Here is a 52,873-nt window from a genome sequence, read left to right as displayed (position 1 = left end):
TCACATTTTTCCACATTATACTGCATCTGCCATGCATTTGCCCACTCACTTCATCTGTCCAAGTCACCCTGCAGCCTCCTAGCATCCCCCTCACAACTCACACCGCCACCCAGTTTCATGTCATCTGCAAACTTGGAGATATTACACTCAATTTCTTCATCCAAATTATTGATGTATATTATAAAGAGCTGGGGTCCCAGCACTGAGCCTTGCGGCACTCCACTAGTCACTGCCTGCCATTCTGAAAAGGACCCATTTATCCTGACTCTCTGCCAACCACTTCTCTATCTACGTCAGTATATTATCCCCAATACCATGGGCTTTGATTTTGCACACCAATCTCTTGTGTAGGACCTTGTCAAAAGCCTTTTGAAAGTCCAAATACACCACATCCAGTGGTTCCCCCTTGTCCACTTTAGTGGTTACATCCTCAAAAAATTCCAGAAGATTTGTCAATCATGATTTCCCTTTCATAAATCCATGCTGACTTGGACCGATCATGTCACTACTTTCCAAATGCACTGCTATTTCATCCTTAATAATTGATTCCAACACTTTCCCCACTACTGATGTCAGACTAACTGGTCTATAATTACCCGCTTTCTCTCTCCCTCCCTTTTTAAAAAGTGATATTACATTAGCTACCCTCCAGTCCATAGGAACTGATCCAGAGTCGATAGACTGTAGGAAAATGATCACCAATGCATCCACTATTTCTAGGGCCACTTCCTTAAGTACTCTGGGATGCAGACTATCAGGCCCCGGGGATTTATCGGCTTTCAATCCCATTAATTTCCCAAACACATTTCCCGCCTAATAAGAATATCCTTCAGTTCCTCCTTCTCACTAGACCCTCGGTCCCCTAGTATTTCCGGAAGGTTAGTTGTGTCTTCCTTCGTGAAGACAGAACCAAAATATTTGTTCAATTGGTCTGCCATTTCTTTGTTCCCCATTATAAATACACCTGAATCCGACTGCAAGGGTCCTACGTTTGTCTTCACTAATCTTTTTCTCTTCACATATCTATAGAAGCTTTTGCAGTCAGTTTTTATGTTCCCAGTAAGCTTCTTCTCGTACTCTATTTTCCCCCTCTTAATTAAACCCTTTGTCCTCCCTGCTGAATTCTAAGTTTCTCCCAATCCTCAGGTTTGTTGCTTTTTCTGGCCAATTTATATGCCTCTTCCTTGGATTTAACACTTTCCTTAATTTCCCTTGTTAGTCATAGTTGAGCCACCTTCCCCGTTTTATTTTTACTCCAGACAGGGATGTACAATTGCTGAAGTTCATCCATGTGATCTTTAAATGTTTGCCATTGCCTATCCACCGTCAAACCTTTAAGTATCATTTGCCAGTCTATTCTAGCCAATTCACGCCTCAAACCATCGAAGTTACCTTTCCTTAAATTCAGGACCCTAGTTTTTGAATTAACTGTGTCACTCTTCATCTTAATAAAGAATTCTACCATGTTATGGTCACTCTTCCCCAAGGGGCCTTGCACAACAAGATTGCTCATTTGTCCTTTTTCATTACACATCACCCAGTCTAGGATGGCCAGCTCCCTAGTTGGTTCATCGACATATTGGTCCAGAAAACCATCCCTAATACACGCCAGGAAATCCTCCTCCACCGCATTACTACCAGTTTGGTTAGCCCAATCAATATGTAGATTAAAGTCACCCATGATAACTGCTGTACCTTTATTGCATGCATCCCTAAATCATAAAATAGTACAGCACAGAAGGAGACCATTCAGCCCATCAAGTCTGTGCCAGCTCTTTTGAAGAGCAATCCAGTTAGTCCCATTGCGTGGTTCTTTCCACAGTGACATACTTCTGACATTCCTGCATTTCATACGTAGGTCTCACTTCACAGAAGAGCTACAGCACTGCCGTAGCCATAATGATGTTCAGTAGACAGAAGTAATGTAGGCTCCACAGGTGTGTGCCTTGGCCCAGTGAAAGCACCCCCACCCAGTCAGAGAACCACTGCTTCAAGTCCCACTCCAGATACTTGATCACACAATCCAGGCAGACACCCCAATGCAGCACGAGGGAGCGCCGCAAGGCCAGAGGTGCAGGGGACCAGAGCAGTAAAAGAGATGTCCAGGACACACAACTAAAACAAGAGTTGGACCAATTACATTCTGTAAATAGTGGGAGTGGGGGCTAACGCCTGATTGCGGCTGTTTTGTTAAATTGGGCTGCCCTCAACACAGCCAGAAATGGGCCAGCTCAGTTCAGGAAAATGTGATCAAAAAGCTGCCTAACCCGAGGCCATGAAAATAATGACCTGAATGTGCAGCCCGCAAATGCAGAAGACCATTGCAGAGACTTGGCCAGCTCCGCTCAGCCTCCTGATCGCACACCCCCTCCCCGATTACTGACACTTCCCTCTCCCGATCACTGCCCCTCTCCCGATTACTGACACTTCCCTCTCCCGATCACTGCCCCTCTCCCGATCACTGACACTTCCCTCTCCCGATCACTGCCCCTCTCCCGATCACTGACACTTTCCTCTCCCGATCACTGCCCCTCTCCCGATCACTTGCCCCTCTCCCGATCACTGACACTTCCCTCTCCCGATCACTGCCCTCTCCTCTCCCGACCGCCCCCGCCCGCCCGCAATCAAAGTGTTGGCTCGGTATCAGAGCGATGCCAACTTTCAGTTTCGAAGCGTGACGACTTCCTCTGCTGCCTGAAACACAGCGAGTTCACAACGTCCAGCAAACGGAACGGCCACAGTGAAGTTGGGATCCCTGCTCTGTCTGCAGGAAGACCGGTGGAGTTTACCGTGAATTAACACAGCAGCCGCCGACTCTTTCACAGGTGAGCCGTGGAGGCATGCGATGAATCCTCCAGCAACTGGAGTTGGCAGCTCTTAGTTCAGATTAGCTGAAGAGAACATTTTTTGTGACTGAAATCTCTGTCCGATACTTGCTCCTGTGTTACACTGTGATCAAGGCAACATAAGCATATGCCAGTGTTGTCATAGGGACTGGTTTCCATCACCCTGAGATGGTGATGGTGGGCGGCAGGAATCAGGAAGGAATTCTCCAGTCTCCTCTGCCCTCCCCCCACTTTTGGCCTTGTCCTTTTGTCTCTCCCAGAAGATTAGATGGCTGCTGGGAGGGGTAGCGGGTGCCGGGGGTGGGTAAGAAGTGTCGAGGAAATGATCAGTAGGAGGCACGCTTCTAAGATACAATGTTGGTGCAGAATGACCAGTCCTTCAGCTCGTGTCAAATCCATCAGGTCTGTTCTAGCAGCTCTCCGTATGGCTATTGGATGCCAAAAGTGAAAGTTGAATTACTGTTGATCATGCTTTGGGAACACTCTCCAAAACAACAGCTCCTTCCTCCCTTCGAAACCAACTTTAAACCTTGCATCACCTCTATTTTTCAGTTCCTCCCTTTTAATCCTTCCCGATCTCTGGTTCAAATCCTTCTCCCCCTCTTGCCATACAAACACAGAAATTTACAGCACGGAAGGAGGCCATTTCGGCCCATCACGTCCACGCCGGCCAACAAACAGTTATCCAGCTTAATCCCACTTTCCAGCTCTTGGTCCGTAGCCTGGTAGGTTATGGCACTTCAAGTCCACATCCAAGTGCTTTTTAAATGCGGTGAGGGTTTCTGCCTCTACTAGCCTTTCAGGCAGTGAGTTCCAGACTCCCACCACCCTCTGCGTGAAAACATTTTCCGTCAAATCCCCTCTAAACCTCCTACCAATTACTTTAAATATATAGAAACATAGAAAATAGGTGGAGGAGTAGGCCATTCGGCCCTTTGAGCCTGCACCACCATTCAATAAGATCATGGCTGATCATTCCCTCAGTACCCCTTTCCTGCTTTCTCTCCATACCCCTTGATCCCTTTAGCCGTAAGGGCCATATCTAACTCCCTCTTGAATATATCCAATGAACTGGCATCAACAACTCTCTGCGGCAGGGAATTCCACAGGTTAACAACTCTCTGAGTGAAGAAGTTTCTCCTCATCTCAGTCCTAAATGGCCTACCCCTTATCCTAAGACTGTGTCCCCTGGTTCTGGATTTCCCCAACATCGGGAACATTCTTCCCGCATCTAACCTGTCCAGTCCCGTCAGAATCTTATATGTTTCTATGAGATCCCCTCTCATCCTTCTAAACTCCAGTGAATAAAGGCCCAGTTGATCCAGTCTCTCCTCATATGACAGTCCAGCCATCCTGGGAATCAGTCTGGTGAACCTTGGCTGCGCTCCCTCAATAGCAAGAACGTCCTTCCTCAGATTAGGAGACCAAAACTGCACACAATATTCCAGGTGAGGCCTCACTAAGCCTTGTACAACTGAAGTAAGACCTCCCTGCTCCTATACTCAAATCCCCTGGCTATGAAGGCCAACATACCATTTGCCTTCTTCACCGCCTGCTGCATGCCCACTTTCAGCGACTGATGAACCATGACACCCAGGTCTCGTTGCACCTCCCCTTTTCCTAATCTACCGCCATTCAGATAATATTCTGCCTTCGTGTTTTTGCCCCCAAAATAGATAACCTCACATTTATCCACATTATACTACATCTGCCATGCATTTGCCCACTCACCTAACCTGTCCAAGTCACCCTGCAGCCTCTTAGCATCCTCCTCACTGCTCACACCGCCACCCAATTTAGTGTCATCTGCAAACTTGGAGATATTACACTCAATTCCATCATCCAAATCATTAATGTATATTGTAAAGAGCTGGGGTCCCAGCACTGAGCCCTGCGGCACTCCACTAGTCTCTGAAAAGGACCCGTTTATCCCGACTCTCTGCTTCCTGTCTGCCCACCAGTTCTCTATCCACGTCAGTACATTACCCCCAATACCATGTGCTTTGATTTTGCACACCAATCTCGATTGTGCGGAACCTTGTCAAAAGCCTTTTGAAAGTCCAAGTGCACCACATCCACTGATTCTCCCTTGTCCACTCTGCTAGTTACATCCTCAAAAAATTCCAGAAGATTTGTCAAGCATGATTTCCCTTTCATAAATCCATGCTGACTTGGTCCAATCCTGTCACTGCTTTCCAAATGCATTGCTATTTCATCCTTAATGATCGATTCTAACATTTTCCCCACTACTGATGTCAGGCTAACCGGTCTATAATTACCTGTTTTCTCTCTCCTTTTTAAAAAAGTGGTGTTACATTAGCTACCCTCCAGTCCATAGGAACTGATCCAGAGTCGATAGACTGTTAGAAAATGATCACCAATGCATCCACTATTTCTAGGGCCACTTCCTTAAGTACTCTGGGATGCAGACTATCAGGTCCCGGGGATTTATCGGCTTTCAATCCCATCAATTTCCCTAACACAATTTCCCGCCTAAGAAGGATATCATTCAGTTCCTCCTTCTCACTGGACCTTCTGTCCCCTAGTACAATCGGAAGGTTATTTGTGTCTTCCTTCGTGAAGACAGAACCAAAGTATTTGTTCAGTTGGTCTGTCATTTCTTTGTTCCCCATTATAAATACACCTGAATCCGACTGCAAGGGTCCTACGTTTGTCTTCACTAATCTTTTTTATCTTCACATATTTATAGAAACATAGAAACATAGAAAATAGGTGCAGGAGCAGGCCATTCAGCCCTTCTAGCCTGCACCGCCATTCAATGAGTTCATGGCTGAACATGCAACTTCAATATCCCCTTCCTGCTTTCACGCCATACCCCTTGATCCCCCGAGTAGTAAGGACTTCATCTAACTCCCTTTTGAATATATTTAGTAAATTGGCCTCAACTACTTTCTGTGGTAGAGAATTCCACAGGTTCACCACTCTCTGGGTGAAGAAGTTTCTCCTTATCTCGGTCCTAAATGGCTTACCCCTTATCCTTAGGCTGTGACCTCTGGTTCTGGACTTCCCCAACATTGGGAACATTCTTCCTGCATCCAACCTGTCCAAACCCGTCAGAATTTTAAACGTTTCTATGAGGTCCCCTCTCACTCTTCTGAACTCCAGTGAATACAAGCCCAGTTGATCCAGTCTTTCTTGATAGGTCAGTCCCACCATCCCGGGAATCAGTCTGGTGAATCTTCGCTGCACTCCCTCAATAGCAAGAATGTCCTTCCTCAAGTTAGGAGACCAAAACTGTACACAATACTCCAGGTGTGGCCTCACCAAGGCCCTGTACAACTGTAGCAACACCTCCCTGCCCCTGTACTCAAATCCCCTCGCTATGAAGGCCAACATGCCATTTGCTTTCTTAACCGCCTGCTGGACCTGCATGCCAACCTTCAATGACTGATGTACCATGACACCCAGGTCTCGTTGCACCTTCCCTTTTCCTAATCTGTCACCATTCAGATAATAGTCTGTCTCTCTGTTTTTACCACCAAAGTGGATAACCTCACATTTATCCACATTATACTTCATCTGCCACGCATTTGCCCACTCACCTAACCTATCCAAGTCACTCTGTAGCCTCATAGCATCCTCCTCGCAGCTCACACTGCCACCCAACTTAGTGTCATCCGCAAATTTGGAGATACTACATTTAATCCCCTCGTCTAAATCATTAATGTACAATGTAAACAGCTGGGGCCCCAGCACAGAACCCTGCGGTACCCCACTAGTCACTGCCTGCCATTCCGAAAAGTACCCATTTACTCCTACTCTTTGCTTCCTGTCTGACAACCAGTTCTCAATCCACGTCAGCACACTACCCCCAATCCCATGTGCTTTAACTTTGCACATTAATCTCCTGTGTGGGACCTTGTCGAAAGCCTTCTGAAAGTCCAAATATACCACATCAACTGGTACTCCTTTGTCCACTTTATTGGAAACATCCTCAAAAAATTCCAGAAGATTTGTCAAGCATGATCTCCCTTTCACAAATCCATGCTGACTTGGACCTATCATGTCACCATTTTCCAAATGCGCTGCTATGACATCCTTAATAATTGATTCCATCATTTTACCCACTACTGAGGTCAGGCTGACCGGTCTATAATTCCCTGCTTTCTCTCTCCCTCCTTTTTTAAAAAGTAGGGTTACATTGGCTACCCTCCACTCGATAGGAACTGATCCAGAGTCAATGGAATGTTGGAAAATGACTGTCAATGCATCCGCTTTATAGAAGCTTTTGCAGTCAGTTTTTATGTTCCCCGCAAGTTTCTTCTCGTACTCTATTTTCCCCCTCTTAATTAAACCCTTTGTCCTCCTCTGTTGAATTCTAAATTTCTCCCAGTCCTCAGGTTTGTTGCTTTTTCTAGCCAAATTATATGCCTCTTCCTTGGCTTTAACACCATCCTTAATTTCACTTGTTATTTATGGTTGAGCCACCTTTCCCGTTTTATTTTTATTCCAGACAGGGATGTACAATTGCTGAAGTTCATCCATGTGATCTTTAAATGTTTGCCATTGCTTATCCAACATCAACCCTTTAATTATCCTTTGCCAGTCTATTCTAGCCAATTCATGCCACATACCGTCGAAGTTACCTTTCCTTAAGTTCAGGACCCTAGTTTCCGAATTAACTATGTCACTCTCCACCTGAATAAAGAATTCTACGATATTATGGTCACTCTTCCCCAAGGGGCCTCGCACAACAAGATTGCTAATTAGTCCTTTCTCATTACACATCATCCAGTCTAGGATGGCAAGCTCTCTAGTTGGTTCATCGACATATTGGTCTAGAAAACCATCCCTAATACACTCCAGGAAGTCCTCCTCTACCGCATTGCTACCAGTTTGGTTAGCTCAATCAATATGTAGATTAAAGTCGCCCATGATAACTGCTGTACCTTTATTGTACACATCCATTATTTCTTGTTTGATGCTGTCCCCAACCTCACTACTACTGTTTGGTGGTCTGTACACAACTCCCACTAGCGTTTTCTGCCCTTTGGAATTTCGCAGCTCTACCCATACCGATTCCACATCATCCAGGCTAATGTCCTTCCTTACTATTGCATTAATTTCCTCTTTAACCAGCAACGCCACCCCGCCTCCTTTTCCTTTCTGTCTATCCTTCCTAAATGCTGAATAACCTTGAATGTTGAGTTCCCAACCTTGGTCACCCTGGAGCCATGTCTCCATGATGCCAATTACATCATACCCATTAACTGCTATCTGCGCAGTTAATTCGTCCACTTTATTCCGAATACTCCTCGCATTGAGGCATGGAGCCTTCAGGCTTGTTTTTTTTAAACACACTTTGCCCCTTTAGAATTTTGCTGTAATGTGGCCTTTTTTGTTTTTTGCCTTGGGTTTCTCTGCCCTCCACTTTTACTATTCTCCTTTCTATCTTTTGCTTCTGACTCCATTTTATTTCCCTCTGTCTCCCTGCATAGGTTCCCATCCCCCTGCCATATTAGTTTAACTCCTCCCCAACAGCACTAGCAAACACTCCCCCTAGGACATTGGTTCCGGTCCTGCCCAGGTGCAGACCGTCCGGTTTGTACTGGTCCCACCTCCCCCAGAACCGGTTCCAGTGCCCCAGGAATTTGAATCCCTCCCTTCTGCACCACTGCTCAAGCCACGTATTCATATATGCCCCCTGGTTGTTGACCCCTCTGCTAAGGGAAATAGCTCCTTCCTACCAAATCTATCTAGGCCCCTCATAATTTTATACACCTCAATAAGGTCTCCGCTCAGCCTCCTCTGTTCCAACGAAAGCAAACCCAGCCTATCCAATCTTTCCTCATACCTAAAATTCTCCAGTCCAGGCAACATCCTCATAAATCTCCTCTGTACCCTCTCTAGTGCAATCACATATTTCCTGTAATGTGGTAACCAGAACTCCATGCAGTACTCTAGCTGTGGCCTAACTAGTGTTTTATACAGTTCAAGCATAACCTCCCTGCTCTTGTATTCTCTGCCTCAGCTAATAAAGGCAAGTTTTCCGTATGCCTTCTTAACCACCTTATCTACCTGGCCTGCTACCTTCAGAGATCTGTGGACATGCACTCCAAGGTACCTTTGTTCCTCTATACTTCTCAGCATCATGCAATTTAATGTGCATTCCCCTGCCTTGTTAGCTCTCCCCAAATGAATTACCTCACACTTCTCAGGATTGAATTCCATTTGCCACTGTTCTGCTCACCTGACCAGTTCATTGATATCTTCCTGCAGTCTACAGCTTTCTTCTTCATTACCAGCCACACAGCCAATATTTGTATCATTTTCAAACGTTTCAATCATACCCTCTACATTCAAGTTTAAATCATTGATATATACCACAAAAAACAAGGGACCTAGTATGGAGCCCTGCGGAACCCACTGGAAACAGCCTTTCAGTCACAAAAACGTCCATCAACCTTTGCTTCCTGCCTCTGAGCCAATTTTAGATCCAACTTGCCACTTTGCCTTGGATCGCATGGGCTTTTACCTTTGTGACCAGTCTACCTTGTGGAACCTTATCAAAGGCCTTGCTAAAATCCATATATACTACCTCAACTGCACTATCCTCATCGACCCTCCTTGTTACCACCTCAATTAATGAAATCAAGTTAGTTAGACATGACCTACCCATAACAAATCCATGCTGCCAGTCCTTGATTAATCCGTATCTTTCTAAATGAAGACTTATCCTGATCCTCAGAATTTTTTCCAATAATTTTCCCACCACTGCGGTTAGGTTGGCTGGCCTGTAATTGCTCGGTCTATCCCTTTCTCCCTTTTTAAACAAAGGCACAACATTAGCAGTCCTCCATTCCTCCTTGTGAAGAGCGCTGAACTGTTCTGTGTAAGGGCCACTATATAAATGCCAGATGCTGTGCTACATTCCAAATACTCGTGTCCCTTATCGTGATTAACACACTGGTGCACTCCTTAATGAATAGCAAGGGAAAGGGTTCCTCTGTGTGGCAAATTGTAAATGTGTTCACAAAGAACAAATACTGGCATTAGCACATATAGAGAATTCAGATACATCAGTGAGTCTATAAAAATAGATTCTAATTGGTGCTATATCTGACCTTGAAGTGCTTGTTGTGAGTGTAGAGAGATTTACTTTGCCTCCACATCATGCTACACCTAACCATTCAATGTTTACCTTGGGTGTGAAATCTGTTCCATCGCCAGCACTGCCATTGCCCACCTCGATGATTCACATCGACCAATTAAAGAGTCAAATCACTGCACAACTTAAGATAATTGGTCTCTTTCTGAAAACCTTTATCTCATTTATTAGCAACAACATTTGTTGAACAGTGCCAAAATAATTGTTACAATTAATTATTGTAGGTTATGGGGTAGATTTTCAACTTGCCGCCGAGCGTAGAACTGGATTTGTGGGTCAACTGGCCGGGGTAGAAACCGCCCGATTTCCATTTCCGTTAAGGTCACTGGGACTGAAAGTTGTGGTGGGTTCTATAACAGGTGACTAATTCACAATGCTAGTACTATACCTGGGTGACAAGTTGAAAATCGAGTCGTCTGGGTTTTTAGAATTGCTTCCTTCTCCAGTCCAGGGGCTGTGTGGCCAATTGCAATAATCAATTGCATGAGATAAGTTAACACAGCTCAGACCAGGTGTTATGTCTTTAATACTCTCTTATGAATGACTCCACGATGTCTAATATTGTACTTGAGTTGTTGTGACCTTAGTCCCATTGATTGTAATTCCAGAGTGATGCACAAACATGATGGGCAGCCTTTTATACTGGGCCCTGCACACCTATGCAAGTGACCCTCAGATCTCCCACCGCAGTGCCCTCTGGTGGCACACCTTATGTGACTATACAGTTAGTATACATGGTCTACATAGATGACATCACTTCCCCCCCCAAGTCTTTAATGCAAATTGACTGGTACATTGACGGTGACCTGGGCTTTGCTCTTCCTGGTTGACCATTGGAGGAACGCTTCTAGCTTGGGTGGGTTGGTAGTGTGATTTGTTGCCAGTGGAGGTCCCAGTGGTTTCTGGTTGAGTCCATGACTACTCCATTCTCCCCCTCCCCCCACACAGAGATCATGCTAGTGGCCCGTTACATGCAAGTTTCATTGAAGTTCATCACATGGGTTTTACATTTACATCTTGGCACATTTGTTGGGTGGATTACAGTTGCATTTTTTTTTGTGTAGTACAGTTACATGATCAGTACAGGTATATAAGCACAGGTACACGAGGACAGTCTAGTTCCAGCATGGCCGGATGAGATCCGGGTTGTCTAGTGGCGGCGCAGCGCCCCATGCTAGTGGGTCTGTGGGCGAGGTGAGCTCATTTTGCTCGAGTTGCCGGAGCTCAGGGCTCTTGCCGTTACTCCTAATGTCGGGCAGGCCCAAAGACAGCTGATGTGTCTGTGACCTCCCTGTCCTTTTCATTTGCAAAGTGTCGCTGCTGCTCCCCGAGTCTGAGCGAGTGAGCGTTTTGTCTCAGCGATGGTGGGGCTGCCTCTAGCAGTTCGCAGAGGACTGCTGACTCGCTTTCCTTGAGGGCACCATTGTGAGCACTCTTTAGTTTGGGATCCTGGCTGATCCAGGTCCCGTTCGGAGGAGCCGTTGTGGGTGACCTTTCGCTCTTGGACATTGCCATGGTGGCGAGTGGGTTTGTGGGCTGCGCCTTTTCCACCCGTGTGGTTGGCGACGGTAGCCGATGGCGAGCATAGTCGCAGTTTACTGTTTCTGGCTCATGGCGGTTCATGCCATCGGGTGCCTGCAATGTTAAACCGATCTGAGGCAGGGTATCGCTACCGGTGCTTCTGCTCTCCGGGGATCGTTTACTCTGCGGCTTGTCTACTTCTGTCAGCTGTGGGGACACTTTATGATACATTGTTCTGGTCCTGGGGATGCAGGCTACAACATTGGGTAGCCCGCTGGACCTGTATACGACCGTTAGGCGTTCGCCCGCTACATTGGCTGATTGCAATTTGCACCCGACATCGCTCAACAACATTTTGCTCGTTACAGCTGGACTTTTACATTGGATACCAATTTCAAGCAGTTCATTCAAAAGAGGCAGGTTGCTGACCTTTAAAATGGCCTTACTACTTTTACCCCAATCATCTTCCTTGCATGGAACCATGTGTCGTTGCTCCATTAGCGCTGCACCTCGTGGTTTGGACGCCATCTTTTCCCTGTCCATGATGTTGACTGCCGCGATCTTCTGTCCCAGGGATTCTGCCACTGAAGCTGGGAAGGCGCCCTCGGATCCAATCTTCCTCCCCAGGAGTCCAGCCACTGAAACCGGGAAGGTGAGTTCGGGTCGTCTCGGCCGGATCATCGTCACGCAGTTGTGATGAGCGGTCTGTGCCTCGGGGACTGCGCGGATCTGCTCTCCAGTGCCTGGTCCAACCGAAGGTTGGGGCTTGCTCTGACTCTGAGCACAGGGATGTCGATCGCTGGAGGGATGAAGTCTTCCCAGTTCCAATGAATCTTCCCCATCCATCTTCTTCCAAGTAGCATTGGCCCATCACCTGAAATAATCCACAATGGTAAATTGTGCACCGCGCCATCATGGGATACACTTATATCCGCACTAACAACAACTGATATCAGTTCCTTGGTGTAGGTGCGCAGCTTTGCCTGATCCGGCTTGTTCAGCTTGATTGTTCCATAGCCTCTCAAAGGCTTCCTGGCTCACTACTGACTGATTCGTCCCCGTGTCCACCTCCATGAAGACTGGAACGCCATTTATCTCGACTTCCATTATCACTGGAGGACAATCTGTGGTGCAGGTATATACTCGACACACTTCGTCCTGGGACTGAGCTGCCTCTCTAGCCATCTCCTCGTAATACGCGCTGGATTCACAGCCATCTGATGACTCGTCTTCCACGTGGTGAGTCACAGCTCTTTTCCACATTCACTGGAGGTGGCCCTTTGTGCTGCAGCCTTAGTACACATAGTCTCTGAACCGACACTGATGAGCCCTGTGATTACCTCCACAACGCCAGCATGGTGCTACTCGACTTACGTTTGCACCCCTCGGCGGACTCTTGAGTTAAAGGACTCGGGGGCCTGTACACTTTGCCCTGGGCAGATTCATGTTCAACAGTTCTGCCTGTGAAAGGCACCATTCTATTTACAGTATTTGCCGGTTTGAGTCCTGAGAGTGAGTCATCATCTGCTTGGAGGTGCAGCTTGAGGTCATGAATGCCTGGCTGATGCTGATGGCCTTCTGCAGAGTGACGGTGGTTTCGGCAAACAGTAGCCTGTGAAGAAGGGCCTCATGACCGATGCCAATTACAAAGACGTCCTGTAAACATTGCAGGGAACATTAAGACGGATTGCAAAAGTTTCCATAGATATGTAAAGAGAAAAAGGTTAGTAAAGACAAACGTAGGTCCCCTGCAGTCAGAATCAGGGGAAGTCATAACGGGGAACAAAGAAGTGGCAGACCAATTGAACAAGTACTTTGGTTCGGTATTCACGAAGGAGGACACGAACAACCTTCCGGTTATAAAAGGGGTCGGGGGGTCTATTAAGGAGGAGGAACTGAGGGAAATCCTTATTAGCCGGGAAATTGTGTTGGGGAAATTGATGGGATTGAAGGCCGATAAATCCCCAGGGCCTGATGGACTGCATCCCAGAGTACTTAAGGAAGTGGCCTTGGAAATAGTGGATGTGTTGACAGTCATTTTCCAACATTCCATTGACTCTGGATCAGTTCCTATGGAGTGGAGGGTAGCCAATGTAACCCCACTTTTTAAAAAAAGGAGGGAGAGAGAAAACAGGGAATTATAGACCGGTCAGCCTGACATCGGTAGTGGGTAAAATGATGGAATCAATTATTAAGGATGTCATAGCAGTGCATTTGGAAAGAGGTGACATGATAGGTCCAAGTCAGCATGGATTTGTGAAAGGGAAATCATGCTTGACAAATCTTCTAGAATTTTTTGAGGATGTTTCCAGTAGAGTGGATAAGGGAGAACCAGTTGATGTGTTATATTTGGACTTTCAGAAGGCGTTCGACAAGGTCCCACACAAGAGATTGATGTGCAAAGTTAGAGCACATGGGATTGGGGGTAGTGTACTGACATGGATTGAGAACTGGTTGTCAGACAGGAAGCAAAGAGTAGGAGTAAATGGGTACTTTTCAGAATGGCAGGCAGTGACTAGTGGGGTACCGCAAGGTTCTGTGCTGGGGCCCCAGCTGTTTACACTGTACATTAATGATTTAGATGAGGGAATTAAATGTAGTATCTCCAAATTTGTGGATGACACTAAGTTGGGTGGCAGTGTGAGCTGCGAGGAGGATGCTGTGAGGCTGCAGAGCGACTTGGATAGGTTAGGTGAGTGGGCAAATGCATGGCAGATGAAGTATAATGTGGATAAATGTGAGGTTATCCACTTTGGTGGTAAAAACAGAGAGACAGACTATTATCTGAATGGTGACAGATTAGGAAAAGGGGAGGTGCAAAGAGACCTGGGTGTCATGGTACATCAGTCATTGAAGGTTGGCATGCAGGTGCAGCAGGCGGTTAAGAAAGCAAATGGCATGTTGGCCTTCATAGCGAGGGGATTTGAGTACAGGGGCAGGGAGGTGTTGCTACAGTTGTACAGGGATTTGGTGAGGCCACACCTGGAGTATTGTGCACAGTTTTGGTCTCCTAACCTGAGGAAGGACATTCTTGCTATTGAGGGAGTGCAGCGAAGGTTCACCAGACTGATTCCTGGGATGGCGGGACTGACATATCAAGAAAGACTGGATCAACTGGGCTTGTATTCACTGGAGTTCAGAAGAATGAGAGGGGACCTCATAGAAACGTTTAAAATTCTGACGGGTTTAGACAGGTTAGATGCAAGAAGAATGTTCCCAATGTTGGGGAAGTCCAGAACCAGAGGTCACAGTCTAAGGATAAGGGGTAAGCCATTTAGGACCGAGATGCGGAGGAACTTCTTCACCCAGAGAGTGGTGAACCTGTGGAATTCTCTACCACAGAAAGTTGTTGAGGCCAATTCACTAAATATATTCAAAAAGGAGTTCGGTGAGGTCCTTACTACTAGGGGGAGCAAGGGGTATGGCGAGAAAGCAGGAATTGGGTACTGAAGTTGAATGTTCAGCCATGAACTCATTGAATGGCGGTGCAGGCTAGAAGGGCCGAATGGCCTACTCCTGCACCTATTTTCTATGTTTCTATGTAAAGCATCGGTGAGGGATGCGCTAAATTCACACGGTCCTGCCAGTCTCCTGAGGTCGGCAGCGTACTTCGCGATTTCCTGGCCCTCGGGGCGGCAGTGTGTATAAAATTGATGCCTGGCCGTGAGGGTGCTCTCCTTCAGTTTGAGTTGGTCCCGAATTAGCACTTTCAGCTCCTCGTATGATTGGTCGTTGTTTTCTCTGGTGCAAGCAAGTCCCTGATGAGGCCATAGACTGCGAGCCCACAACTGATCAACAGGATAGCTCTGCGCTTACCTGCCAGCGTGGCCAGATCATCACCTACCAGGTTGTTTGCTACTAAATATTGGTCGAGCCGCTCCGTAAAGACGACCCAATCTTCACCCTCTGAGAACTTTTCTAATGCACCAACGTTAGTCATTTTTGCGTGAAAGTTCGTAATCTCGTCGCCAGTTGTTGTGTCTGTAATATTCTTATGAATGACTCCACGAGGTCTAGTATTGTACTTGAGCTGTTATGACCTTAGTCTCATTTATTGTAACTCCAGAGTGAGGCACAAGCATGGTGGGCAGCTTTTTATACTGGGCCCTGCACACCTATGCAGGTGACCCTCAGGTCTCCCACCGCAGTGCCCTCTGGTGGCACACCTTATGTGACTATACAGTTAGTATACATGGTCTACATACATGACACCAGAAATCATTCCTAGGACTTTATTGGTTTGCGTGGCCTGTTATCACATCAGTTACCATTTGAGAGCAGACATTGATGACGAGATTCAGCACCGCCTCCAGTGCTCCAGTGCAGCCTTCAGCCGCCCGAGGAAAAGAGTGTTTGAAGACCAGGCCCTCAAACCTGCCGCCAAGCTCATGGTCTACAGTGCAGTAGTAATACCCGCCGTCCTGTATGGCTCAGAGACATGGACCATGTACAGTAGACACCTCAAGTCGCTGGAGAAATACCACCAGTGATGTCTCCGCAAGATCCTAAAAATCCCCTGGGAGGACAGACGCACCAACGTTAGCTTCCTCGACCAGGCCAACATCCCCAGCATTGAAGCACTGACCACACTTGATCAGCTCCACATTGTTCTTATGCCAGACATGAGACTCCCAAAGCAAGCGCTCTACTCGGAATTTCTTCACGGCAAACGAGCCAAAGGTGGGCAGAGGAAATGTTACAAGGACACCCTCAAAGCCTCCCTGATAAAGTGCAACATCTCCACTGACACCTGGGAGTCCCTGGCCAAAGGCCACCCTAAGTGGAGGAAGTGCATTGAGCATCTCGAGTCTCATCACCGAGTGCATGCAGAAATCAAGCGCAGGCTGCAGAAAGAGCGTGCGGCAAACTTGTCCCACCCACCCACCCTTTCCCTCAACGACTATCTGTCCCACCTGTGACAGGGACTGTGGTTTTCGTATTGGACTGTTCAGCCACCTAAGGATTCATTTTTAGAGCGGAAGCAAGTCTTCCTCGATTCCGAGGGACTGTCTATGATGATACCATTTGAGACTCGAGAACAGCTTTTTTTTGTAGGGAGAAACAGTTATTTTTATCTTTTGGCACATTCAATGACTTAAATATTTGCTGCACTTTTGTTATTTTTAGCCCTCAGACTTTGCTATTCAGAGACAACACTGTATTTAAATATAAACTGGAACATAACTCGGGCCCCTATCACTGTTTTGGCTGAGATAAGCTGTCTCTGCACTGACTGGGGATTGAACCTGTGATATTCCTCTGTTTAGCTCAGTATTACCCTGGCTTGTACATCTGTGCCAATAGAGGAGCCTCTTGGAACAATCTTTGCAAGTCGGTATGTTCAATGAACAGCTTCAAATAACTGCTGCATTTTTATTATTTCAGGTTGTTAAAATGGCTTCTCGCACCTACATGCAGAATCCTGTGTGTCTGATTGAAAACACCCAGAATGGGAAACTTGTGACCAATAAGGAAGCGCTGAAACTTCTCTCCGATATTAATGAGACGGTGGTGGTCGTATCTATTGTGGGATTCTATAGGACTGGGAAGTCCTACTTGATGAACCGATTGGCAGGAAAACCCCAGGGTAAGATTCACAACCTTTTGTTATTTACTGAGCTTTTGGTGGAAATCTGATGTTACTGTTGTGAGGGGAACTGAGCAGTAAGTTACTGGATGACCCAATGGATACTGGATCAACAATGGATATCGCTCCTTAGTTTTGATGAGCAAAAACCATCTGCTTGAATATGTCTGTGGGCAAAGGATACATTACGGAAGACAATAATCCAGTCATTATTGTTGACGATACAGGGTAGTAGCTTATGAATGTTGTATAATATTCCTTGGCCCACTATTTTAGTGGAGACTTTGTCATCCTCCTAAGCCCTAACCGCTTAAATTCCTTCCCTAAACATCTCCACCTCTCTCCTCCTTTTTAGACCCTTCCTCTTTGACCAAGTTTTTAGTCACCCCTCCTAATATATAAATCTTTGGCTCAGTGTAAACATTTGTCTGATTAAAGTCTTGTGAAGTATGTTGAGATGTTTTCCTAGATTGAAGGCACCACGTAAGTGCAGGTTATAGCTGATGTTGACAGTGTGCCATTCAAAAGGAGCAAGGAAGCACCCTAGTTAAAATAGCACAGAGGAATGCACCCCAATGTGTTTGTCTGCTAATATCACCCAACAGTAATAGCTACGCTACTCTGTTGTAAGGGAAGGGGTCACCATTCCAAACAGTTGAGGATTTCCAAATCTCGCCATTAATCCTTGTGATTGTAACCGTGGTTCTCCAGGTTTCTCTCTCGGATCTACTGTACAATCCCACACCAAGGGGATCTGGATGTGGTGTGTGCCTCACCCTACGAAGCGCAATCATTGCTTGGTGCTGCTGGATACAGAAGGTCTGGGTGATGTCGAGAAGGTAAAGAGATTTGGATTCCAATTAACCCCTTTAACTGGTTAACTAAATATTGTGATCAGGTGACTATATTTTAACCAAATGTTTGCTGCCTGGTTCGAGCATTGAATTTTTAAATCTCATCAATGATGAATCTCTGACGGGAACTCCATTCTCTTCTTTTTGTTGTATAGTTCGAAAAATTACATTGAATCGAGAAAGTAGCAAAGCTACAATTTAAGGGCATCCTTTGAGCTCAGGGAGATTTTGAGGGCAATTTTAATCTAACCTGCCTATCGTGATACTGATGGGATCGGTGCTACGTTGGTTTTACATAGTGCCCAATGAAGTCAGTGGGGAATGATACTGGGTGGGTTGTAAAACTGGCATTTCAGCAGATCACATTTATTTTAAAATTACCCCCTTTTTTCTTAACTGTGGCTCCAATTTTTTCCTCTCGTCTTCCGACAGCTCTGAACTCCTGCAGGTGCTAGTCACTCTCTTATACCTCACCAAATTGTCCATTCTTTACACCCGAGTCTAGCCATTTTTGCCGTGATATTTTTCCCTCTGATGTATCCGAGGATAAGGGCCTTGTGGAGTGGAGAATCTCGGCAGATATTTGGGTGCACTCTGCCCACGATTGGCCATATTTTAAAGTTATTTCCAAGAAGTGCTTCTGCCCAAAGAAGCTTTCTAGTTAGATTTGCAGCCAGGGCCCAATGACCTCGTCGGAGCCCACTCTGCCTATTTAAAAAAGGACACTGCCTTCTGGTGGGTGACCCTCTAGCCTGCTCATAGAGATCATAAGATCGTAACCTGCAAGCGGGATCGGTGCGGGTAGCTGCACCAGTCGTTCTAACTGCCCACCGGGTTTCCTGTGGGATCGGTGCAATGCTCCTTTTACATGGCGCCCACTTAAGTCAGTGGGAAGTGACCCTGGGTGGTTGGAGGGGGGTATCCACATATATCCTCACTGGACATGAGTATCCCGTTGGATGCCAACCCAGAATTTGAAGCCAGAACTCCGGTTTCTGCTCTTCTGGGATCTGTCAGCTAGACAGGGTTTAAACCGGCCTTATTTTACAAAATGGAAAAATTACGTTTGAAAACGAGTATTTGGTTCTTCTCGTTAGGGTGATGAAAACAACGACTGCTGGATCTTTGCACTGGCCGTGTTACTGAGCAGCACCTTCATTTACAACAGTGTGGGAACCATTGACCAGAACACGGTGGATAAACTCCAGTATCTTTTAATGAACTGAAACTGCTGTTTCACTTCACATCTTCCATTTCTCGACAGAGATTCAGCAATTACAGCTTTGTGAAAGGAGAACTGTTGCAATGGGAATAATCATATGATGGTGGACCACTAATGCCCGGCAATGTGATGATCATGCGCTGTCTGGTGAGGTCAGCTCATTGAGCACAGATGCACAAAGCACCTGCTCGGTGGTGGTGCTGCACTTAGGATGTGTTACTGGCCCCGGTGCTGCTAGAATGCAGGGTATACTTTTTAGGACGTGTTTATTTGTACTGCCAAAATGGCCAACATGCTCCACCCTTTGTTTCTGATTGATCTCCTTGGAGGATAAGTCACACCTTGAAGCTTCACAGGAATGTGTCACTGGAACCGCCCATCCCAAGGTCTCACTGACTTTGTCACTTGTAACTCGATCCAATTTGACTTCCTGAAGTGACAGAGGACAGAGCTACCCAGAAGACAGCAAGGGCCAGCCAAAGGCTTGTATCCCAGTCCAAGTACATCCCTCTCCCAGCCAAAGTACCTTACCCCAGCACACGTTCATGCCTCCCCAGCCGAAATACCTTACCCCAGAGCAAGTGCATGCTCACCCACCCCGCACCCCCCACCATAGATGGGGCAGGCATTGTGTATGGATTGTTAACAGGTTTATTGGGTATGAAGTGAATAGTGACAGTGTCGTGACTTCTGGATATCATCCACTCCAACGATGTCCCTTATAGGGGGTTGGAAGAACATGATCAGTCTTCCCCGAGTTCCCTTTCTTCCCCGACCCGACCCGCCCCCCCCCCCCCAACTACCTCCACTGTCTCTCTCTCTCTCTCTCTCTCTCCCCCAGCCTCTCTCTCTCTCCCCCCAGCCTCTCTCTCTCTCTCTCTCTCCCCCCAGCCTCTCTCTCTCTCTCTCTCTCCCCAGCCGCGCTCTCTCCCCATAGCCTCTCTCTCTTCCCCCCCCACCCCACAGCCTCTCTCTCTTCCCCCCCCACCCCACAGCCTCTCTCTCTCTCCCCTCCAGCCTCTCTCTCTCTCTCTCTCCCCCCCACCTCTCTCTCCCCCCAGCCTCTCACTCTCCCCCCCCCGCCCAGCCTCTCTCTCTCTCCCCCCCCCCCCCAGCCTTTCTCTCTTCCCCCAGCCTCTCGCTCTCTCCCCTGCAGCCTCTCTCTCTCTCTCCTCCAGCCTCTCTCTCTCTCTCCCCCCCCCCCCGCCTCACTCTCCCCCAGCCTCTCTCTCTACACCCCAGCCTTTCCCTCTTCCCCCAGCCTTTCCCTCTTCCCCCAGCCTCTCTCCCCGCCAGCGTCTCTCCCCCACCAGCCTCTCTCTCTCCCCCCAGCCTCTCTCTCTCCCCCCCAGCCTCTCTCTCTCCCCAGCCTCTCTCTCTCCCCAGCCTCTCTCTCTCCACCCAGCCTCTCTCTCTCCACCCAGCCTCTCTCTCTCCACCCAGCCTCTCTCTCTCCACCCAGCCTCTCTCTCTCCCCCCCAGCCTCTGTCTCTCCCCCCAGCCTCTCTCTCTCCCCCCAGCCTCTCTCTCTCCCCCCAGCCTCTCTCTCTCCCCCCCAGCCTCTGTCTCTCCCCCCAGCCTCTCTCTCTCCCCCCAGCCTCTCTCTCTCCCCCCAGCCTCTCTCTCTCCCCCCAGCCTCTCTCTCTCCCCCCAGCCTCTCTCTCTCCCCCCAGCCTCTCTCTCTCCCCCCAGCCTCTCTCTCTCCCCCCAGCCTCTCTCTCTCCCCCCAGCCTCTCTCTCTCCCCCCAGCCTCTCTCTCTCCCCCCAGCCTCTCTCTCTCCCCCCAGCCTCTTGCTCTCTCTTCCCCCAGCCTCCCCCCCGCAGCCTCTGCCTCTCTCTCTCTAGCCCCCAGCCTCTCTTTCCCCCGCAGCCTCTCCTCTCTCTCTCTCTCCCACAGCCTCTCTCTCTCCCGCAACTTCTCGCTCTCCCACCCCAGTCTCTACTGCTCTCTCTCTACCCCCAGCCTGTACCCCTCTGCCGTTCTCTCTCTTGCCCCCCAGCCTCTCTCTCCCCCGCTAAGCCACTCTCTCTCCCCTCCCCCCCAGCCTCTCTCTCTCTATCCCCCCCCCCCATAGCCTCTCTTCCATGCCCGCCCACAGCCTCTCTCCCCCCTCACCCCCCGCCAGCCTCTCTCTCTTCCCCAGCCTCTCTCTCCTGCCTCCCCAGCCTCTTTCTCCCTGCCCAGCCTCTCTCTGCCCCCCCCCCCACCATCAGCCTCTCCTCCCCAGCCTCTCACTCCTCCTCCCCCCAGCCTCTTTCTCTCTCTCCCCCAGTGCCTCTCTCTCTTCCCCTCAGTATCTCTTTCTCTTCCCCCCAGCCTCTCTCCCCCAGCCTCTCTCTCTCCCTCCCCCAGCGTCTCTCTCTCTTCCCCCCCAGCCTCTCCATTTCCCCGCGAGAGGCGGGGAGAGTGGGAGGCGGGGAGAGCGATCAGGTCAGCAGTCTCGGGCCTCAGGTCCTACTTCTCGGCACCACGTGGAGGGAATGATTCAGGACCGGAAGGAGGGGGCGGGGGAGGATGCGGTGCTTGACAGATGCGGTATGGGGGGACAGTGCTTGACAGAATTGGCAGGGGGCGAGACTTGACAGACCCACGTCTGTCAAAAAAAGTGCAGTACAAATAGTTACATCATATTATTGAATGGTGGAGCAGACACGAGGGGTCAAATGGCCTACTCCTGCTCCTATTTCTTGTGTTCTTAATAGTCGGGCAGGCCATATCATCAATGCTCCTTCCATGGCCGTAACCATCATTATAAGGTTGATAGTCCTACATGGCGGAAGGTTTTTATGGGCTGCCACAACCCATACATTGGGGGTGGAGGGGGGTATTCCCATCTACTCTCACTGGACACGAGCTTCCCGGTGGATGCCAACCCAGAATTCAGAGCCGGAGCTCCGATCCCTGCTCTTCTGGAATTTCTGGAGTGGAGTTCGAATCCTGCACCGTCTGACCTAGAGGCAGGAATGCTACCACTAAATCAAAGGCTCCACTCTCTGGGTGAGGTTGGTTACCCCAACGCACGGTGCATTTAAAGACAGCCTTCAGAGGAGCTTCCTCAGTATATGAAAATAGTTTACTCTTATCGTACCCTCACCTTTCCACATTACTGTACCAGGAACTTAGTTCCAGTGTCCTCACAGGAGGTTCTGGAATGCTTTTGAAGCACATTGGATGGTCCCAGATTGCTTATCTTCAGTGCAATACGAAAGGAGCACTGGATTAGCAAAGGTGGTGTTTTCAGATGGGATGTTTCATTGAGTAAACAGTTTAAAAGTAAAGGGTTTTGGTAGGTGTGAACACCCACCTCCATCCCCATATGGGTTGTGGCTTAAATGCAAGTTTTTGTCTTTCTAATAAAGTGGATTGAAAAGGCCATTCATTCTGTGGTTCAAACAAAATTCACTCACGCTTCCATCAGTATCAGTGTAATGACAAAATGTAGATAACCTTTAAATATAGATGCATTTAAATCATACAAATTGACACATATATTTGACATCAAGATTCCCACCGTAACTCATTCATTCAAAGGGACTTCTTTTTCTATCTTCCCTTCCTCGTATAATCTTGATTTATTTTGACTTCTCACTATTTCTTGAGGGTTGTGCAAATCTGAAACTCTCTTCCCCCAAAGGGCTTTGTTAGTGGAATTTTTCAAGACTGAGATCTATCGATTTTTATTAGGTGAGGGTATCAAGGGATATGGACAAAAGGCAGGTGAATGAGGTTGATCTCATTGAATGGCGGAATAGGCTCAAGCGGCTGAATGGCCTATTCCTATGTTGCCATTTTGTCTTTTTGCCTCTTTCCAAGCTAGGTGGTGTCGTGTGGTATGGGCCTGGATTTCTCAATAATCAAACATCAACATCTGAAGGAAAAAAAAGCCCAGTCCCATCATCAGCATGTTTGATGTTTCTAGCCTGATATTACAGGTCTGCACACCTGAGGATGAACCCAGCTGCGTGTAGATACAAATGCACATATACAGAAATAGATGGAAAAATAATTGGTACAATTAAGTGTAGACGGTGAGTTCCTTAACAATTCCAGCTACGTCTCTGATCTGACTGAGCTAATCAAAGTGAAGGGCAATGATGAAGATGACAGTGATGAAGAAATAGACTTACTGAAAGTCTCTCCAGCCTTTGTTTGGGTAGTTCGTGATTTCACCCTGGAACTGAAAATAGGGAGTAATTGTGTCACAGAGGATCAGTATTTAAACCACGCCCTCCAACTCAAAACAGGTAATTACACTTTATATTTAGCTTTTTTCATTTCATTCAAAGGTACAAGGTTGGTGAGTGTTTAGCTGTAACTGGAAAGACTGGTTTGTTGTAACTGGAAAGAGGTGTGTGACCAGTGTCAGTAATATCTGCTTGAACATTATTGTTAGCGATGACACTTAGCTGAGAAATTTGGGATAAGGAGACCTTGCAGCTTTAAATACATCAGAAAGCTTGGAATAAGAAATGGCTATTTGTCCCATTAAGCCCACTCTATACAGCTCTCAAATATAGGCCTGACCTCCCAGAATTTCACTTCTGTATTCTATCACTATGTGAATCAATTAATCTATTAATATCTCTAAATCATCTCAACAGGTATTGAGTCAGTTCCCTGTTTTTAAAGGTGTCACAATCCAAAATCAACTACCTTTCCTGGTAGCATTTTCTACATCGCTACTATCATGCAGAGAGAGAAAAAAAAGTCAATTTCTAATTAAATTCTGATCTGAAAACTGAATGTGTGGCTCAGATGGTAGCACTCCTCACTTGGGCGGAAGGTCGTGGTTTTAAGCTGAACTATGGATGTGAGCATAAAATTGAAATCAATGAAGAGTAAAATTGAGCTGAGCGTTTGACCCAAAATCGCCCTGTTGGTTAAGTTAAAATTATCCCCAAAGTGTCCACTTATAGTATGTGCTCACATACATAGTGCAGTACTAAGGGAGTGCTGCACTGTCTTTTGGATGAGATGCTAAACTGAAGCCTCATCTGCCTGTTTAGATGGACATGGAAGTAGAGCATGGAGTGCTCCTGGTATCCTGGCCAACATTGCTCCTGGAAACAACACAACCAAAAACAGATTATCTGGTCATTCATTTATTTTCTGTTTGTAGCATCTTGTGTACAAACTGGCTGGTGTGTTTCTGACATAACAATGACTCCCTTCAAAGTAATGTATTGAGTGTGGTGCTTTGGTACTCCCTAAGGGTATGATAAAGAATGCAAGTTATTCCATCTCTATTTACTATAATTAGTATAATTGATTAGTTGCATAATTGAAATAGTGTAGTTGAAAAGTACCTCCATGTATGGTTAATTTGTAGGTGTTTCTCACTAAATTAAGATATTCCCAGTATTCACTCAAATTACCTCTGAATCCAGGAAATGGGAGAAAAGTCATGGAGTACAACTTGCCCCGGCAGTGCATCAGAAATTTCTTCAGATCCCGAAAATTATTTACTTTTGTCCGGCCTACCACTGACCAGAATTTGCACCAAGTTGAGACCCTGCCGGAAAGCCAGCTTGAAGCCCAGTTTGTTGACAAGTGCCGTGAATTCTGTCACTACGTCTTTACACAATCGGAGCCTAAGACCATCAAAGGAGGTCATAGGATCAATGGTAGAAGTAAGTGGATCAAGAAACTCCATCAATACAATAGCACAAAAAATGTGTGAATTCAATAAACCTTTATTCTAGGGAGTTGGGTGCTGCAATGGGTTAGAGAGTGACAGAAGTGACACTTACCCAGAGAGGTGCTGCCCTGTGATGACTTTTACTTTTGTTTGTTCGTGGGATATTTAATAGGCTTTAACTTAAAATCTGTGGGTTGTAGGTTAAATTGTAGTAACGTCCTAACTCAAATCTGTTCTATGTCGCTGTTTATTTCAGAGTTGGCAATCTTGGCTAAAACCTACATTGACACAATAACCAGTGGGGCAGTGCCCTGCCTAGACAATGCTGTTACTAGCTTGGCCAAGATTGAGAACACAGCAGCTGTTGCAGATGCCCTAACTCAGTACAAGAAACAAATGGAAGGGATGGTCAAGCTGCCGGTTGAAAATGAAAAGCTGACAGGGATACACACGCAGTGCCAGAAGGAGGCCTTTGACCTTTTCATGAAGCGCTCCTTCAGTGACCGAGATCAGGAGTATAACAAGCAGCTTGTGGTGAGGGGCTACTTTATGTTTCTCTTTATTTCACTTGAGTTGTTTCCTTCTAAGCTGCTCAGCCCTCACAATCCCAGAGGTCACAGGATGATCACTGCTGCAGAGTAGGTCCAGCTTCAGTCCATACTTTTTATTAAGTAATATTTTATACAAGAACATAAAGACCTTAATATTATTGCAGTCCCAGTTTCCTGACGAAAGTATGGTGGGGCAGGACTTCTGACCATCAGTCTCAACTCCAATCCATATAAATAGCATGGAACTTCAATTTGGCAGGTCTTGAGATAAAGGCTGCCCTGCAATTTTTTTAATGGGAAATATTTTGTTCCTGCTTTTTGACCCAATCTTCCCTGGGCACTTGCACAGGCCCTGGCTTCTTCCGATTTCTGGCCCCTTATCATCTATCATGAAATTTTAAAAATAATTCTCCAGATGTGGGTGTTGCTGGCGAGGTCGGCATTTATTGCCTATCCCTAGTTGGCCTGAGAAGATGGTGACGAGCTGCCTTCCTGAACCACATCAGAGGGAAGTTAAGAGTCAACCACATTGGTGTAGAACTGGAGTCACATACAGGCCAGGCTTTCCAATGTTTTGGTTAAATTGAACTGTCAAGTGTTTCAGGATAACAAGCAATCAAATACCAGCTCCGAGTTATTTTTGGCTTTCCTGTTGTTGCCAGGCTGAGTTGCAAAAGCATTACTTTGAGTTTTGTGACAAGAATGAAGCTGCTTCCATGGAGATGTGCACAAACCTGCTGGAGTCCCTGTCCAGCGAGATGGAGAAGAAACTGCGAGACGGGTTTTACGCTCGCCCCGGTGGTTATCAACTGTACGACGAGGATCGCCAGAAGGTGATTTCTCAATTCCACTCCACTGCTGGAAAGGGAAATAAGGTAAATGCTATTCACCCCTTCAACACCATTACCCCGTCTGTTTTTTGATCAGAGAACGTATTAGATTAATCTTTTCTTTTGTTTATTATTGAGAAACCCAAATGAAAAGCCAAGGTCCATTGTGAAGGACCAAAGTTCAACAGAGTGGGAGGAGGGACAAGAGATATAAAGAGGTAGTGATTAGATTAAGTTGAACTTGGATTTTAAAAGCCTGTAGATTGTGGAAGGAAGAGATGTTTTATTCCACAATTGAGATGAGCCAGATTAGGAGTCAATAAATTAAGGCTCGACTTCAATGTAGTTGAGATCCAAGGAGGAGGAAAAATGTTTACGGTGGTATATTTGGAGATTAGGATGTTAACAAAAATCCAACTCCACTGGAGGTCCTATTAAACGGAAAAGAAAACAATCCCATTTTCAATGATGCTGCCATGAGCAGAGCTCCCTCTTCAGGTGTCCCAAATGTCTTAATATCTAAACATACAGAGATCAATAAATGGAAGGGACTTCCATTTCCATGTTTCAGGTGTTGGCTCTAACAAGGAAACTTTTCAGGACACTCTAAAGATTAGGTGTGTCTTTAATGTTCTGTAAATCACAGCTTGGAGCGGTCCAGTATCGGTTCGCAATCAATGCTGGGAAAATGCTCAGTTGTACAGTTGGAACAAATGGAGGCAGGACACCTTTTTGGGGACGGGGCAATGTCGGAGTGTGCAGTTCTAACCGAGTTACCTTAACCCATCCAAAAGGCCAGTTCAAGACTGGTATTGGTAGAACCATGGGAGTCTGTTCTCAGCCACAGTGGATGTGTGGTTCAAGGCAACATTACTAATGGCAAAAGGGGAGAAAAGACTTGTGGAACCATACTTCAGTGTCAGTCACCAGCTTCAGAACAGGACGGTAGAAAATTTGGAGGAGGGGAATGGGGCAAAATTAATAACCACACGGAGATTTTGGAATAATCACCAACAATAACTCATATTTATATAGCGCCTTTAATGTGGTGAAACATTCCAAGGCGCTTCACACGTGTATTATGAGATAAAAAATTTGGCATCGAGCCACATAAGTAGAAATTAGCACAGGTGACCAAAAGCTTAGTCAAAGAGGAAACTTTTCAGGGCACTCTAAAGATAAGGTGTATCTTTAACATTGTGTAAATCGCAGCTTGATCAAAAGCTTAGTCAAAGAGGTATGTTTTAATAGCGCCTTCAACATAGGAACATAGAAAATAGGTGTAAGAGTAGGACATTCGGCCCTTCGGGCCTGCACCACCATTCAATAAGATCGTGGCTGATCATTCCCTCAGTACCCCTTTCCTGCTTTCTCTCCATACTCCTTGACCCCTTTAGCCGTAAGGGCCATATCTAACTCCCTCTTGAATATATCTAATGAACTGGCATCAACAACTCTCTGCGGTACGAAATTCCACAGGTTAACAACTCTCTGAGTGAAGAAGTTTCTCATCTCAGTCCTAAATGGCTTACCCCTTATCCTAAGACTGTGTCCCCTGGTTCTGGACTTCCCCAACATCGGGAACATTCTACCCGCATCTAACCTGTCCCGTCCCGTCAGAATCTTATATGTTTCTATGAGATCCCTTCTCATTCTTCTAAACTCCAATGTATAAAGGCCCAGTTGATCCAGTCTCTCCTCATATGTCAGTCCAGCCATCCCAGGAATCGGTCTGGTGAACCTTCGCTGCACTCCCTCAATAGCAAAAACATCCTTCCTCAGATTAGGAGACCAAAACTGAACACAATATTCCAGGTGAGGCCTCACCAAGGCCCTGTACAACTGCAGTAAGACCTCCCTGTTCCTATACTCAAATCCCCTAGCTATGAAGGCCAACATACCATTTGCCTTCTTCACCTCCTGCTGCACCTGTATGCCAACTTTCAATGACTGATGAACCATGACACCCAGATCTCGTTGCACCTCCCCTTTTACTAATTTGCCGCCATTCAGATAATATTCTGTCTTCGTGTTTTTGCCCCCAAAGTGGATAATCTCACATTTATTCACATTATACTGCATCTGCCATGCATTTGCCCACTCACCTAACCTGTCCAAGTCACCCTGCAGCCTCTTAGCATCCTCCTCACAGCTCACATCGCCACCCAGTTTAGTGTCATCTGCAAACTTGGAGATATTACACTCAATTCCTTCATCTAAATCATTGATCTTTATTGTAAAGAGCTGGGGTCCCAACACTGAGCCCTGCGGCACTCCACTAGTCACTGCCTGCCATTCTAAAAAGGACCCGTTTATCCTGACTCTCTGCTTCCTGTCTGCCAACCAGTTCTCTATCCACGTCAGTTTATTACCCCCGATACCATGTGCTTTGATTTTGCACACTAATCTCTTGTGTGGGACCTTGTCAAAAGTCTTTTGAAAGTTCAAATACACCACATCCACTGGTTTTCCCTTGTCCACTCTGCTAGTTACATCCTCAAAAAATTCCAGAAGATTTGTCAAGCACAATTTCCTCTTCATAAATCCATGCTGACTTGGACCGATCCTGTCACTGATTTCCAAATGCGCTGCTATTTCATCCTTAATAATTGATTCCAACATTTTCCCCACTACTGATGTCAGGCTAACCGGTCGATAATTACTCGTTTTCTCTCTCCTTCCCTTTTTAAAAAGTGGTGTTACATTAGCTACCCTCCAGTCCATAGGACCTGATCCAGAGTCGATAGACTGTTGGTAAATGATCACCAATGCATCCACTATTTTTAGGGTCACTTCCTTAAGTATTCTGGGATGCAGACTATCACACCCTGGGGATTTATCGGCCTTCAATCCCATCGATTTCCCCAACACAATTTCCCGCCTAATAAGGCTATCCTTCAGTTCCTGCTTCTCACTGGACCCTCGGTCCCCTAGTACTTCCGGAATGTTATTTGTGTCTTCCTTCGTGAAGACAGAACCAAAGTATTTGTTCAATTGGTCTGCCATTTCTTTGTTCCCCATTATAAATACACCTGAATCCGACTGCAAGGGACCCATGTTTGTCTTCACTAATCTTTTTCTCTTCACATATCTATAGAAGCTTTTGCAGTCAGTTTTTATGTTCCCGGCAAGCTTCTTCTCGTAGTCTATTATCCCCCTCTTAATTAAACCCTTTGTCCTCCTCTGCTGAATTCTAAATTTCTTCCAGTCCTCAGGTTTGCTGCTTTTTCTGGCCAATTTATATGCCTCTTCCTTGGATTTAACACTATCCTTAATTTATCCTTGTTAGCCACGGTTGAGCCTCCTTCCCCGTTTTATTTTTACTCAAGGAGGAAAGAGAGGCGGAGAGGTTTAGGCAGGAAGTTCCAGAGCTTGGGGCCGAGGCAGCTGCAGGCACAGCCACCAATGGTGGAGCGATTATAATCAGGAATGCTCAAGAGGGCAAAATTAGAGGTGTGCAGACATCTCGGGGTGTTGTGGGGCTGGAGAAGATTACAGAGATTGGGAGGGGCGAGGCCATGGAGAGATTTGAAAATAAGGATGAGAAATTTGAAATTGAGACATTGCTTAACCAGAAGCCAATGTAGGTCAGCGAGCACTGTGGTGATGGTTGATCAGGACTTGGTGCGAGTTAGGACACGGGCAGCCGAGATTTGGATCACTTCTAGTTTATGTAGGGTAGAATGTGGGAGGCCAGCCAGGAGTGCATTGGAATAGTCAAGTCTGGAGGTAATAAAGTTAAGACAAACTCCAGGCATGTTTTTAGATAAGAGTAGTAGAGGTGAGAACCCCAGAATCATTTAAGAAACAACTGGAAGCTGCAATGAGTGGACTTCAGGATCATTCTGGATGAAGGAATTAAGGTGGGCCAAATAGCATTCTTCAGCCATAATTGTGGCTTTCCTCTAACATTATACTAAACCCCCATCCCCACAGGCTGAAGATGCCTTGAACGAATTCAATAAACGGAAAGCTCTAGAAGCTGAGTCTGTGCTACAAGCTGACAAGCTGCTGGCAGACAAGGATAAAGAATTGGCAGGTAAGGACACTTTATCAAAGTGACACTGGATGTGATACTGGACAATGGTCGGTAGCTTTTTGAATCACGGCATGCCAATCATTCAATGAAATTCTTTCAATCCGGCAGACACAGGGCCTGAAACTCCTGGGACCCCAGTCCATTGCCAGAAGTGTGATGGGGCAGGACTTCTGTCGGCCAATCTGCAAACGTCCTGGGATAGGGGGTCATGATCGTACAGGAACCAGTCACTCGTGCTGTTTTGGGTGCTCCCTGTTTCCTTTTTCATGCCAAACCTTTATTTCTTCTTCAATGTCTGTTAACTCTCTATCAAACTCCAAATTAACCCAAGATGCTCCGACATTTGGGATCTCTCCCGAATTCCTGGACAAGATACAAAAGAAGATATAGTGCCAGATTTGTCTTGCTCTTCCAGTCTCCAATCTCTCTCTCTCTCCTTCCATAGCAACCTATCTTCTCTCTTTTTTTTCAGTATTGCTGGGCAGTTCTCCTCTGGACTCTGGCATTTCTGTTGGTCCTCCTAAGTTCCAAATGTATCGCCCTCTGTGCAGTTCCTCCTCCCCGCACCTTCACCGCGTTGATGTCATGACTTTCTCAATATGCAAACTCTTGCAATCTGCAGGCTTTTAAAACCCAAGCTGGACATCACCTCGGTGTCAGTGGGTTGCACTGTCGCCTCTGAGTCACAAGGTAGGATTCAAGGCCCCACTCCAGAGGCTTGAACACAAATGAGAGAGTGCTCACTGTAGGAGGTGCTGTCTTTTGGATGAGATATTACACTGCCATCTCAGGTGGATGTAAAGGATCCCACAGCACTATTTAGAAGAAATTCTCCCCGGTGCCCATGCCAATAGTTATCCCCAAACCAACATCACAAACAGATTATCTGATCATTTATTACATTGCTGTTTGTGGGACCGTGCAAATTGACAGCCACATTTTCCTACATTACAACGTAACTACATTTCAAATGTACTTCGTTGGCTGCAGAACGCTTTAGGACATCCTGAAATCGTGAAATGCAAGGTCTTTATTTCTCTAAGCTTTAGCTTGTCTTCTCTTGGTGTTACATAGAATTGCAGAATTCTGAGTGTAACGTCGCCAACTTTGCTGACGATACAAAGATGGGAGGAAAAGCAATGTGTGAAGAGGACACAAAAAATCTGCAAAAGGACATAGACAGGCTAAGTGAGTGGGTAAAAATTTGGCAGATGGAGCATAATGTTGGAAAATGTGAGGTCATGCACTTTGGCCGAAAAAATCAAAGAGCAAGTTATTATTTAAATGGAGAAAGATTGCATAGTCCTGCAGTACAGCAGAACCTGGGGGTAGTTGTGCATGAAACACAAAAGATTAGTATGCAGGTACAGCAAGTGATCAGGAAGGCCAATGGAATCTTGGCCTTTATTGCAAAGGGAATGGAGTATAAAAGCAGGGAAGTCTTGCTACAGCTGTACAGCGATATTTGTGAGGCCGCACCTGGAGTACTACGTGGAGTTTTGGTTACCATATTTACAAAAGGATATACTTGCTTTGGAGGCACTTCAGAGAAGGTTCACTCGGTTGATTCCAGAGATGTGGGAGGGGGTTGACTTATGAGGAAAGGTTGAGTAGGTTGGGCCTCTACTCATTGGAATTCAGAAGAATGAGAGGTGATCTTATCAAAACGTGTAAGATTATGAGGGGGCTTAACAGGATGGATGCAGAGAGGATGTTTCCACCAATGGGAGAGACTAGAACTAGAGGGCATGATCTTAGAATGAGGGGCCGCCCATTTAAAACCGAGATGAGGAGAAATTTCTTCTCTGAGGTTATAAGTCTGTGGAATTTGCTGCCTCAGAGAGCTGTGGAAGCTGGGACATTGAATAAATTTAAGACAGAAATAGACATTCTTAAATGATAAGAGAATAAGGGGTTATGGGGAGCGGGCAGGGAAGTGGAGCTAAGTCCGTGATCAGATCAGCCATGATCTTATTGAATGATGGAGAGGCTCGAGGGGCCGTATGGCCTGCTCCTGCTCCTATTTCTTATGTTCTTATTCAGCACAGAAGCAGGCCGATCTGCCCAACTAGTCTGTGCTGGTGTTTATGCTCCACACGGGTGTTGTCCTGCCTCAGCCCTTCACCGGAATCTCTCTGCAGTAACAAAAGGCATCAGCTGGACGAGAGCCAAAGTTAACACTTGATATGAAATACGGTTATGCAGCGATCTACCAGATGCATATATCAATGATATTTTGGTGATATATAATTTTTCTGTTTTGAAGTTGAGAAGGAGAGAGCTGCCCAAGCAGAGCAAGAGAAGAAAGCTCAGGAAGAGCGATTGAGGTCAGTGGAGGAGTTGAGGAAGAACGACGAAATAACCCACCAGGAGAACGTGCAGCAGCTGATGAAGAAGATGGAGGAAGAGAAGGAGAATATGAAGAGAGAGCAGGAGTCAGCTCTGGAGAGCATGAAGAGAGAACAGGAGGCCTTGCTGGAAAAAGGATTCACGGAGCGATCTAACGCGATGGAAAATCAGATCCAGACATTAAAGGACCAGCTGGAGACAACCAAAATGCACAATACTGTGGAAAGTGTTGGGAATATAATTCGCGGAGTATTAGACACAGGGATTACTGCGTACTCATCATATCAAACGATGAAGTTATGCAGCAAAAGCACCAAAATATAATGTTATTGATGGAAATAGAGGCTGTGCAATGGAAAGACCCTCTCATTGTCATAACTGGGCGTTTTAATAACTTGTTGGGTTGAACTAGTAACCGTATTTAACAAAAGGGTTAACGCTTTAAGATAAACAGGGTAGCACCACTGTTTACATTGTTGCAAGCTAATACCACAACACAGCCATTTCTGGCCTTCAGTAATTCTGTAATGATCACTTTGCACACTTCACTTAAAGCTTTGTTTTAAAGTTTAATCTTTGCTGCAAAGTTGGTTGGGATCTATTACAAACCCAGCAATCAGTGATATTCAGGCGATGTTTTACATGCAGTGACAGTACATATTACTTTGGTGGAATAAAACTTGAGGATATATATTCTGTTATGGCTGCTTGTAATCATTCTTATTGTGACCTCTACACCTCACCTCACTATCGCTGCCAGTCTGCTCTGAAGTTTCCCTCTGAACTCTGTAAGGTGCATTTTACCCATCTGATCCTCCTCTCATTTTCCAGGCTACTTTGGTAAAATTATCAGAGGGTAATATCGGATAAGGAAGGTGCAGGATTTTGGGAGTTTACCTGGATTAATTTCTTGCTAAAAAGGAGCAGAGATTGGTTAAAAGGACTGTTAACCTGACTGTTCATGAGAGCATGCTGGGAAGCCTGACCACAGTGTCATACAGACTGTCTCGAAGGCTACAAATAAGAGAAAATGTGAAACCATCGTTAGCAACATGCTGTATAACGATGAGAAAAACACAATGGAAAATTACTGTCAGCATGAGTAATATATGAGATAGACCACAAAACCGACCAGGGCTCAGTGCACTGATCAGACTAGAAGAGAGTGATGCAGGAAGTCAGTGAATTATTAACCTCTTACCACACACGATGTGAGCAGAGAATTAACCATCCAGCGTGCATGAAGCAGAAGAATCAACCAATTTGACTTTCGAATTGAGTTACTGATACAAAGGTTGTATACATCTCTATCTGTAAACCTGTGGGGCTAGAAATGCAGCTCCGTAGTGCCCAATTTTTTGGCGCTACGGGTGCTGTTTTGTGACGAAAATGAGGTCTGCGCTGTGCACCCACAACTCTGGTGCGTGCCACACTGGACACCATCTGGGTGAGGGCGGTAGGGTATATGTTCGGAGCGTGCGTTGGAAGTATGTTGAGTAGGCAGCTTGTGACGTCAGTCAGCATGTAACACTGATTTGAGGCTAGCGCTGCCATTTTCGTCCTCAACGCTGGAGCTAACACCCTGTCGTAATCACGCACAGCGGAACATGCGTTCAGCTGTAACGAGGACCCATCGCTATTTAAAGGGATCAGCAACTACTCTTAAAATTTGTTGCTTATTAATTACTACTGGTCTGAGTGGAGTTTTCCAGAGTGGTTTAAAATTGGTGAGGTGACAAGGAGTGGTACTGCAAGTGGAGAAGGCCTTGGTTCTGACCGAATTCTCATCGGACCACTTGCTTCCGGTCATGGGCAGTGAAGCGCCTTGGGATGTTTTACTATGGTAAAGGTGCTCTATAAATACAAGCTGTTGTTCTTAAGGTGGTGGATGGAATGCCAATCAAACAGGCTGCTTTGTCCTGGATGGTGTTGAGCTTCTTGAGTGGTGTTGCAGCTGCACTCATCCAGGCCAGTGGAGAGTATTTCATCACACCCCTAACTTGTGTCTTGTAAAGGGTGGAAAGGCTTTTGGGAGTCAGGAGGTGAGTCAATCACAGCAGTTACTGACCATCACAGCTTACTCTGGCCATAATGCTGAAATAAATGGCACCACAAATGAAATATGCCAATTCAACTTTATACATCAATCTATCCAATAATAAAGAACAAAGTCAACTAATCACCCTTGTGCATTCACTTAGTGCCTACTTTCTGTGTGCCTTTGCCTGCCCTTGTGCTCATATGAAATGTTACCCTGGTGGATGCAGCATGGCTGGTGGAAGGATGCTGACTTTCAGTGGGGTTTGCAGGATGACCTCGAGCAGCTTTGGGCCTAGCAGGCCTAGCTTCAGACTGCAGCACTTTAGCATGGAAGGCAGCAGTCTGGGCTGGCTGGCTGACAGGCAACATTAAGGGCAGTGGTGGAGTGGCAGTAGTGGGTGTACGAATGCTGTCATCCTGAGAGAGGACAGTAGGTTGATGCTCCATAGATTGCTGGACTGCTGTGAAACCCGACAAGCCCCTTTCCACACTGGTAAACGCAGCCAGGATGGCAACAGTCTGAGCTTGCATGAGAGCAGTCTGAGCTTCCAGTGCAGCACTCAAATGTAGGGTGGCTTGTGCTTGTGCTTCAACGGAAGCTGAGACATCAGCCATCAGACACTGCAACATGGTTCGGTCCACAAGTGCGCTAATGGAGTTGCCCTTTGCTTTCATGCTGGAAATCATGGGTTCCAAGCTCTGTGCAAAGTTGCTGCCGGACTCCTCTATGTTCCTTGACATTGCACTCAGACCGTCAATTGCAAGCCTGCCAATGTACCAAACATTTCATTATGCATACCCATCAGCGTTCTTCTGTAGGCTGCCCCGTTAAAGTCTTCATCTGAGTACTGTGTGGCAGAACACATGTATAACTTCACTCTCCAAGGAGCTGGCACCTGTTCTAACTTTTCACTCTGCTATAGCTGCAGGCCACTCGTGCCCAATGTCACACCACATGCAGATACTGCCTCTAAACTATCCTCTAAACTACGCAATGTCTCATCTGTGCTGATGGTTGCAAGTGTGAAATCGAGTGATGGCGCTGTGTCTTCACATTCAGTGCCTTGGTGCTCTTCTATTTCATGCTTCTACACCAGTGCCTTGCCAGGTGTCAGCTTGTGACTATCTGAAAGGAGAAAGGCACAAGGGTAAGGTTTGGTGAGAGGAGGCAGGGAAAGCAAGAGATGCATGTTTACACCATGTGCAGCTTGTAAATCAGAAGCGATTGTGGATGAGGTGGAAGTGGCATTATGTATGAGGAGACCAGCATTATGTATGAGGAGACCAGCATCTTATATTCTTTCACCTCGTTGCTGGCCACGGGCTTAGTGATGCCCCTCCCAATAATAGCCAGCACCATCTCCTCCATTGGGCTCAGGTTATGGGGATGTGCCTGGTACTGCCAGTTATGTCCTGCTGGCACTGGTGTGCCACCTTTTTCTGTAAGAGAAAGGGAAGTGTGTCAATGAGTGTCATGCAAATTGTTTGGGCAATATGTCTGTCATGGTTGAATAGTTGACACTGTGTGCAAGCTGTGAGATGTGGCTATGATGCATGTAACAGTGGTAAGTGTGTGAGGGTGAGGTGAAGCTATGAATGTGAGGTATGAGTCATGTTTGAGATTGTTGGTAGGTGAGTGATGGGGATGTGGTGCATTGAGCTGTATGAGGCTAGTACAGTTGAGCATCCCAAATCCGGCAACCTTGGGACCGGGGCCGAGCTGGTTTTCTTGTTTTTCTGGACTTCGGAACGTGTTTTTGATGTCCAAAATCCAGAAACAACCGAGCCCAGGCTCGGGTATTTCCAGATTTCAAAATGTCAGAAAACGGGGGTGGTGCTTGTCGAGGAGCTGCTCGGGTTGCCGGCCGGGGCCCCACCGCCGGGGAAGAGTTCAGGCGGGGCCCGCCGCCGGGGAAGAATTGATCGGGCGGCCCCATCACGGAGGTGGTGTTCCGGCGAGGAGGTCCCGGGGTAAGGGCAGCGAGGCGAGGCCCGAGGTCCGGCAGCGGCGAAGCGAGGAGCAGTGAGACGAGGCCCGAGGTTTGGGCAGTGGCAGGACCTCGGTCGGCAGGTTCAGTGGGTCTGGATTCCGGAAAATTTTACGGATTCCGGACGACCCTGCTACCAATCAGTCCGGATTCCGGAACATTCCGGAACTATGGATTTTGGATTTTGACTCAACCTGTAGTGCAGATGGTGGGATATAACATTTGAAGATTAATTCACTGACCCTGACCACTCGTGTGAGGTCATTAAACTTCTTCATGCACTTCGTCCAGGTCCTCGGGGCTCTACTGCTGGCATTCACCACAGCGACTATATGCTCCCATTAGATTTTACGCATTTGCCTAGAGGGCCTCATGGCCCTCTATAGAAACAGGACCTCTCTTCTCATGTTGCCTCCAGTGCTGCATCGGAGAACCTTGGAGCACATTCTCTCCGCTGTTGTGGCATCATTAATTTTTTTTCCTCCTTTCACTCTCTTCTCCAGCCAGTTGAATGAGCTGCTGTAGGCAGAATGCACCTCCCTTTAAGATGTGCAGCCTCCCTTTAAGATGTGCAGCCTGCCTTTAAGAAGTGCAGGCTAGCTTTAATTGGTGCTAGCCTCACAGGAACTTGGGCCCCCCTGCTGAGCGATCAGCCACTCAGCAGCTCATTCAGTGCTGGGCCGAATGCCACAATCATGTTAATCAGCAGGCAGCACAAAGTTAGCGTGTCGCATGCATTATTTTGAATGGGCACAGGTTGGTCTCGCATTTCGATCCCCACGTTCTTTTGGGGTACCAAACAAATTTCTAGCCACACATGTTTTCCATGAATGGTGCTGTAATATCTGAAGCTGAAAGAGACTCTGGAGTCTTCAACATTCAACATATCCAACCAATGTAGACAAAGCCAACAGGATGTTGGACTACTTTCTAAAATAGTAAAACAAATGCCAGAGAATGTAATCAACCTTTAGAGGTCTCTGGTCAGACTGCACAGTGAGTACTGTGTCCAGTTCTGGTCACCAAGTAGTGAGGGAGACAGGCAAGTGTTGGAGTCAGTGCAGAGAGGAGCCACAAGAGTAATCCTCAGTGTCAAAGGTCTGAGTTATCAAGAAAGACTAGAGACTTGCGATTTTCAGCCTAGAAAGAAGTGCCGCGGTTTCCCCTACCTGGATGGTGTGAGGCGGGAGATGGCGGCGGTGGGGTACGACCGCGCTCCTGCGTTGATCACTGCCAAAAAGATCTTCTCCTAATGGGCTTTGTTGGGCCCACCCTGCGCCTTTCCCGCCCAATTAAAAGGAGCAGGACTGGTGACATCACCAGGTGATGCGATTCTTGCTGGTATATTTAAAGGGGCCATGGCCCCATTTATCAGAATTTAACTTGGTGTGAATGAGTGCAGGGTGCCACCATGACCTCACAGAGGCAGAGAGCAGCACCTTGTTTTTGTGATGAGTCACTCCATCATCTTGTGAAGTGCATGAGAGGACATAGGGCGGTTCTCTTCCCTGCGGACGGCAGGAAGAGGTCTCCCCAGCAGACAAAAGCAGCATGGCTACAGATAATCCAAGATATAATGGCCATCTCGGTAGTGCCTCGAACCTGGGTCCAGTGTCAGAAAAGATTCAACGATCTTCTAAGATGAGGAAAAGTGAGTACAAAGCTACACTTGGCTTGATGCTGCTGTGCTTGTCATCACATCCCCACGGCAGTGCATTGCCAACTCTACTCCTGCACTACGTTACTCACCCCAAGATCCCTTGGACCTTAATCCATCTCTCCCTCTTTGCTTACATTATCAGGTCTCTATCTTACTATCCACCCTTCACACTCAGCCTTATCATAATGCAATGGACGCAAGTAACAGCACAAAAGGAGGCAACTTGGTATCGCCAAGGCACTCCATCAAAGTCTCCCTGTATCTCATTCCATTACTTATGTTCATTCCATCAGTCTCACTCAACCTTCTTTCTCTCCTTGCAGGAAAAAATTGCCCACAGTAACAGGGAGAGGGCGAGAACAGGAGGAGGCCTTCAAGCCATGCGGAAGAGGCAGCACTGGATATTGCTGGAGTGGTAAACATAGAAACATAGAAAATAGGTGCAGGAGCAAGCCATTAGGCCCTTCAAGCCTGCACTGCTATTCAATATGATCATGGCTGATCATGCAACCTCAGTACCCCACCCCTGCCTTCTCTCCATACCCCCGATCCCTTTAACTGTAAGGGCCACATCTAACTCCCTTTTGAATATGTCCAACGAACTAGACTCAACAATTTTCTGTGGCAGAAAATTCCACAGGTTCACAACTCTCTGGGTGAAAAAGTTTCTCCTCATCTCGATCCTATATGGCTTACCCCTTATCTTTAGACTGTGACCCTTGGTTCTGGACTTCCCCAACATCGGGGACATTCTACCTGCATCTAACCTGTCCAGTTCCATCAGAATTTTACAAGTTTCTATGAGATCCCTCTCATTCTTCTAAACTCCAGTGAATACATAAGAACATAAGAATTAGGAACAGGAGTAGGCCATCTAGACCACCAAAACTGCACACAATACTCAAGGTGTGGTCTCAGCAAGGCCCTGTACAACTCCAGTAAGACCTCCCTGCTCCTATTCTCAAATCCCCTCGCTATGAAGGCCAGCATGCCATTTGCTTTCTTTACTGCCTGCTGTACCTGCATGCCTACCTTCGATGACTGATGTACTATGACACCCAAGTCTCTTTGCACCTCCCCTTTTGCTAATCTGTCACCATTCATATAACAATCTGCCTTCCTGTTTTTGCCACCAAAGTGGATAACCTCACATTTATTCACATTATACTGCATCTGCCATGCATTTCCCCATTCACTTAACCTGTCCAAGTCCCCCTGCAGCCTCTTAACATCCTCCTCGCAGCTCGCATTGCCACCCAGCTTAGTGTCATCTGCAAAGTTGGAGATATTACTTTCAATTCCTTCATCTGAATCATTAATATATATTGTAAATAGCTGGGGTACCCAAAAGTCACTGCCTGCCATTCTGAAAATGACCCAATTATTTGCTTCCTGTCTGCCAACCAGTTCTCTATCCACATCAGTACATTAGCCCCCCATTACCATGTGCCTTAATTTTTCACACTAATCTCTGGTGTGGGATCTTGTCAAAAGCCTTTTGAAAGTCCAAATACACCACATCCACTGGTAAAATGGGGGCCAGAGAGAGGGGCACAATAGAAGATGCTGACACGGGATGTAAGAATCATGGCAGCTGCCAGGGAACTTGGCGCACACATGGGAAGCCTGCCGAGCGGCAAAGCCAAACTCCTGCCCAGTCACACTGGCTTCATAAGTGGAAAAATGTATATAGTTGGCCAACTTGTTAAAGAGGGCATCGGTGACCTGTGTGATTTATCAGTGGGTGGCCAACTGCAAAATGCTGCTTATGTCTGCAGCTGATGTCTGGAAGGAGCCTGAGGCGAAGAATTTGAGGGCAAGGGTTATTTTAAGAGGTGTCCACCCCTTCCTCTGGGCTGCAGGTCTTGCTCCAGCAACTCGCAAATATCGGTGACCACCTGCGCAATAGCCTGAGTCTCCTTCAGCTCTGCTGCATCATCGTGTTGAGGAAGCTCATCCTCTGCCTGTATACCCTGTGCTGGGGGTATCACCTCCGGCATGGAGCAGCCCTGCACTGATGCCCTCAGTCCTGTGCAGCATGAAGTCGCTCAGTAGAAGGTTGGTGCTCTTGTTGTTGTTGCTGTCGTGGCTAGTTCTGCTGTTCCTACGGCGGCTCCTCATCTGATTATGAGAACCAAGCTGAGAGAGCATAAATCGTGATTTTAGATATGCCAGCTGTAGTTAAGATGACAGAAGCTATCTGTCAATGGTCAGATTTGCTCTTCCAAGAAGGTGACAGTGAATAGAGAGTTTAAGCAACGCCTCGATTTCAAAATTCTCCACCTTGTTTTCAAATCCCTCCATGGTCTTGCCCCTCCCTATCTCTGTAATCCCCTTGAGCCCCACAACCCCCCCACCCCCCAAAATGTCTGCGCTCCTCGAATTCTGCCCTCTTGAGCATCCCTGATTATAATCGCTCAATCATCGGTGGCTGTGCTTTGTTGCCTAGGCCCTAAGTTCTGGAATTCCCAGCCTAAACCTCTCTGCCTCTCTTTCCTCCTTCAAGACACTCCTTAAAACCTGCCTCTTTGACCAAGCATTTGGTCACCTGCCCTAATTTCTCCTTATGTGGCTCGGTGTCAAATTTTTTTTTGTCATAATATTCTTGTGAAGCACCTTGGGATGTTTCACTATGTTAAAGGCGCTAAATAAATACAGTTGTTATTGTTGTTGTTTACTACAAAGACTTCCAAATTGCATGAAGCTGAGAAATCTCTTCCAAATACTGAAGGCTCCAGCTTCTGAGATTGGAAAGTGAAGAGAAAAGACTTGAAAGACTTGGATTCATATGGCGCCTTTTCACAACCACCGGACATCTCAAAGCGCTTTATAGAGAATGAAGTACATTTTGGAGTGTAGTCAGTGTTGGAATGTAGGAAATGAGGCAGCCAATTTGCGCACAAGCAAATTCCCACAAACAGCAATATGATAATGACCAGATAATCTGTTTTAGTGATGTTGATTGAGGGATAAATATTGTCCAGGACACCGGGGATAACTCCCCTGCTCTTCTTCGAAATAGTCCATTTGAGAAAGCAGACAGGGCCTCAGTTTAACATCTCATCCAAAAGAGAGTATCTCTGAGAGTGCAGTGCTCCCAGCACCTGGAGTATCAATCCAGATTTTTTTTTTGTGCTCAAGTCTCTGTCTTGGGACTTGAACCAACAACCTTCTGACTCAGAGGTAAGAGTGCCACCCACTAAGCTGTGAAATGGAAGCTTTTATACCACTTTTGCAGCTGTCACCTATTAAAACTATCAGAGAGTTGTTGAGAATCCGACAAATTTACCTGACGTGAGACCCGAGGGACGTGAACCTCATGCAAAACTTGGGAAAATCCTTTGGACCTGGTAAAATTCTGCTTAAATAGCTTTAAGCAGCTTCTTAACTGGCACAATTGCCTGACACGTCGCTTAGTGTTAGGTCTGCAATCCGCAGCCAGAGCCGGCACTTTGGAAATTCACAAGGAGGCGGATTCAGAGCAGACTTCCGTCCCGTTATCAATCACGGTCATTTTGACAGCGGGCCCACCTCCAAACTCGCACACAGGCTGGTAAGATTCCGGCCAAGGTCTGCGAAGTGATCTTAGAGGTAAATAAGATAATTAAAACTATACTGTATAAAAAGTTAACAAGAATATTACTTTAAAATTAAACTGTAGAAATAGAACTAGATCTAATAAATAGTAAATTTGGGGCTGATATCAGGAAGTTCATCTTGACACAAAGAGCAATAACATGTGGAATAAACTTCCAGATAAAGTAACAGAGGCAAAAACTCAAAAATCATTAAAGAAATATTTGAATGTTATAATGGTGTGTGTGTGTGTGTCGGGGGAGGGGTGGGGGTGTCGGGGAGAGAGAGAATAAGTTGGGAGCAAATCTATTGTTCATCCATCTAGATAGAACCTAAGATGGGCCGAATGGCCTTTGTAGGGTATTTGTTTACACTGGCTTAACTCAGGTATTTCAGAGCAACCAAGACTTTAAACTTCTCGGACTGTGGGTTTTAGTAACATTAAAACAGTGCAGGTTTACAGATAGACATGTATACAACCTTTAAATCAATAATACAATTCGTAACTCAGAATGCTGCATGAACAAACGCTGTGTTGTAAGAGGATAATAACCCACTGACTTCCTGCATCACGCTCTTCTGGTCTGATTGGTGCACTGAGCCTTGGTCGGTCTTGTGGCCTGTCTCATATACCATTCTTGCTGACATATTCCATTGTAATTTCCCATTGTATCTTTCTCATGGTTATACAGCATGATTTCAACAAACACCAGGGTGTTTACGATGGTTTCACACACTCTTTTATCTGTAGCCTTCAGACAGTCTGCGTAACACTGTGGTCAGGCTTCTCAGCATGCTTTCTCGAAGTCAGTTTTACAGTTCTTTTTTTACCAAAACTCCACTCTTTTAGCAGATAATTAATCCAGGTAAAGTCCCCAAATCCTGCACCTTATCTGTAATTATCCTGTGATAATTGGCCTGGAACGTGAGAGAAGGGTGGAATGGGTAAAACGCACCTTAAAGAGTTCAGAGGGAAACTTCAGAGCAGTCTGGCAGCGTTAGTGAGGTGAGGTGAGGTGTAGAGGTCACACTAGGAATTATTACAAGCAGTCATAACAGAATATATATTCTCAAGTTTTATTCCACCAAATAAATATGTGCTGTCACTGGGTGTACAACATCGTTTGAATATCAGTGATTGCTGGGTTTGTAATTGATCCCAACCAACTTTGCAGCAAAGATTAAACTTTAAAACAAAGCTTTAAGTGAAGTGTGCAAAGTGATCATTGCAGAATTACTGAAGGCCAGAAATGGCTGTGTTGTGATAATAGCTTGCAGCAGTTTAAACAGTGATGCTACACTTTGTTAAATCCGTTAACCCTTCTTTCTGTTGAATACAGTTATGTTCAATCTATCAAGTTTTAATTATTAAAATTCCCAGTTATGATAAGGAGGGGGTCTTTCCATTGCACAGCCTCTATTTCCATCAAAAGCATTATTTTCTGGTGTTATTGCTGCATAACCTCATGGTTTTCAATGATGAGTATGCATTAATCCCTGTGTCTAATCTACGTATATTCCCAACACTTTCCACTTTATTGTGAGCTTTAGTTACTGTGCTGCCTGCATTACTTTGAATGCGGGCAAGGTGATGATCAATTGCCATCCCGGCATCTGTTTTCAGGGAAAAATGAATTTCTAGGCTATACTGTTCTAACGTGAATAAAATCCACGGTTCGAGAAGTTTAAAGTCTCGGGTTTGCTCGGTTTGCCGGAAAGAGTTAAACCAATGTAAACAAATACCGTACAAAGGCCATTCAGTCCATCTTAGGTTCTATCTGTATGGATAAACAATACATTTCTTCACACTTTATTCCACCATGCTCCCCTGTTTCAAATATTTCTGAAATGATTCTTGGATTTTTGCATCCGTTACTTTACCTGGAAATTGATTTTACTTGAATGATTCCCTTACTACTTGGTGACCAGAACTGCACACAATACACAGGGTGGAGTCTGACCAGAGAACTGTAAAGGCCGATGTCATTCTCTGGCATTTATTTTACTGTTTTGGTAAGTAGTTCAACAGCCTGTTGTCTGCATTAGTTGGACATGTTCAGCGTCGAGTCTACGAAGACTCTAATGTCTCTTTCAGCTTCACCTTCAGCTATTACAGCAGCATTCAAAAATGTATTATCTATTTTTCCTTCCAATCTAGTACTGTACACTTTTCTGCATTAAATTTGATCCTACTTTGTTCGGCCCACTTGCAAATTTTGTTAAACTCATTTTAATATCATTAGAACCTGATCTACTTAATTAAAGAAAGACCCCGATGGTTTCAGGTGTCCTTCCTGCCTGCTCAGAAGAGCAGCAACAGCAACTAGCATTTACACAGCACCTTTAACATAATTGAAGTGGGCCAATAGGTCACACGGGATATATCACAGATGGAATAGAGGGTTAAAGTGTGTATGTGCAGAAATTAGAAGCAACCCTTAACAACTAAACGTGTAGAAACAAGAATTAGATTGAGAACTGTACATCTGTACTTTGTCTCAAGGTCGCATCGTGTACCTCCTGTCCTAACACAAGAGATAACATGGGGATGGTATGACTCAAACCGACACATCATCGAAAATGGTACCAGCAAAGATCAAATTGGAGCCAGGCGCAGGAGTGATAAGATAATATTCCAAGGTGGATAAACACCCTGAGACACAGTAGTGGGAATGTACCAGGAATAGGTGGGATAGAAATCATCTTTGCCTTGAGTGACAAGGGCTTGTGTCCATTCAAATCAATGTATGTGTGTCACATATATTGAATGTCCGGCTGTGATAGGCTGAGCAACTATAAAAACCTTTGTTCGGAGAGAGCGAGTGTGGATAGTTAGTGGGGGCTGACTTACAGGCTCGTCACTCCCTTGCAAGTAAAATACACCTACTTGTGTTTGATTCCTAACAGACTGTATCGAGATTAATTATTTTAATCTCCACTTCAATAATAAATCGTCCCAAGCAGAAGTGTTATGAAACAAAATTTGACATGAGTCACAAAAGGAGACATTGGGGGAGGTGACCAAAAGCTTGGTCAAAGAGATAAGTTTTAAGAAGCACCTTATGGTGAAAAGAGAGACAGGCAGAGAGGTTTAGGGAGGGAATTCCAGAGTTTAAGGCATAGATAGCTGAAGGCATAGCCACCGATGGTGGAGCGATGAAAATTGGAGATGTGATGGGCTGGGGTAGGGGGAAAGACGGGCGATGTTATGAAGGTGGAAGTAGCAGTAAAAGGGAAGACTACAGGAAAGGAGTGGGATTTGGCGGTAACTCGTCCCCTCAAGGTTCTGAATGAGAAATAAACTTTGTAAACACCCTGTAAATGCAATGAAAACTATAAGAATTAGAAAATAGCTCTTAGAAAGAAGTTGCATATATATAGCATCTTCACATGCTCAGGACGTCCACAGCCAATGAATTACTTTTGAAGTGTAGTCCCTGTTATGTAGGCAAAAGTAGTAGCCAATTTCCACTCAGCAAGCTCCTGCAAAGTTTTGGCCGGTACTGGTTCAGGGAAGAATGTTCATTCGGAAACTGGGGCAACTCCCTGCTCTTCTACTGGTGTCATGTTCTCTAAAAATACCTGCTGTGTGAAATGTAGCTGCCACACTTCAAAAGTAATTCATTGACTGTGGACGTCCTGAGCATGTGAAGGTGCTATATACATGCAACTTCTTTCTAACAGCTATTTTCTAATTCTTATAGTTTTCATTACATTTGCAGGGTGTTTACAAAGTTTATTTCTCATCCAGAACCTTGAGGGGACGAGTTACCGCTGACATTCCACTCCTTTCCTGTAGTCTTCCCTTTTAGTGCTACTTCCACCTTCCACCCCTTCCATTGGCCCCTGGTCTCCCAGCGCTCAAATTTAAAATTCTCATCCTTGTGTTTAAATTGCACATGACTGCGCCCCTCCATATCTCTGCAACCTCCAACAGTCCTATAAACCAACCCCCTCAACAGTTACCCATCTGTTCGCCCCACCATTGAGGATGTGGTGGGCTGTGCTTTCAGCCAGCTAGACCCTACATTCTGGAATTTCCTGCCAAAACATCTCCACTTCCCTCTACTCTTTTAAACCCCTTCTTAAATCCCATCTCTTTGAACAAGCGTTTGGTCACCCATCCTAATATCTCCCTCTTTGGCTTAACATCCATATTATCTGATTACACCTCTGTGAAGCACTGTGGGGCATTTTTCTACATTAAAATATGCTACATCATGCAAACTGATGTCTCTGTTCCTATAGCAGCCCTCTCTCCACTAGTCTAATGGAAGTATTAGCCCACTTAAAATAAATTGGGCTGACTATGTTAAAATAATGTGCAGGTGAATGTTCTACACACGTCTCTCTCGGCCTTGAAAACAAATCCTTAAAGTCCATCTGTCCCATCCAGCTCTTGGTTCCCTTTCCTAATCTCTCTCATTGGTATGCCACCATCCCAAATTGTCCAGGAATTAAAGATGGATCTCTTGCCCACTGCTGTGAACAATCCGGGTGAAAGATCCACTGCCGGTAAAGGTTGCATCACGTGACCTCCTGCACTTCAAGAAACTCAATTACAGGAAGTTTATGCTTTTAAAATTAATAATTGAAATAGAGTTGCTTGAAACTTGGAGTTTAGAAGAATGAGAGGTGATCGCATTGAAAAATATAAGATTCTGAGGGGGATTGACAGGGTAGATGCTGAGAGGTTGTTTCCTCTGGCTGGGGAGTCTAGAACCAGGGGTCACAGTCTCAGGATAAGGAGTCGGCCATTTAGGACGGAGACCAGGAGGAACTTCTTCATTCAGAGGGTTGTGAATCTTTGTCATTCTCTACCCCAGACGGTTGTGGATGCTCAGTCGATTACTATATTCAAAGCTGAGATCGATAGATTTTTGTACGCTAAAGGAATTAAGGAATATGGGGATTGGGCGGGAAAGTGGAGTGGAGGTAGAAGATCCTCCTGCCCCTAATTCTTATGTTCTTATAAAACATAAGCAGTTCATAATGCAACCTCCTGGAAGAAGTCCAAACAGATTTAAAACTCCTATCTCTCATCTACATTCGGCATGGTTTTTCTTGGTAGGTGCACTGAGGAATGTTTATTTCCACCTTAAAGGTGCAATATGAATGCAGGTTGTGGTTGCTTGGTGTTCAGCTGCACATATCTAAAAGCAAATGCTTGCACTGTGCCCCTCCCTTCAGGCTGACTTAAACTTGCTTATGGTTTCTTGTCCTACAAGTGTGGGGATGCCCCTCAGCAGACGGTGTCATCAGATCCCGGATTACATACTCGGGAGAGGAAAGTTTGGTGTGGGTCGGCGGCAAGGACTCCGAGAGCCGCCTCTGGTGGGGTGAGATTTCTTTTGTTGTTGCCTTATTTGATTGAAAGCCGTAGTCTAATGTTCGCATCCCGTCATTTCCTGGAAGAGGGGAGTCAATAAATGGTGAGCTGGCGCCCAATTAGTAATACAACTTCCTCCTCTTCCAGACTGTAGAAAACAACAGTCAGTTACTCAGTTGTTGTTGGTTTGTAATCCTCAGTTGCTGTTGGTTTGTAAACCTATTCTCCTTTCCAGCTCTGGTTGTTGCAGGAAGGCAGTGTATGAATTTATTAACGCGGGTGATCGATATTGTTTTTCCTCGTGCAGCAGGACTCGGTGTTGGAACAACGGAGTGTGTGAGAGAGAGAGACTGTGGGGTGGGGTGGGGGTGGGTTGGGAGAATCCGTGCATTTTACAACCTCAGGATGTCCGAAAGCGTTTTTACAGTCAATGAAGTACTTACTGTTGCATTTTAGGAAATGCAACAGCAATGAAATAGTAACCAGATCGTATGATTTAATGATGTTGATTGAGGGATAACTATTGGCCATGACACTGGGGATCACTCCTCGGCTCTTCTTGGACATAATGCTTTGGGACTTTTACGTCCATTTTGGAGGGTAGACACACTGTTTAACGTCCCACCCTAAAGGCAACGGGTGCAACTGTTCGGCACTGCCCTGGTCTCAAGTTGGACTTGAACCCTCCATATTCTGCCTCAGAAGCGAGAGTGCCACTCACTGAGCCACAGCCGAAACCAGTGACAGAAGTTGGGGTAATTGTACAACTTTACCCTTTGGATGGGAAGCCTCATGGGCGTTTTCAGCAGGAGTCAAGAGTAGGAACTCTGGTTAATTCCCCCTCCCAGAGTGCCGCGACATATTGAAGGTTTGCCAAAGCCAGACGATAATAGGGGACTGAGACATTGTGTGCAGGAACAGATGCAGAGTTTTAGATGAGATGCAGTTTATAACAGGTAGAGCGCGGGAGGTGAGTAAGTAGAGCATTGGATCTAGGGGTGTTGATAAATGTCTCAGCAGTAGTGAGGCAATGTAGTGCTGGAGGTGGCAAAGTTGGAACGAGGGAAATAAGCAATCTTTGATGGCAGCAAGGATTTGAATTTTGAAGCTGAGCACAGAAGCTATTTGGAGACTGGTCTATTTAAACATAAGCTGGAAAATAGGCCAGAACCTTATCACTGCTTTGGTTGAGATAAGCTGACTCACCACTTACCAAAGATTGAACCTGGGATCTTCCTGCTGTTTAGTTCAGTATTACACTGCCTTGTATGTCTGAGCCATCAGAGGAGCCTTTTGGAAAATTTTTATCGGTGCATATGTTCAATCAACAGCTTCAAATAATTGCTGCATTTTTATTATTTCAGGTTGTTAAAATGGCTTCTCGCAACTACATGCAGAATCCCGTGTGTCTGATTGAAAATACCCAGGGCGGAAGTCTAATGATCAATAAGGAAGCGCTGAAACTTCTCTGTGACATTAATGAGACGGTGGTGGTCGTATCTGTTGTGGGATTCTACAGGACTGGAAAGTCCTACTTGATGAACCGATTGGCGGGAAAAACTCACGGTAAGATTCATGACCTTCTGTAATTTAATGAGCTTTTGGTGACGATCTGAGGTGTGGCTGTTGTTAGGGGAACTGAGCAGTAAGTTACTGGCTAGCCCAATGGATACTGGATCAACAATGGATATCGCTCTTTGGTCTAAATGGACAAAATTATCCCATGGGCACATGGTAAGGCTGACTGCCAATTAGATATAGATTGGGTTACAGCATCCAAAATTCCTCAGTCCCCAATCTTTGCCAGAAGTGCACCCGCACATGACCTGAAGTTTGCTGTGACCACAATTACGTCCGAAATTGCAGGGTGGGGCTCCATTTGAAGCATTACTGGGGTGTCTGGTGGTGGTGAGGGGGGGCGCGAGTGGCACCTTGCCACAATGGAAAGGGACTAACTGTTCCAGCCAAAGATGGTCAAAGGTTGGAAACATTTTGAGGGATTCAAAATTCCTGAAGACAATCGATTACCATTGGTAAGCTAATGTTTGAGCATTTGTGGTCCCCACTTCCACCAGATACTGCCTGTATCTTGCAGTGTATTTGACATTCGGGGGAAATGAAGATAGAGCTGTTGGGATTTCTTTGCACTGATCCCGATTATTTACTTTTCACCCTCCCCTGGTTTCCTGGAGTTCACTGTCCTCGGGTCTTAATCCCACTCTAGCTGTTGGATTATCGTAAAAACCCAACTGGTTCATCAGTTTCCTTCAGGGAAACCTGCTGTCCTTGCCCGATCTGACGTACACGTGGCTTCAGTCCCACACCAACATGGTTGACGCTTAACTACCCGCTGAAGTAACTTAGCAAGCCACTGAGTTGCAATAAATGATAGTCTTGCCAGTGATGTTAAATCCGCAGAATCAATTGTCACCAAGTTTTCCCCTACTCCTCTGGCATCTCCTCCTTTTGAACAACTCATAATATTCCACCCCTCTTGCCTCTCCTTCAAAATCATCATTCTCTCCTGCCCTCCCAAGTTCGACACTAAGGTTCTTACTGAAATATTCTCACTGATTTCCTCCCTCAGCTTCTTCACCAAGTGGCTTCACTTCCTCGGCGATTTCAACCTCCACCTCAACTCACCTTTTCCTCTTTTCTCTAAGTTCACTCCCTTAACCTCTCCCTCCATATAAACTCCGACCCATAGTTACGGCAACCCCTCGACCATGCCATCTCACGTAGCCTCTTAAATCCCATTGGGTGTTTTACTATATTAGAGGTGCCATATAAATGCAGGTTGTTCTGGTTATTGAAAAACGCTGTGACTCCTGCCAACGAACCGGAAGCTGCGCATAACGTTCACCGCAACAGACGGAGGATCTGAGAAGTGCTGAAGCACATCACATCACTAATAAAGTTACTAGGTTGGGTTAATGTTACTAGTTTGGGTTAGTTACTAGGTGATTTTTCCAGTTTAAGAATCGCTGTGTCGAAGGACAACAACTATTAAAAATAAACTCTCAGTTCGAATATTATTTAAAATAAACAGTTTTAACAGTGCGGCAACAACAAACAAAAAAAACACGAACTGCGCAGGCGCAACTACTTCCTGTTGGCAGCAGCAGCATCCATGAAAAAAACGGAGTAACTATTTGTACTAACCGCTTCTGCGCATGTGTCCTCCCGACTCCGGAACCAGAAGTGGGGTCCCGAACACATTCATTCCGATTAAACCGCCGAGCCCCGAGCATCTGACCAGACCCCAGCGCGGGGAGAGAGCAGAGGCGGTGTGGGGGAGAACAGGCGGGAGAATGAGCCTTGTGGGGGGGGGTGGAAGGTGAAAGGTGAAGGGTGAAGAGAGAGAGGAAGTGGGAGGGAGAGAGAGAGAAGAGGAAGTGGGAGGGAGGGAGAGAGAAGAGAAGAGAAGAGGAAGTGGGAGGGAGAGAGAGAGAAGAGGAAGTGGGAGGGAGGGAGGGAGGGAGAGAGAAGAGAAGAGAAGAGGAAGTGGGAGGGAGAGAGAGAGAGAGAGAGAGAAGTGGGAGAGGGAGAGGGAGAGAGAAAGAGAGAGAGGAAGTGGGAGGGAGAGAGAGAGAGAGAAGAGGAAGTGGGAGGGGGAGAGAGGAAGAGGAAGTGGGAGGGGGAGAGAGGAAGTGGGAGGGGGAGAGAGAGAGAGAGAGGAAGTGGGAGGGAGAGAGAGAGGAAGTGAGAGAGAGGAGGGGGAGGGAGACAGAGGGCGGGGGTGACGAGGGAAAGAGCGGGGGAGGTGAAGAGAGAGAAGGAGGGAGAGAGAGAGAGAGAGAGAGAGAGGAGGAGGAGGGGGGGGAGGGAGAGAGAGGAGGAGGGGGGGGAGGGAGAGAGAGAAGGTAGGGGCGAGGGCGAGAGAGAGCCGGGCTGTGGGCGGGGCGGGGGGGGAGAGAGAGAAACATGAGAGCCGGGGGAAGAGAGGGGTAGGGGGAGGCAGGGAGTGAGAGAGCACGTGCGGGGGGGGGAAGAGAGTGAGCAGGCGTGGGGGGAGAGGGAGAGAGAGCGGGGGGGGGGGGTGTCGAATGAGAGAGCGTGATGGGGGTGAAGAGAGAGAGAGACGGGAGTTGGGGGGGGGGGGGAGAGAGACGGGAGTTGGGGGGGGGGGAGAGAGACGGGAGTTTGGGGGGGGAGGGAAGAGAGACGGGAGTTGGGGGGGGGGAGGGGGAGAAGAGAGACGGGAGTTGGCGGGGGGGAGGGGAAGAGAGACGGGAGTTGGCGGGGGGGAGGGGAAGAGAGACGGGAGTTGGGGGGGGGAGGGGAAGAGAGACGGGAGTTGGGGGGGGGGAGAAGAGAGACGGGAGTTGGGGGGGGAGAAGAGAGACGGGAGTTGGGGGGGGGGGAGAAGAGAGACGGGAGTTAGGGGGGGGGGGGAAGAGAGACGGGAGTTAGGGGAGGCGGGAGAAGAGAGACGGGAGTTAGGGGAGGCGGGAGAAGAGAGACGGGAGTTGGGGGGGTGAGAAGAGAGAATGGAGTTGGGGGGGGGGGGGAAGAGAGACGGGAGTTAGGGGAGGCGGGAGAAGAGAGACGGGAGTTGGGGGGGGCGGGGAAGAGACGGGAGTTGGGGGGGGAGAAGAGAGACGGGAGTTGGGGGGGGGGAGAAGAGAGACGGGGGTGGGGGGGAAGAGAGACGGGAGTTGGAGGGGGGGAAGAGAGACGGGGGTGGGGGGGAAGAGAGACGGGAGTTGGAGGGGGGGAAGAGAGACGGGAGTTGGGGGGGGGGGGAAGAGAGACGGGAGTTGGGGGGAAGAGACGGGAGTTGGGGGGGGAGAAGAGACGGGAGTTGGGGGGGGGGAGAAGAGAGACGGGAGTTGGGGGGGGGGGGGAAGAGAGACGGGAGTTAGGGGAGGCGGGAGAAGAGAGACGGGAGTTGGGGGGGGGGGAAAGAGACAGGAGTTGGGGGGGGGGAAGAGACGGGAGTTGGGGGGGGGGGGAAAGAGACGGGAGTTGGGGGGGGAGAAGAGAGACGGGAGTTGGGGGGGGGAGAAGAGAGACGGGAGTTGGGGGGGGAGAAGAGAGACGGGAGTTGGGGGGGGGGGAGAAGAGAGACGGGAGTTGGGGGGGGGGGGGGAAGAGAGACGGGAGTTAGGGAGGCGGGAGAAGAGAGACGGGAGTTGGGGGGGGGGGAAGAGACGGGAGTTGGGGGGGGGGAAAGAGACGGGAGTTTGGGGGGGGGAAAGAGGTTGGGGGGGGGGGGGAAGAGACGGGAGTTGGGGGGGGGGAAAAGAGACGGGAGTTGGGGGGGGGGAAAGAGACGGGAGTTGGGGGGGGGGGAAAGAGAGAGGAGAGTTGGGGGGGGGGGAAGGAGAGAGGAGAGTTGGGGGGGGGGAAGGAGAGAGGAGAGTTTGGGGGGGGAAGGAGAGAGGGGAGTTTGGGGGGGGAAAGAGAGAGGGGAGTTTGGGGGGGAAGAGAGGGGAGTTTGGGGGGGGAAGAGAGAGGGAGTTTGTGGGGGGAAGAGAGAGGGGAGTTTGTGGGGGGGGAAGAGAGAGGGGAGTTTGGAGGGGGAAGAGAGAGGGGAGTTTGGGGGGGAAAGAGAGAGGGGAGTTTGGGGTGGGGGAGTTTGGGGGGGGGAAGAGAGAGGGGAGTTTGGGGTGGGGGAGTTTGGGGGGGGGGAAAAGAGAGAGGGGAGTTTGGGGGGGAAAGAGAGAGGGGAGTTTGGGGGGGAAAGAGAGAGGGGAGTTTGGGGGTGGGG

General features: G+C 46.9%; 2 protein-coding genes across 7 annotated transcripts in view; both read left to right on the top strand.

Moving 5' to 3' along the window:
- The first annotated feature begins 2,665 nt into the window (after positions 1–2,665).
- Positions 2,666–33,263, top strand: LOC139229715 (guanylate-binding protein 1-like). The gene is made up of 10 exons (XM_070861253.1): positions 2,666–2,825; positions 16,882–17,083; positions 17,795–17,922; positions 19,035–19,144; positions 23,211–23,404; positions 24,548–24,790; positions 25,055–25,332; positions 26,012–26,224; positions 30,116–30,218; positions 32,485–33,263. Exons 2-10 carry the CDS (start codon positions 16,891–16,893, stop codon positions 32,889–32,891), a joined length of 1,869 nt encoding a protein of 622 aa, XP_070717354.1. The 5' UTR covers positions 2,666–2,825; positions 16,882–16,890; the 3' UTR covers positions 32,892–33,263.
- A 13,765-nt stretch (positions 33,264–47,028) lies between these two features.
- The window catches only part of LOC139229714 (guanylate-binding protein 1-like), a 30,815-nt gene continuing 24,970 nt past the window's right edge, over positions 47,029–52,873 (top strand). The window contains exons 1-2 of one of the 6 annotated variants that reach the window (XM_070861246.1): positions 47,029–47,165; positions 48,525–48,726. In XM_070861246.1, coding sequence (XP_070717347.1) covers positions 47,040–47,165; positions 48,525–48,726 — 328 coding nt within the window. In that variant the 5' untranslated portion in view covers positions 47,029–47,039. The other 5 variants (XM_070861252.1, XM_070861247.1, XM_070861249.1 and 2 more) reach the window with 5 other exon arrangements.

Source organism: Pristiophorus japonicus, chromosome 19, assembly GCF_044704955.1.
Source record: "Pristiophorus japonicus isolate sPriJap1 chromosome 19, sPriJap1.hap1, whole genome shotgun sequence".
NCBI classification, from domain to species: domain Eukaryota; kingdom Metazoa; phylum Chordata; class Chondrichthyes; family Pristiophoridae; genus Pristiophorus; species Pristiophorus japonicus.
This window is presented reverse-complemented; position numbering and strand designations above follow the sequence as displayed.

Coding starts and splice junctions, on each gene's coding strand:
- LOC139229715 (XM_070861253.1), top strand. CDS start 16,891: ATGGCTTCTCGCACCTACATGCAGAATCCTGTGTGTCTGATTGAAAAC. Junction 17,084..17,794: donor ATTGGCAGGAAAACCCCAGG/GTAAGATTCACA, acceptor GTGGTTCTCCAG/GTTTCTCTCTCGGATCTACT. Junction 26,225..30,115: donor CTGCTGGAAAGGGAAATAAG/GTAAATGCTATT, acceptor CCATCCCCACAG/GCTGAAGATGCCTTGAACGA.